Source organism: Corylus avellana, chromosome 10 (genome assembly GCF_965113065.1).
Source record: "Corylus avellana chromosome 10, dhCorAvel1.hap1.2, whole genome shotgun sequence".
Classification (NCBI taxonomy): domain Eukaryota; kingdom Viridiplantae; phylum Streptophyta; class Magnoliopsida; order Fagales; family Betulaceae; genus Corylus; species Corylus avellana.
The window spans coordinates 5331163-5402757 of record NC_142499.1 but is presented as its reverse complement, the minus strand read 5'-3'; the positions used below and the strand labels follow the sequence as shown (position 1 = coordinate 5402757).

Genomic DNA, 71595 nt, shown 5'->3' with positions numbered 1-71595 from the left:
TAGCCTCGGCTATGATTTACTTCAGAACTTTTTGCTCTGTTTGTAAGAACTCTTGCACGCGATTTAATATAATTTAAAGCTTATATATATATATATAAGAAGTCATGAGTCGTACGTAGCTCAATCGACTAAGAATCACATCTCATGAAACAAATTTCACTAATTTGAATCTCTTTCTTTCATTTTCCTTTTTCTTGTACATGTAAATTTCGATTACATGTTAAGCTCATCGGTCTGCTCATTGGCTGAAGATATAGTTTGGTCAACTCATTCAAGACAACAAAGAATTGGGCTCATCTAAATCTTCGTATACAGTAAGTAGAGGGACTTTTATCTGGGCCTGGACTTTGAATACTAATCCTCTTCTGGGCTACTGGGCTTTTAGCTATTCTGGACTTTGAATACCTCTTTCTTTCTTTGTGCCTTGCGGAAGTCTTGCTCTCTTAGATAATTTGGAAGGAAATTACTGTTTTCTATTTCATTTTATGTTGAGCAATGTTTTAGGAGATTACAATAGGACTGTCAATTGTTAATCTAATAGTTGATTTTCATTGGTACATCATCAAGATGTATAACAATGGTATAAGAATATCTCCAGCAGCATTAGATATTTTATCTAGTGAGAAAGTACAATTCTTTACTTTAACTATTGTTTTTTCACTACACACTCCAATAAATTCTCTATTTGCTTTAAAATATTATTTCTCATTCTTTTTTTTATTATATTATTCCCAACACTTAATTAAAGGGAAAACAAACACATATATAGAAATCATTCATAAAAACAAAAATAAACACATATGAGGAACATTCATCTCACATGCAGATATTAATTCTTAAAATTAATAGCATAAATAAATTTTTACATCCAACTACAATTGATTTGTTTCCATTCGTGTGTTTCCATGCATATATATATATATATATATATATATATATATATATATATATATATTTTGCATTAAATTTTTTCATGCAACTACAATTGATTTGTTTCCATGAAATACATTTTTTCTGCATTCAATTTTTTAATCCAATTGTGTGAAGAAATTTTGTGAGCGATAGAGATAAATTTTGTGTTTGAGAGAGAGATGTAGCAGATGTGAAGAGGTGTTCAGAAGAAATAAAAGATGGGTGAAAAGAGGTGAAATAAAGAAACAATAAGCGAAAGAAAAATAAACAATATTTTATTCATCCAATGTGCTACAGTGAATAGCTCCAAATTGCTATTCACTGTAGAAATGTAGCTATTCTAGCTAATGACAAGTTATTTTGTTGGAGCTAAAAAAAGAGAGCAATAATATCTAAACATAGCCTTTTAGCTAAGCTGCTGGAAATATTCTAACGTACAGTCTATTAAATAGCATTACTCTTTTATTTTTGTCAACGCACAAAGATAAATTCAAGAGTAATGTCATTTAGTAGATGCTATATAACTGTCATATAACTTGATATTGTTGCATTGAAAATTAGGCCTTATCATTATTTTTTTTTTACAAGTGTTAATTCAAAAACTACTTTTTACTGCCATATTATTAAGTTGTATGACCATTATATAACAGTCTATTGCCTGTTTTGTAGTGCGATTTCAATAAGTGCGATTTAAAAATTGCGTTTTTAAAAATTGCATTTTTTAGATCGTTACTTTTTAAAATCACACATGCGTTTAGTAAAACATGTTAAGAAGTACTTTTTTATCGATTGAGTGTTCGGATAACATTAGTATATAATTGCTGTTTCATGACCAAAAAGGTAAAATATTGCCCCAAATATTTTTTTAAGGGAAATTGTGATTTTGGTTTAAATTCTCACTTTTTTAAATAAGTACCCTCTGGTCAGCTTATAGAAATCGCATATTTTTGCACAATTTTAAAATTTGAGTTTTTAAAATGGCAATCCCAAACACTCTAAAATTATGACTTGGTTTAAAAAAACAGATTATGTCTTTAAAAATGTACTCCCAAACAGACCCTTAGCATTACTCTAAACTCAAAGATGCACGTAAATTCAAATCAATGAATCCAAGCCAAAAAAAAAAAAAAAAACAGAAGCATAAGGATGAACCCAATGGATAATTGTGATCTGAATAGGGTTTGAATTACAAAAGGGCTTGTTGCATCAGTAGTAGGTCATAACGTTTGATTCAAACAAGGTAATATTCACTCAAGTATTATACAAACACCTCTCTCTTGTGCACTTTTCACTTACTTAGAAACGGTAATTTTCTTTTTCTTTTTTCTTTTTTTTTTGTTTGTTTGTTTTAAAAGAAGCCCTCACAATATCATTAACCATGTTGTTAAGTTGTATAACTGTGGTATATTAAATAACATTCCTTTATATGAATATATCATAACTTGAAAATAACATTACTCTTAAAAAACACTAAACAATTTCAAATGAAATGAAAAATTGATTATGCTAATCAATTTACAGAAGAATGGTACTTTTATTTTTTATTTTTTTAACATGTCCACATAAGACGGAGGAGAGGAACTCGAACTAATAATTTCCGCTTCATTAAACGCGGTCCTAACCAATTGAGCTACCTCTTGGAGACTACATAAGAAGGGTACTAGTCATGAATCATTACTAAACTTTTGCTAATTAATGTATTTGTTACAATGATTTATTCTTCATGATTTTACACTAACTATCTTTTTTCTTTTTTCTTTTCTTCTTGAATTCCTCTATTACAAACATTAATTCAATCGAAATTGGTTCAAATTATAATATAATAAATAAAAATGAGTGGAAAATATAAATGTGAAATTAATTATGGAATCTCTCACAAATCTGAGGCGAGAGCTAACACGCACGAACAGTCGGAGAGCATCTCGGTCGTTGGTTGTTGTTGTTGTTAAGAGAGAGAGAGAGAGAGAGTGTGGGAGTGGGACCCAGGCTTCCCCCCCTCTTCTTAAAAGTATAAACGATAAAACCACCCAACCTCCCATCATTTTGTATTCCTCTTCCTACCTTCCACCCTGGCATCCTCGTCCGTACCCTGTCCCCTTCTTCGTCCCGATTCCCTCGCCCCCCTCTCTCCCTCCCCACCGGCTACCTTCTCAACCGGTCACCGCCAGTCCCTCTCCACACGTGCCGTCTCTCCGCACGTGCCGACTCTCCCCTCCCTTTAGAAACGCCTCCCCCTTCTTTCTGTGGTGCAATTGGTGCAACAAATAAAAGTTAGAGAGAGAAAGGGAACCCAAGATATTAAAAAGCATAATTTTTTTTTTTTTTTTCTTGGTCTTGGGAGGTGGTAGTAGAAGAAGTGTATGGTCTTGCACTCTTTCTCTCTCTCTCTCTCTCTCTCCTTCTCTCTGTGAAATCTGACCTGAAAGATCACTTCTGGGTCTGAGTGCGTGAGTGGTCTTGCTTTTAAGCCAGCCAAAAGAAATCTTTGATAGAGAGAGATCAAAATCTTATCTGTTGTTGCAGCGATGAGGATCCGGAAGAGACAGGTGCCCTTCCCTCTCTCATCTCTCTCTCCGGTTCCTCTCTCAGATCCCCTCCTCAACCGGTCTCCGGTGGTGCAACTCCAACTCCACGACCCAAACCCCGCACACCCACTTGCAAATCTCACCCCGTCATCCCATAGCCATGCCTACTTCGATAATCAGCCATCTGATCACTCCAATCAAACGATCGGAGGAGGCAGAGGCTTTGATTGCTCTGATGACGCTGGTGGGCCACACAACGAAGAGAAGAAGTTGAGAAAAGATTGTTTGGTAAGTGAAACAACCTCTTATCATTAATTTTTTTTTTTAAAAAAAAAATTTAAAATTTTTTTTTTTTACTGTTTCTAGTTTTATGTTTGGTTTGTTTGGGTGCAATTTGGTTCAATGTGCCCTAAACAGGAATTTTCCTGATGCCAAATTTTGTTTATATATATATATATATATATATATTTGAGTGGTGGTTGTGATTTTTTGCAGGTATTGTTGCAAGGGGAAGATGAGAGAGGGGGCGAGGGAGAGAAGAGTAATGATTCCAGGTAAGAAAGAAAGGCTAATAAAGCCAACCCATGTTCTTCTCTTCTTTCATGAAATCTTGTAGTAAAAAAGGTGAAAAGACGGAGACCCATAACTTGATTTTACCCACAAGAAAAATTAAAAAAAAAAAAAAAGAAAAAAATACTGTAAGTGGAAATACTGTTTAAGGTGTTTTTATATGAATCTTTGGGTAGCCACCATACCTTCCCATCTAATCTAATCTAGCTACTCTTTTTTATCTCTATCTTGGCTAACTAATATGCCCATGCGGTGCACGTTAGCATGTGTTTGCTGGTCCCATCTACAATACATTTTGCTCTTATATTGCACCTCTTCTTTTGGGTTTTGTTTGGTTCTTCCAATTAGGTTCTAAATTTTATGTATGTGGTTGTGTATCTTTTAGGAAGGGATCCATTCAAGGCGCAGAAACGATTACTTGGGTTCTTCCGGAATCAACTGCTACCCACACCCACACCCACACCCACACCCACAACCATCAAGGTAATTAATTTTCTCAACAAATTTAGCCATGGATTCTCTACCATTATATATATATATATACACATTCAATGTGGTGTTGCTGTGTTGTGTGGATGCAATAATAATAGTAATAATAATAATAATGTAGCATCTGTGAGATGGTGTGATGGGGAGAAAGCATTCCCACCAAAGAAGAGGAGAAGCACATTTGAGAGGAGAACAAACGAAGATGAATTAATGGAGAAAGATAAGAAGATGAAGACTAAGATGAAGACCAAAATGAACAAAAAATGTGCCCAACAAAACGATAACCAAGAGGAGAAGGAAGCAAAGGAGGGTGTGGAGATCAGTACGACAAAAAAGAGGGCTCGAGGTGGTGCACTTATGGAGGGATCCAGGTGCAGTCGTGTTAATGGGAGAGGCTGGAGGTGCTGCCAGCAGACCCTTGTGGGCTATTCTCTCTGCGAGCATCACTTGGGAAAGGGGAGGCTTCGGAGCATGACAAGCGTTCGTAGCCGATCATTGGCTGGCACTGCACCAAAGATGGACGATCATGAGCCGTTTGATCCTGATCATGATCATGATCATGATCAGCCACCACCTACACCTTCATCGTCTCTTCTGCAGGAAAACAAACCAAAGGATCATGATCATTCTGTGTTGGATAATAATGATCATGGTGAAGATGAAGATGAGAAGAAGCCATTGATGGTCACAAAGAAAAGAATGAAGCTTGGGATGGTGAAAGCGCGCTCCATTAGCAGCTTGCTCGGCCAAACCAACAACGGCAACACTTTTGGGTGATTGAAAAAATCACAACCAAGGTTGAAGGTTTGACGTTTATGTTACACTTGGTGCAACTTCTTTCAAATCCTATTTTGTGTTTGATAATAATAATTATTATTGTTAATAACAATTGCTTTAATGTGTTAATTTAGTGAGAATTTATATTTTGCAGATGAGTGTTGATTTTTCTTGTTAATTATTAATAAATATAGTTTAAAAACTAATTATGTTAATACAAAGTAGGGAACTACCCCAGCAGACACTAGTTTTGATGTTTACTGTATATCTTTTGACTTGAGTATTTGTTTTATATTTCGTCAAAATCTCAATTACGAGGATGTGCAACTTTCCTCCCATGCCATGCCACTTCTGTTTTAACTATTTTTTTAGTCAAAGAAATAGTTCTTAACTGTTAACTCCTCTGCTAATCATGTTTAAACTATATTCAACTGTGAAACCTGCAGCAATCTAATTATATTATATATATGAAATAAATATATAGGAAATATTTGGATGAAAAGAAAAAGAAAAAGAAGGTACTGTGGTTATTCGTTTTGAGAAGTTTTCATCTCTTTCTTCAGCTGTTCTTGTTTACGAAATTAAATCTGAACTGTTAAAAGTAGTTTGCTTTATTTCGTATAAGCCAAATGGGTTTCTGAAATACAAAACTATATATATATACAAATTAAGCCCCCATGGAAAATAAGTTAGAAGAAAGTTGTCATTTTTACAAGTTCAAGTTTGACATTTATAGAAATTAATGTTGTAAAAATACAATAAAAAATACTACTTTGTTTTTTTTGGAAAAAAGAAAAAAGAAAAAAGGGAACAAGTTTGGCTAGAAGGGTCCTATGAAAACAGAAGCACATTGTGGATAGCTGGCAAAAGGTTGGTTTCCGTTGGTTCATAGCTAGGCTGAGATCGATAGGGGTGGGGTATGAGCTGCAAAATGATAGGTTGAGATCGATCCATCCATCCATTTCTCTTTGTTAAACTCCATTCACAAAATGATGCTTGAAATTTTCCTGTTTTAATGAAGTTAATGTAATGAAATCAACCCTCTCTCTCTCTCTCTCTATGTCTATCTGTAACAAGGAGGAGTACTTGGATATGGTTGAAGCAGTACAGGTCGTTAGGTCCCTCTACAGTAGTACGTACTTCACATCCAAGTTAGCATGAAAAGTATGCTCAGGACCACGATGCATCTATTTAGATTGTACTTTAATTTGGTGAATTTTACTTCAAATAATTAAGTCACGGTTTGCAGTTGTTTTGAACATATATAAAAAGGATTCCGAAGAAAAATACTTTTTTGAGAAAAAAATTTACCCATTTGTTTTTCATTGTTTGATTGATATCCTGAAACTATAATTAAAACTATATTTTTTTTTTTAGTTGGAAAAAAAAAATATATATTCACAACTCAGTTACAAATGAACTGAAAAACCACTTAAAATTGCCGGAAAAACCCCCAAATACCACGCCCACAAGAAAAAAGAAAAAGAAAAAGTGGACGACTCCGGCGGGAGAAGTTTTTAGAAGGAGATGTGGGTTTTTTAAGGGGTAGGGGCTGCTGTGACGGGGGAGGATAGGATAGGCCGGATGACGGGCGAGAAGGGTGGTGCTGTAATTTAGGTTAAGAGTAATGCTATAAGTTATATTTTTATCTTAGCTATAACCTATTCCATAATGCATGTGTGAGTCTCGACCGATCGTTAAATCAATTATTGTTAAAAAAAAATAGCTTAATTACAACTCTTAAGAAGGACAAGCCATTTTCCTCCTATAATGGCAAATTTATTGCTGATGTCAAAATGATTTTCTTTTAAACAGTACTATTTTCTACTCACACTAAATTACAAAGATATTCAAATTTCTTTTGGTTTTAAAGATTAATCTTGAATTTTATTTTTAGACTCATCAAAATAATTTATTTATTTATTTTTTCGGATGTTTCTTCTTGACTGGTTATCTTCACGATCAATTGGAATTTCATAGCATCGTGTTCAAGCTGCCCCACCAGATTTAACGAGAGTAAATGCGCTCTTCAAAGTTTTAGCATTTATATATATTGGAGAAAGTAAATGAGATCAATAAAGGAGGTCAGAAATTAATTAATTCTTTTTTCTTTTAAAGTTAAGTAGGAAATAGGATCTTGCCATTTAATAGTATATTTAATAGTATATATGTTGATGCTACATAACACACTACTATTCTACTATTATACTTATATATAGACGTGACATTATTAATTTTTTTTTTCTCTTTTAACAAGACCTGATTCAATAATAAATTGTTAATATCACGTTAACGCAATAAAATACTAATGTGATATATAGCATTACTCGTGTTCTACGTAGTTAATACAATTCACCTACAATCAGGCATATTTACTACTGAAAAAGCTCAATTTAGACCCAAAAATGGCACTAATTAACAACTAAAAGGTACAAAATTGTAGAAGATGATGGCTTTTACCAAGCAAGGTTTATACCTCAAGCCGAGCCACATAGCACTTTGATTTATGGATTAATAATGATGCCCTAGCTAGATTGCTTCCGACACAATTTTATGTCATAATTAAACTTCATTAAGGTAATTGACCAAGAAAGTATATATATGAGATTGTCTTCCTTTGTTAATTATAATTAGTGGAGTGTAGTAAAGACTACGAAAGTCTAGTACATATATATTTGTTTGAACCCATTGTTTTATACCCTTTCTAAATTTAATTATCCCATTCAGACTTAATTATTATGTAGCCACAGCATAATTAAGTAAATTACAAGCTTAATTTACAGCCATTATTCCGTTTAACCCCACCTCATGCATATCTGAAATGGCATAAATTAAGGTTATCAACCATGGTTGTACTTGTCATGGAGCCCGATGTCAGTAACTATGTTGGGTGGAGATGGGGTAGACTTTGGCGAATTGACAGCAAAAGATTTTATTGTCGTGAGTTTTTTCCTCCAAGGTCTTAATGTCTTATGCTGTCTTTTTTTGTTTTTTTTGTTTTTTTTTTAGAAGAAGCGTCGCTCGAGGAGTACTACAGTTTTTATAACAAGTTTCTTTACAAATTGACATGGTAGTTGAAAGGTTGTTTATGAAAAAACTAACTTGTTAATTTAATTAGTTGGTCGTTGACTTATCAACCATATTCGTTTCATCAATAGTTGAACTGTGACATCAACTTATAATAAAACTGTAATAAAAGCTGTAGTCCTTCAAACATTGTGCATGTACCTCCTACAAGGGAAAAAAACAAAAACCATAAAACGAGAAAGAAAAAAAGAACAGCACATGTACCACTCATGTTATATATACTTTTAGGCCTATATTCTATCATCTGTCTTATGTGGATAAGGATTCCCTACTATTTCGAATAAATTGTAATTCCTTAAATTATATGAATTCGGACTATTTTTTGCCTTGCAGCTTGAAAAATGTAGCCTATTCAAAGTGTGGCATATTGTGGGAATTAAGTATATTTTCATCAGGTTCTTATACTTTATGTTGTAGAAAAACTTTAAGCCAAAAGCTATCTTTTGGTTTTCTACCGAAGAAGTGTTTATTTAAAAGTGAAGAAATAGCTTTTTAGGAGGAATTTTTTTTTTAGCTGCCTCGGTAACATGCCTCATTTTTTTAAGCTATTCAACGCAACGAACGACCTAAATTCACGTAATTTTAAAATTTACAATTTTTTAAAAAATTATAGAGGATTTTGATCCGTCTTTGGTCACTAGTAATCGATTTTCATGTTAATTTTGCCAAAAAAATAAAATAAAATGACCATATATATATATATGACTTATTTTTTGGGTCTATTAAATTATTGCTAGTGTTAACGGAAAATAGGACTGTATGGCTGAAAGTTGTTTGATTTCATTTCTCAAATATATATGTGCTGCCAATGCAATAAAAGTGACTGCTGCAGTTGAAGCGTTGTTTTCTGATTCCATACGTTTTAGGCTTCTAGCAAAGGATAGGTAGCCACTGGCCACTATGATGAATGCCTGCGCATGCCCTCCTTGACCCACAAAAACGACTCTCATGCCCTACTTACTGCCTTTTCAATTATGCTTACTCTTTTTATATCTTGTTCTTTTCTTCATTGTTGGATGAATTATTGTGATATATATGCAGAAAAAAATAGGAAAACAAATTTCATTTTTGTGTTGAATTTTCACTTATTTTCCTGGTTTGGACCTTTCTTGTACAAGTTGTTCTGGTGCTCGAATGAGATTCTTTTGGGATAGAGACAATAGCCAAAACCTTTTCCACAAATTAAGTCAGGTGAAAAATATAATGGCATAGATAGGATCAAGCACCCATTTAAAGGAAATTCTTCCCAATGAGGTATAGAATTAGGCTCCGGTTGTTCTATGTAAAATGTTTTTGGAAAATGCATGAAATGACATGAAGCCGAGGAATAGGGGCTGGTTTTTGGTAGGTAGCAGTGAATCTGTACAACCTTATCTACTAGCTTGCTAGCTAGCTTCCATAGATATGCGGTAGTGTTGGACTTTCTGGTTTTAATTACATGTAAATTAGCATCTAATTAAGCACATGAATTTGTGTCTTGTTCTTGATTTCATTGACTGTAGGGCCCCAACAGTACTTCGTTATCCTGAGAATAAAAATAAAAAAAAATATATATTTTTTTATTATAGCCAAAAGGGTGAAATAGCTGTGAGTTTCTTAGGTTATCTTTTCCTTTTTAAATAAAGACCACACTCTTTTCACAGATAGTTTTTTTATACCTTTGTAATTTGATATTATATAGAGTTAAAGCTATCTGCAGCCGGCAGAAGGTACAATCAAATAGAAAAAATGGCAGCCATGGAAAGAAGATCTTACAGGCTGGTGCACTGCAGAAAGCATATGAGATTCATGAAAGCAGTGATGATGAAAATCACAAATCATTTGATAATTATTTCAGCTTTGGGCCTAGGTGGAGTCTGAGGCTGAAAAGCTGTCTTTTATTGCAGAGGTTTTATAAGCAGTGCAGAGTGAAGTGTATATACAATAGGCTTAAGATGGGGGTGGGAGTCATATCCTTCGGGAATCCAGCTTGGATATTCCCCTCTAATTATAATAACACTTCATCCTTTGGGAATCCGCCAGCTTGGATATGCCCCTGTAATTACAAAGAAAGATATCATTTTTGTAATGTACTTGTTAAACTGGACAGATCGAGACGTATGAAATATTGTTTACGATATCTTTTTTCTTCCTTGTAAAAAAGCAAAGCAACCATCATTAACAGTATAAATTAGTGACAATAATATTGTTAATGAAAACGGCGGTGACAAGGAAAGCATGTGCTCACCCAAACTAGCTCCGAGGTAATTGGTCTGCACAAAAAGAGGAATTGCCTACCCATCATGTTTATACAACTCATCCAATGTTTAGATTATGAGAAATGCTATACATACCGATCTCATTAGTTGACACGGCAGTGAAAATCAACATTTGATTCACTTCTTGAAAAGTGTGAATACTTGAGAGTATACATAAAGACAATATAGAGAAAGAGACGGGTCAAATAGAAAGCGAGAAACATTACATGTGCTTTCAAGTGATCAACATTTGTTTCGCTCCCAAAAAGTAGTGAATACTTGAAAATATACGTAAGGACAATATAGAGAAAGAGAGAAAACATAAAGCACACTGGAATCTGAAATAAACATGCCAAATAGAAAGCGAGAAACATTACATGTACTTTCAAGTATTAAATGATTGATGTGACAGTTAAAATTACAGATTAACATGTCTAAAATTCAATTGTGTTTTTTACTGTTACATCAAGAAAAAGTCTCAATCACTGTTCCTTGAACCACATACATGTAGGCCAGATTATTATCACCAATCTCGTTCAACTTGACCTTGAAAGCTGGACATACTGAAGAACAGGAGAATCTAACATGACCACGAACTGGATTTTGGGTTTGCATGCATGGTTTCCTTCCTGTGGTGCATGGTGAAAAATCATTTAAAGGTGCTGTATGTCTTTGTCGAATCCAAGAACCAATATCTACTCCTATCCAAACATCTGAAGATAATGCAGCAGATCACAAACAATCATTTACAGAGGATTACACAATCAGAAAACAATCATTTACTCCTTTTTGTTTTGGACTTGAAAAGCTGTTTCTTTCTATCCGCTGCATTATCTTCAGATGTTCGAATAGTAGCAGATATTGGTTCTTGGTTAATTAACATAGAATCTTCCTTTGCGGTTTGAGGTTGTTGGCCAAAATGGTCTATAATGCAGTTTAATTTGGAAATTTTTCTTCTGAAATATTTTTGTTTTTCTAAGTGCTGGTCATTTGCCAACCCACATTACACGTTTCTTTGTTTGTTTGTGTTCATTGTTACTACTATTCCTCAACTGTGTTTTAACTCAAAATTTTGTTTTGATTCATTGTGTCCATCGACATTAATTATTGTACAAGGATTAGTAATGTTGTATTATTGTTTTTCATTGAGAAAAGACAAGTTTTAATCTTTTTTGCACGAACCCAATTTAACTGTTGCCATCTCCTCAAATCTACACACAACTGATCGGATCAGTTGATACCGAAGATTCAAAGCATGCAGTGGGCTTATCAAGAAAGTATGTTTGTTGACAAATATTATTATAATCTTTATATATATCAGAACACTTTTTTCAAAAAAAAATAAAAATAAAAAATTTTCTATATATATATATATATATATATATATATATGGCTTAAGGTGCCGTCTTATATAATTACAGCAAGTGCGTCTGTTGACGATGGAGATGGTATATTATGCAGAGAAATATTTTAGTAAGACATTGCAAATGCCAAAAGGTAGCGCTAAAGAATGATTATTACGGGTGGAGGTTTCATTGTCACTTAGCTGTTTGTTTGTATATTTTTTCTTAACAGAAACATTTAACTATTAATGATAATTAAATTAGATTAATTCTTGCCGTCCTTCATGGCCCACAACATTTATGTTTCATTGAGTTCTCACTTATTAATAATCTTTCATTTTTTTTTTCTCTCTCTTCAAAAAGAAAAGAAAAGAAAAAAATCAAAAGCATATATCCTTTGTTTGTATTACGGTTTAAGAATATTCTTATGAATCTTCAGAAAACTTCTTTCTTTTATATTCTTATTCTTTGATACGAACTTTGAATTGAATTGACCACTAAAATCCGATTTAATTTATATATACATTGTTAAAATTATACTTAAGCGATGTGTGACATTTAGGATCGTAACGTACCATCACATTTTGCAGCCAACGTCCACGACGGACAACTCTATTAACACTAACTCTTTTTATTCAATGGCTTAACACTATGCGCATATATGGTAGTAAAACATTTTAATCTAGGATATAGATCCCTCTCTTGACTCCATTACAAAGCTACAACCTCCTCGATTCAATACTCAATGAACTTCGTTTGATCTCACGATGCTTTGATACCAAATAATACAAATCTCGGATAGAATTCATTCTTAAAAATTGACTTGCAAGAAAGTGCTTAGAAACTTATATACACATGATCATTAAGATTGTAGTTAAGGTATGCGGGACACTTTTGTGATTCCAACACAAAATCGCAATCCCTATGTCCAATTCCATGATACTTGAAATGGTGGCTGACTCTTGATATCAAATACTACAAATTTTAGATAAAACTCACTTATACTGCTTTTCTTCTTCTTCTTCAAACTCTCTTTCCAAATGAATAAAAGTTTCATTTTGCAAAAGAGTAGACAGACCTGCAGCAATATATATATATATATATATATATATATATATATATATACACGCTGCAAAATGGAATACAAAAACTAAACAAATCGGCTAACAGCAACCAGAGAAAGACAACCTAATTAAGTCAAACCAGATTAAATCATTATGTATCCCTTGACGTCATGTGGGCATTCCATCATGTGTTCAAGGACCCACGTTGATGTAAAAGGTAAGGCAAGTAAGAGAGAAGGAGCTTAAGAGATATGGGCTTAAAAGGCTTAATTTAGTGAAGATCGAGGACAAACTCTTCAATTTCTTGGATTTGTAGGAGTTTTGGTTGAGTTGCTAGACGTACCCTTGGATGGGAATGGGATAGCCAAACAGTACAATACCACAAAAAAAAAAATCCAAGTATTCAGCCTCTCAAAATGAGCCCACCGGCCAAGAATCTTTACCACGATAAAGGGGGAGATCTAATAACGAATGCAAATACGTGAAAAAATTGCCGATCATATAAGTGGTAGCAGCCCAATAAGATATATTATAAGCAAGGAGATTTGCATTTTTATCAATATGATAGTCCTTCTGTCAAAATATTTAAGAAAGATAAATGCTACTCAGCATTCTCAAGTACCATTTAAAAAAAATAAAATAAAAAACAAATTAATGTGAATATAACACATGTACAAAAATGTTGGTTAAAAAAACTGAGTAGCATTTTTGTATAAGAAATAATAGGGGCAGGTGGTGTGGTTTTTTTATTTTATTTTATTTTATTTAGCCAATTGGGAAAATTAAGAGAAGTTGGTGGTATAAAAAGTAACTCAATTATGGACTTTAGAGCTTGTTTGAGGATTCCGTCATTGTTCTGTCTCACGCAGATTTCCTCAACATAGTCAATTGGCTCAACACTAAAATCGAAGACTTTATTTTCGGGGCTCTTATCAGGCACATGATATGTAGAATTGTCGTCAAAAAGTGCAAAACTATCTAAAAGATTTACCTTTTCCAAGGATTCCTCTTCTTCATGAAAAGTTGCAAAACTCTCCGAAAGACTTACCTCTTCCAAGGGTTCCTCTTCTTTATGAAAAATTGCGATACTCTCTGAAAGTTTACCTCTCTCTCTCAATATATATCGATCAAATTTGCTGTCAAATTGGTCTTCTTTCATCCATTGGTCAACATGCTGTTGTCACTTGTGACATATTCTTTTAGACATTTCAAAGGCACATGATTTTTCGAACCGACCTACACTCTCACAATGCTCACACACACACACACAATATATATATAATTTCTCATATTTGAGTTGGGTCCAAGCATCTGGCACCTTTCTCATATGTATTTCCACTTTCATTTCAAGAATTTCTCCTCAGAAATTTCTCCATATGCTAGTGATCTTGCACACATGGCCGTTTTCGATTTTTTCTTTTCTTTTCTTTATTCTTTTTTTTTTTTTTTAATTTTTTTTTTGAAAAAGTCATGTCCTAATATATGGGTATGATTTTCAACCTTTTCCTATCCTACCCAACTTTTAAAAAGTTCTTATTGTCTTATATATTTGTGAAGAAGAAAGAAATCTGCATCTTTGGTTCTATTATTGCGCAGATTTCTTTCTGCTCTTCGTAAATGTTCTCAATGCAGGATCAACGTACACATGGCAGGTAGTTGTTTCCGGCAACAGCAAGAACAGGGTAGTGTATTCTCCGTCAAAACTCACTATTCTATGGAAGTTCACCAAAGGGATATAGAGCAATCAAACTTACTACTTATAGAAATCCACTAAGAGATCGATGCAAAGTGAAAAAGAAAAAGAAATCATCTTTGAGAAAGCTAAAGGCTAAAATGATTATTGTTGTCTTTAAATGATTGTTCATAGTGCATTTGAGTATGTGTTTGTGATGATCTTGTGGTTTTGCTCGGACTAATTTTAATAGGGAAGTTAAAAAAAAAAAACTTAAAGAATCATTTTTTTTCCCTTTCTTGTGATGATCCATGTGCATTACATGATTGATGATTGAGTTGTTCAGATCATCTTCTACATTTTATATTGACAGTTCTTTCTCCCAGATAAGCTAATTTAATAGTGATTTATGGTTTGAATTTTTTTTTAGCAATGATTTGCGGTTTGATTACTCGTCCGGACAATGATCCTCTATATTTCAAATAAAATAGATAAAGTTTGGACATCTAACAATATACATGATATTATATTATTTAATTTTTTTTAAAAGACGTGTTAACATTGACTTTATGTACATCATTAGATATATCAACTTTAAATCATAAGAATCATGTTCCATTTATTACTAGGTAAGAGTTTATTATTTTTTGTTTCCCTCTATAAATAAGACAACGTAGGTGCTAGACGGATCCGGCTTACATAATGTTATTTTAATAACAACATGTATGATGTAGTAAAAGCAACGGTTAAGAATAAATCTCTCAAAATTTCTCTTTATTTCTCTCCTAATAAAAACTTCTAAAAGTACGTCAACTTTGAGATTCAATCTTAATCGTTGCTTTTACTACAACAAAAATTAATAACAGCATATAAGCCAGATCCGTGCTAGACAAAGACAATTTTTGAGAGTTAATTCAATAAAATTGAATTCCTAGAGCATTAATTTGTTTTATTGACCCAAAGTTACTTTACTGAACGATCTAAGATCAGACCTACAAGATAGCCCTGCATATGAAAGCAAGATGAAGAGAACAACAAACTCAGAAAAACTTGACTAATTATTTCCAATTAATTGAAATTAAATGAATTACAAGAACCAGTTATGCTACCAAGAGTCATCATTTACTATCCCTCTGCGATGACATGGCAACATGAACAAATCATGGGCCTCAATCTATAAAATTAATGTCACGTACCAGCATGTTATAAAACCACAAATGAGAAGACAAGAAAAAGAAAGCTCAGACATCATTGGTTTCAACTGTCAAGTTCTGTATGCCCAGATCATGGCACAAACCATGCACAAAGTGGAGTATTGCACTATCATCTATCCCTTTCTTCACCTGTAAGTTTTTCACCCACCAAAAGAAATCACTAAATTACAGATCTTTCGAGCATTTAGACAAAAAGCCACCATATGTCCAACCAGAATGTAAACAATCTTACACTATGGGGAAAAAATTTGCTGCAAGAAGATAGATTACATTCAAAAACTCACCTGTATTGAGACGGAGCCAACAACATGACCAGGGACCAATTCCCAAAAACGAGCTTGAGAAATTTCTGACACATCTTCGCGGGCAGTAATCTAATGTCAAATGTCAAAAAGGTTAGACAGCATCAATGAAAAACATCTTCCACCCTTTTTTCTTTCTCTTGTGGCCTTGTATTCCTATAAACTAAAAGGAAAGAGAATTACCTGTCTCCAACATTTGCTTAATGCTGAAGTTGGAATGCTGGGTGGTGCCATTTGAAGCAAGATGCCTCCAGTCGCTCTAAACATGGGCATGACAAGCATAAAGATTGCAACTGAAACTAGCCCCAAACACAATACTTCAGCATTCTGAACCCTGAAAAGTATAAAACGCAAATTACAGGGGAAAGAAAAGGGTTGAAAACAAGGAAGAGGAGGGCTGGGAATTGCCAAAACAGTCAAAAACCTAATATTAAGTAGCAATTACCCGAGGGACAAAAACCAAGATGCCAGTATTAAACCTGCACTGAGAAACAAGCGGAGTACACCAGCTTAAGAAGGTTGATAAAAACAGAGAAAAGGAGCACACACGTGTGCACACATACAACCATGTACATGTGTATAGCACACACGCAGCAGAGAGTGAGAGAGAGAGCACATCCTACCTGCGAATGGAATCTGCAAGAACGTGTAGGCAAACTGAATGGTAATTCATATCTTCTGCATTTCTGTAGACTGCAAGCAAGTGATATAAGAAGAATATTCAGGATCAAAGGTTCCTATATACATTGGTGACATGGCGTCCAGTCCTAACACTTAATGATTTAAACCCTACAATGGTAGTTATCATTATAGTACTAGAGATACCATGCCAGACAAGACACTTTCAGCACAAGCATAGAGTTACAAGAAGAGGGAGGCAACATGAATTCGTTATAAAACTTTCAGTTCACCCCTCTCAATATCTTCCCCATTGGCTTGAGAAATATCTCTTAAAAGTTAAATCAAATTAAAGGAGCATATGCGGAAATATTAATAATGTTGTTATCCAGGTATCAATGAGTAAGCATGCATGGGAATCAAATAGATAGTTGAACAAAATAAGCAGGGACCTATCACAGACACTGATGTATGCCCAGCGTAATGCTTGGTTCATTTAAACAACCATGTTAGACAAGTTGTAACAGTCTTAAACCACAACCTAGATGTGCCTCTGGTTGTCTTACATGTCGAGTTGAAATAAGGAACATCAAGGAATGTACTAAAACCAATACACGAAACAGAATATGAAAGCATCCAGAGCAATACATGCCATGTACTCTTCTAGGAAGCATATGGTGCCCTTAGACAATCAGGGTGGAATTGCAGTGTGCTTCTCAATTGGCCAATTTTCTTTTTTTTTTTTTATAAATAAGTTCTCAATTGGCCAAAAATGAAATACAAGAGGGGGAAAATATAAGCAAATACTGAGGCTATGAGGAAAGGTTCCAAAAGTAACATTTATAAAGTTTAATTTCATGGCTTGCTCACACAAACAAGTAGGTTACCTCACTTAAAATCTTAAACTGCCGCAACACTTACCAAGATTTCTGCGAGCATAATTTCGGAAGAACCAAACACCAATAAGATTCACCAATAAATTTGTCACCGCAGAAACAATCAAGTAATGCCTATAATCATTGATGGTTAGCATATATTAATAAAAAAAAGCGCTTTGAATGAATATACATTATTTAAAATAAAAAACATATATTAATAAAAAATAAAAAATCATGTCTAAATAGAACACAAACACAGAATTAGGAGAAACGAAGGTGGATAAATATGCAGTAAGCTAGCATTGGGTAGTAAGTTCACAGCAAATAACAATAATAAAAAAAATGATGATGACGATGATAAAAATAATAATAACTCATTATCGTTTATAATCCTATAATGACAGAATTACCGCATCATTTCCGTAAAAAGAGCTTTGTATTAAGCTGTATCTAAGACAAGCTAGGCATCATACTTACACTATTGCATAACAGTTGAACAAAATTATAAAGCAAACATTTCAAGCGAGGATATCCTGGCTAGAACATGAATTAGACTAAAGGGGCTCTTACATGCCTCATATTAATATATTTAACTAAAGAGCCATAAAAGACAGCAAAACTAAATCATCTTGAAATATATGAGTTTACAACAGAAAACTTAAGATAAAAAAAAGAGACATACTAGATAGTCAGAACCTAGTAATCATACAGCACAGGAGCTGATATGCAACCATATGACACAGAGATGAATGAATCCTCCAACTCTTAAATACAATAGACCATCTGGCTCATCAAAATCAGCAGATCAACTTACTTGTGCTCAGATTCATCTTGGATGAATGCATGAAGTGCTTCCACAGCTAAGGAGAATGACAAAAACAAAAGAAACAGCTGTCTACACATGCAACAGAAAAAAAAAATCCACTTGTTAGCCCAGATTAAAACAGAAAAAAGAAAAAAAAGAAAGAAAAAAAAAAGGTATGCAATTTAACTATTAACTAATTTCCAAATTCAGAGAGACTTAAAGGTGGAATTGAAGAATCTGAACAGTTATTGAAGAATTACCATAGAGACCAATGAGCAACCAACAGTGCTCTCAAGGCTGACTTGATAAAGGCTTATGATAGAGTTAAATGGCATTTCCTAGTAGCACATTGAGAAACTGTTGGTTTCCACAAAAAATGTGGTTAGGTGGATAAAGGAGTGCACCTCTACCAGGTTCTCTATCAGTATCAGTAGGAAGCTAAATGGTTTGCTTTTGGGGGCATAGCATCAAGGCAAGGGAACTCTATGTCGCCCTACCTTTTGGGCTAGCAATGGAAGTTTTCTCGGGGTTTATGAATGGCATGGTGGTTGAAAGAAAGTTTAAGTTTTACTGGAGATTCGAGAAGGAGAAAATATCACTTATATTTTCCAGATGACCTCTTCATCTTCTGTAGGCTGAAGTCAACTCTATCTCCCCAGTCACTCAGTGCCTTAATCTATTCCAGGAACTATCACAACTTTCTCATGTCCTCGTGTGCAGTCTGCCAGTGAATGCAGGAGAATAAATACTGAGAACCCTAGCTTACAGTGCTCATACTCTCCCAGTTAGAAATGTTAAGAGTGCCATTGATCTCTTCCTGACTCAAAGGTTTAGATGTAGAACTCTAGTGGATAAAATCATTAAGCCTAAAAGTTGGATGTGTAGAACCCTTTACTATGCTGGGAAATTAGAACTAGTGAAGACCACTCTTCACCGTCCAAGTTTATTGAGCTTCCTTATTTATCCTTCCTAAGATAGTGATCAAGCACATTGAACAAACCTTAGATCATTCTTGCAGGAGGGCAGTGACTCGAGCACCAAAGGTACTAAAGTTGCTTGGGAACATGTGTCTTCCTAAGAAGGGAACCTGGGTGCTACGAGCCTGAAACAATGGAATAAGGCGCCTATAATGAAACATCTCCAGCACATATGCACTAACAATAACCAGTCAGCATGCTCAAGTTGGGTTCACACATGGCTGGCAGAACTATGGTTGCTTTGCTTTGGTTAAAAACATTGTTCAGAAGACCTCCTCTTCATTTACTGGTATTTGGTGTAGGCAAAAAAAACTGGTCAGTGGTCAATGAAAAATGGTTTCTGAGTCAAAAGCAAAATTGGCTCTGAAGGAGGAATCGTTTATGCATCTCAAGAGGTGTAAACCATTTTATGGAACTTGTCACCACTCTCGCCCCTCTTCCTAAATGGCAGCAGCACCACCCACCCTCCCAGAGAAACTCAATTTCCACCCTCCCCTCTGTGCCACCCCCTTCTCTCAATTGCCACCATCCCCTCCATGCTACCCTCTTCTACCTCTTGCGCACCCAACCCTTGACCAGTCACAACCCCAACCCTACGAAGGAACCTAGCCACTCCTTCCCATTGGCACTACCCTCCTCCGCTTGACACCCGCCATCCCCCTTGCCCAGTCACAACCCCTCCCCACCCCTTGCAACTACCCTTGTCCCTCCTTTCATTACAGTCCCTCAACAACTCTCCCTCCCCTACAACTCCCCTTCAAGGTCTCGATTAAATAATGAAAAATTAGTTATTTTCCCCAAAAATATTTTTGATTGAAAACATTTTCCCTCAAAACATATTTTACATTGAGAAAAAAATGCAACCTAATCACTAATGGAGTTGAGTAGAGGTGGCCCACTGCTCAGTCCTTGGAGTGGAAGGAAACTAAGAATGCTACTCCTAAGGAATTAAGCCCAACCCATGAGAGATGATCAAGTGCAATGGGAATGGGATCAACCTGGCAAATTTTCTGTAAGAGGTGCATGACAGAGCATTCAATCTCCAGACCCAGAGGTGGAGTAGCACAAAATCATATGGCATAAAAAAGCTATTTTCCACTCCGCTATGCAATAATTCTTAGGTTAGCGGTCCAGACAGGTTCAATACTCAAGCCAAACTGCATGTCTATTACATAGCCTAGAACGTTAGGTATAACCTTTGTGGGCAAGGGGTAGAAGATCTAGACCATTTTTTCTCCTCCTGCCCCTTCTCTAAGCACATTTAGTATCTGCTATATTATAAGTATAATCTCTCATGAATTCATAAACGGTGGAAGGAGACAATTGATTGGATGATTCAAAACTTAAAAGTAAGTCCATCATGAACAAAATATGCGTACTTATACTTGCCGCTACGATTTATACAATTTGGAGGGAAAGAAACACAAAAATCATTCAGGATACAACTAGGGATGTCCTACTGTATTTCATAATGTAATGTATTAGATAAGGATTACGTGTATTATCCTTCATGGTTTTACACCATTTTAAGAAAATCGGTGACTGCAAAGATCATGGGGTCTTTTAAAAGATTTTTTGAGCCTGGTTAGCCCCATAGAGGTCTATTTTGGTATTCGGTTAGGGCGGGGGAACTTTGATTTAGTCTGTCCATCTCTTCCTAGATGCTATGGTTCCTAAGTACCCCTACTTACATTATTAACAAAACAATGTAAACATGTCAAACAAAAACGACAAATTTTACATGCATAAAAATATAGCATAGATTGGAGGCATTAAAACATAGTGGCTTCAGCACATAACCTAAAATAAACCAGTATCAGTGCCCAAAACAGTGTCAACACACCTGCTCGCATGCACAACACAGAAAAAGATATTGCAATAGAAGTGTCCTCAATATTTTAAGCTAATGAAAGCATCACGGTGTCATTGTGAAGAACATTTTACGGGTCTGCTTAGGCAATAATGGTTAAAAATGCAATGAAGTGGGCCATGTCAAATACTTACAGCATTTGTGAAAGCAGACAAAACTTCTAGCCTCTTGTACCTGATATGGAGAAGAACTGCAATTAATCAAACTGATTCCTATCAAATCCATTATTAGTCTAGATAGCATCATAGGAACAAAATATGATTCATTTCCAGATAATAAATATTTCAGGGAAGTTTGGATGAAAAAGAGAGAAGTGGTATTATCAAAACAACAATTTACAATCAGCAGTACTTGGCAGGGAACACTTAAAAGATGTGACACTAATCTCACCCATAAGTGTAAACTCTATCAGGCCTTTTTCTTGAAGCATCCATTGCAAACAACGAAAATGTCAATAGGCCACAGCCAAAAGTTAAATGAAAGGCGTCGGAAACCAAACCTGAAAAGACACCGGCAATCAAAACAGAAAGAAGTTGATATAGAAAATAAAATGAAAACTTAGGGATTAAGTCATAAACTAAAAGACAGGATGAAAACTAAAACCAGGAGACTTCTCCTTCGAACCCAGGTGATTCGAAATAGCCTAGCTTCAATTTATAGTCCCATCTTGTACAGACTTCCCAAAAATGAATAAAAAGTGAGCACTTACAGACAATGAATTAATCCATAACCCATATACATCTACAGGTTTGTTTCTTAAGCAGCTCTGTTTCCATGAAGAAGACATTCAGATTCCTCCCATTTTATTTTTGAAGATTACAACATGATAACTGAAAATAGCAACTAAATAATCTTCCTTCACTTCCTCACAGCAATAACCACAAAAGAGACTATGGGTGGTGTTTACCAGCAACATTTACAATAGAATTAGACTGTCATCAATTTTTTTTGAAAAACAGTGATAGAGTTAAACCACTTAACGCTATTCAGTATAAGCTACCCTTACAAGACTATGCAGTGGAGTTAGTTTTGAATCAAGCTACCGTACAGCCCAAACACATACGAAGTATTTTACTCCGCAATCCAATTTCAGTGCTGGGATTATCACCAATCAGTTGCAACCAATTACAACTACAAAATACACAATCATAGCTTAAACGAAGTTACCATACATATAATTCGCAAGCTAACAGAGTCGGCATATAGAAATTATTGAATACAGGCAAAGGGAGATCACTGTGCTTACCCACACGCCCTGTAAACAGGCCGATAGCTAACTCTGCTGTCGAATACGCCACGTTAAGCGAAATCATCACGAACAACCTCTTCATGTACCTATTTCCAAACCTCATGATCCGAAAAACCGAAGACGCAAACAACAAAACCGAGAATTTCTCGGCCGATCCATTTCCCTCCCCGGAAAACTTATCATTTTCGTCTAAAGAGTAGAAGGACCCGGGCGGAATGTCAATGCTCGAGATGCTCCGCGAAAGCAGAGGCTTCGCCGGTTCGTTTAGATTGATCGAAATGGGCGTGTGGGGCTCTCGCGATTGGTCGAAAGAAGCTTGGCGCGAAAACGCCAATCTCCGATCGCTCGCGCCGATTCCGAAACCCGCGTTCCACGAATTCTGGTGCTCCGTGTCCGTTGGAGTATAAAATTTGAACGAATCGCTCTTCTCCATTTCTATCGGAAACCCCAAACCCAATTCTCAGACGAAAACCCTAACTTCTTGCAACAACAACAAAAACAAACTCTAATTCCCCGCCTGATTTCAAATTATATTGGAAAAAAGAAAAAGGGAAAGCTCTAATAAAAAATCGTAGAAGCTCGAATGATCATACTCAGAGAACTCACTAGAAACTAGAAAAAAAAAATACCCTAATTTCACACTGATTTGAAATCGAAGCTCGTGAAGAATGAATCTGATTTATCCTTTAATTCTAGTCCAAAACAAGGAAAATAGAAATGAAAGTTTTATTCGATTTTTCCGCAGAGCAATAGGAATGCTTATGAGATTGTAGATTGAAACCAACAAAAAGAAACGAATCTGCGATTCTGCAATGAAAGAAACGCAGCGTTCTACGCAGATTGAACTGCTCAGAGCGAAGACTACAAGTCAAGTAAACGAGTGGACTAGTTACAACATTGTGAATCAGTTGATTATACTGTCGCGCCCAAAAACCGGGAAAATAAAAAAATAAAAAAAAAAAAATAAATTCCGACCCTATATTCACTATTCAATATGAATACGTACTACAATTTATACGTGTATTCATGTTCATACGGTGAAGAAAGCAAGTTAATAAAATTGGTCTCCTTTTGGAATTATTCTGCATCGTGTTATTAAGAAGCATTCAAGCCGACAGTAGCTTCCAAAAAAGTCATGGTTAGAGTGCTAAAAGGTCCAATTACCATTGGATAATGACCACAAAACCAGCATATTGGTTAATTAGCAGAATAATTAACTTGGGTAGCATGGTCCCTCTCCCTTTTGTTTGGATAACATCTGTGTTTCCCTGGCATTTACGGAATCCAATTTGTCAACACGAACTATTCTTCGTGCCATATACATTTTTACACGTATTCCTTTTACAATTTGATGGTCATTTCTGTCCATGTGCTTTTCCAGGGAGGGAGAGAAGTATGACCAAATCAAAATTGATGATTAATTGGCTGGTCTTTGAAATCATTTATAGTGCCACGTTGATATAGTTGAATGGAAAGTTTCACATTTATTGAAAACGAAGAACCAGACTCATTCTTTCTGGACTCTCTAAACCTTTAAGTCTAGAACCAGATTAGGTGGCAGACTTGGGCAACAAAAGGGGTCGGAAAAATGAGAAATTTCTTTTAGTACATTGATGAGAGGTGATATACATTTATTTCTTGTTTAATTTTTAAGGTTAATAACTTTTTTGGTACCTGAGTTTTGTGGTTTTTTAATTTTCCTCTTAGGTTTTAAAACATGATAAAACTAGTACCACAGATTTTAAAAAAGACCAAATCATCACCTCCAGTTTAAAAATTTTTATGCTACCCCCAGTTTGACCTTAGGGGTGGCTCTAAGGGCCAAAAAGGGGGTGGTTTAAACCACCCCCATAGCCCTTGAGCCACCCCCAGATCGGCCTTGGGGGTGGCTAAGCTACCCTCTAAGGTCAAACGGGGGGTGGCATAGAATTTTTCAAACTATAGGTAGTGATTCGGTTTTTTCTAAAATTTGATGTACTAGTTTTGTCATGTTTTAAAACCTAAGAGGAAAATTAAAAAATCTCAAAACCCAGGTACCAAAAAAGTTATTAGCCCTATTTTTTATGCAAATTTATTATTGAATATGTACAACTCATATGTGGTTTCACCGATTTAATGATGAATTTACTCATTTTTTATATGAAGATGAACAAAAAATAAGCAAAAAATAGAAACAAAACATTTTTCATTGACCGATATACTACTATCATGCATTGAAATTAAATGATGGCTCTTCTCCATCGGGATGGTTCAAAATTAATTTTGACACCGCTATACAAGATTTTTTTTTTTTTTTTTTCGGTGCAAGTAGTTGTTTGTCGTAATTATTCTAGCCATGGTTTCTTATATTATTGCCCCCGAAACGCCAAACACTGGTGAAGCTTTAGCAACTCGCTATGCAGTGTCGCTGGCTTCATCCCTCAATCTCAATAAATTTATCTTTCAAGGTGACTCGATGGTTGTCATTTTGGCTCTCCAATACCCGAGCTCTTCTTAAGATTAGCGTATCTCTTCCATCATTTATGAGGCTCTGGACTCTATCCCAGCTTCCTCCTCTTGGAGAGCTAGAAAAGTTAATAGAAATGCAAATTTATGCACCCATTCTAAGGCACATTGGGCCGCAGTCAAATCTTTTTTTCCTGGCCGCATCTCCACTGCTACGCCTTCTCACCCTGGGTTCCTATTGTTAGTGAAAATGGCCCTCATTCTTGGGTCGTGTTTGTTAACTTTTAGGCTTGTTTAGTTCTTTGCTTTCTTGTTGTTAGTTCAATGTACTTATTAAAAGAAAATGACATAGCAAGCGACGTGACAATGAAAGTTTCTTGGTGATTTCCCATGTCAATCCTAGTTGATCAAAAGTCTACTTAAAATATCATTACTCCAAAGAAAAATTGAATCCCAAAAAAACCACCAAACACTTTTACTCATTCCCCATCCCCACAAAAGAAAGAAAAATTAAAATATACCTTTTAGAAATAATAATTGGCATGTCGCTTCTGACCATGCATGATATTCAACCCTTGACCAGCTTTAAAACAGCATACCAGAAAGAAACTACATGGAAATTTCCCTTATTTTTCTTGGGTATTTGCAATGAGAATTATATGCCTTCCATAAAATCTGCAATAGCTTTCTCTTCTTTCCCAAGCATCTGAAACTTAGCTTTCCTTCTTCTTACCTTTGCCAGATACTGCAATCCTGCAACCCCCATTAAGGCCATTCTGTATTTTCCATAGGCAGAATGTGCCCTCCTCGGGCATTTGAGTCCCTTTTTCTAGCACTACTCCTCTTGGGTGGTGGAATTCTTATTCAAGTTGGGTGCTTTAGTTTTGATTTTCCAAAATTCTCTGATCAAAATGCATCTGATCTTCTCATGCTAAGTGAAAATTCACGCATTGATGTGGAAGCTATCCAAGTTACACCCAATGTTCGAATTGACAGCTATTTGGAGAACAAATCCGGACGCGCATTTTACAAGAAGCAATTCAGATTGTGGAGCAAGAGCAAAGGCGTCACAGCAACTTTCAATACAACCTTTCTGCTTAATATCAGTCCCGCCACACCAAATACTCCAGTCGGCGAAGGCATGGCATTCATATTAGCTGCAGATTCCACTCTTCCAGACGGCAGCGATGGGCAGTGGCTTGGGATTGAAACCGCGGCTTCAAATGGATCTTCTGGAGTGGTGGCAGTAGAATTTGACACGAGAAAGAGCTATCCAGATGATCTCGATGATAACCATGTTGGGTTGGATGTAAATAGCATCAATTCAATCAAACAGGTGTCTTTAGGTGGCTATGGGGTCAATCTTTCTTCAGGGAATGATGCATCTGTAAGGGTTGTGTATGATGGCAAAAATATTACTGTCGCGGTTCTCGTGATGAGTAATGGAACAGGGGAGTACACGCCACTGATCTCTCTGCCTCTTGTTCTCTCTGACTATCTTCCAGAGATGGTTTTCGTTGGGTTCTCTGCTTCAACGAGTAATTACACCGAATTAAACTGCGTACGAGCATGGGAATTCGAGGGTGAAGATATTGGTGAAGATGTAAATCTGTTATGGGTGTGGATCACAGTTCCGGTGGTGGTAATTGTGTTAATTAGCGGGATTTTTTTTTACTTGTATTGGGAAAGAAAAAACAGAGAGCGGCCGGAAGATGCATATCAAGGGATGGAAGACCAGATTCGAGGGTCTTCTATGGCTCCACGGATGTTCAAACTGAGAGAGCTGAGAAAAGCAACAGGCAACTTCAACCCCAAAAACAAGCTCGGAAAAGGCGGCTTTGGAACGGTCTACAAGGGATTGTTGGCAGATAAGGAGGTAGCTGTGAAGAGAGTCTCAAAGGATTCGCGTCAAGGCAAGCAAGAATTTATAGCAGAAGTCACAACAATCGGCAGCCTCCGACACAAAAATCTTGTCAAATTGATTGGATGGTGCTATGAAAAGCGCGAGCTTCTTATTGTGTACGAGTACATGCCGCATGGTAGCCTCGATAAGTTTGTATTCGGAGATGACAAGCTAGGCTCGGAGGAACAACCGCTCAGCTGGGAAAAAAGGCACATCATAATTCATGGGGTGGCTCAGTCGCTGGATTATCTCCATAATGGGTGTGAAAAGAGGGTGCTTCATCGCGACATAAAAGCCAGCAACATCATGTTGGACTCAGACTTCAGCGCAAGGCTGGGAGATTTCGGATTGGCTCGAGCCATTCAACAAAGCGACGTAACCCACCACTCAACAAAAGAGATTGCAGGAACGCCTGGTTATATGGCGCCAGAGACTTTTCTCGTTGGCAGGGCAACCGTTGAAACAGATATTTATGCGTTTGGTGTTCTTGTATTGGAAGTTATCTGCGGGAGGAAGCCTGCAAATACGGGTGAGCATAACGACTACAACAATGGGATTGTGTATTGGTTGTGGGAGCTTCGTAGGAAGGACAGGATCCTTGATGCAGTTGACTCCAGATTGAAAGGGGAATTCGATGAGGACGAAATGGTGGGCATGCTTGTTTTGGGATTGGCCTGCTGCCACCCAAATCCACACCAAAGACCCTCCATGAGAACAGTTTTGCAAATACTTACAGGGGAGGCGCCTCCGCCGCTGTTGCCCACAGAGAGACCTGCTTTTGTGTGGCCGGCGATGCCTCCATCATTCAAAGAAGACACCGACACCGCTTTTATTAAAAGCCAATCTACTCCGTTCACAGATATCGCCGGGAGATGAGTCATGCCTATCACTACGAATTTCCACCTTGTACACAATTTCCCACTTTTTTTTTTTTAAACAATGTTTTTTCTTCGTTTCATGTCGGATCTATACTTTGTTTAACTTTTTGAATGTCACTGTCCTAATTAGTTTCTAAATCTACAACATATTTTGACAAATCACGTCCATGGCCACTACCCAATCCATCAAAATTTTCTTAATTAGATAGTGTTTTCTTTGTTTTTCCATTTCTGCTACCAGGGTATTTTCGAACGCAATCACTTTCATTACCTCTATCATCGATGACAAATTTTTTCATATGTCTAATAATTCATCGGTCATCGGTCAATGTTTTTGCTCCCATAAATGAACTAAAGAGAAAATGAACGACAGACTAGAGATCTAGGATAACTACTTTGAAAGTTTAGTATAAACAAAACCTTAGAAAACTACTTAAGGAAATTGAAACCCATAAAAGCATAAAAAACTTTTCTATGTAGATTACTAATGAAAGTATGAAAGTAAATATAGAGAGAAGACAAATAGAAACTTCTGTAGAGCTGAGCATCACCGGACTCACCACTGTATTATTCAGAAAAATAGAAAGAGTTGAGGGAAGAACGAAGAAACGAAATTATTCCCTCCTCCTAGCATGGTTCATATAAAGTAATGTTACAATAGCACATTGAAGCAATTTTGTTGTTATTTTATTTCTCCATTCCATCTCCCTCTTTTCAATAAAAATAATATTTTTTTCAAAAGTAAATATTTAAATAGATAATTTTTTGAAGTTTGTATTGAAAAATTAATAACTAAAATGAAAAAAATTGTGCATTTTGAATGGCCAAAATAGCCACTACTATTGGAGATGCTCATTAAAGTATAGCTCTATACACTTTCATTATTCCAATTGAAGTATTATTTCTTTATACACTTTCACTATTCTTAAAGAGGAGAAATAATCAAATTAATTATTAGTTTTTTTTTTTTTTTAGAGCTACGATACTCAACAAATTTACTGAGCATTATACGAACTACCTATTTTTTTATAGCTAAAATAGCTAGCCATATATATATATATATATATATATATATATATATCGGCCATCTTTTGCTAAAATAATCTTTGAATGCCCAAAAAAAAAATGCTAACTTCTGTTTTGTCAACCCATCTGTAACTTTGAAGGATAAGTAGAACGTCAAGGATAAGATAGGAACTTTTCTTCCTAGCATAATAGTCATACTCCTTTATAATTTCATGGAAAATAAGCCAAGGCCCAAAGTCTAATGCCTAGTCAAATTAATTGTAGGCCCACTTTAATAAAAAGCCCGTAAAGCCTAGAAAAAATAGGACACCTCCATGCAGAAACTCAAGGATAGAAATTTGCTACGTTTAATTCATACAAACTCATTTAATAAAGTGACATGTATTTCATAACTATTAAAAAAATATGTGTTTTTAACATGTTAAGAGACACATGTTAATTTATTAAATTGGTTTATATGAATTAGCTACAAACCAGTTTGTAGCAAATTTATGTCCAAACTCAGGCAAGTCTCCTTTCACAGGAGGGGTGTCAACCGGTTTTTAGTTTTTTGCCAAAATCGGGTACCTGAACTGGGGTATCTCGGTTTTTGGTTTTGGGCAACTGAACCGAGTTCCCGGTTCCAATTCGTATCTAGTTCGGTAATCGGTTTTTTAAGAATTTTTTTTTTTTTTTTAACCGGTTTAATATTTTTGGTTTTGGGCAATTGGAATCGGGAACTGGGTCCCAGTTACCGGCCAGTTTCGGTTCGTACCCGGTCCGGTAACCGGTTTTTTAAGATTTTTTTTTTTTAACCGGTTTAATATATATATATATATATATACACCCGGTTTCGATTTCCCGGTTATAACTGGGTGCCAAAAATTGGGACTGGAGTTGGGGTCCCTGGTCTTTGGTTTTTTGCAACCAGAATCAAAACCGGCTCCCCGATTTTCCGGTTTCCTAGTTTCTCGATTTTTCAATTCTGGTTTCTCGGTAATTTTTGACACCTCTACACAGGAGAATTTTATATGTTCTTTTTTCTTTCTTTAAACTTGACCGTCGAAGGCTCTGCCCCTATCATGAGTACCCGACCCAACTTCGTGTAATTATCTACCAGGAAAATAAGTCGAAACAGAACCTCCTTACTAGAAAGCGAATACGGTCAACTAGAAAATGATCACTTATATATCACAACATAGCCGTCACTCTTAAATGCATCAAGTGTGAATGGTCTTGAAGTTTTAAGTATTAGATGGGGGACTATAATCACAAGGACATAGAAGTTTTAAGTATTAGATGGTGGACTATAATCCTTTTATTATATCATACAACAAAATTGTCACTTCAATAAAATAAATGAATAATAAACTTGGTGTTGTTCTATCAATGGCAAGCAATTTCGCTAGAGTCTTAATTTTGACCCTTCTTGTTTTTCTAATAGAGAAATCTTACCGGTTCTTCATATTTATTTTAGAAAACAATATCCACGTAAGATAAGGAAAACACCCGAAGAACGGTAGCATTTCTCTTTCTAATATGAAATGCATATAAAATGCATTGAATCAATGATATCTAATACTACAATCGAGGCACTTTATGTTTTACAATAACTACATAAACTGGCTTAATAATACACAATTTATTATGTAATTCTAGGTATATGCAAATAATAGAAAGAATTATACTACTGTTCACACTAATTTATCATATTTATTCTAATGTGACATGTTTTAAGTGATTTCTCATATCAGTTACTTAAAACACGTCAGGTCAACTGATGTGAAATAAGTATAATAAATACGTGTAAAAAGTAGCATTATTCTAACAGAAACTATCTAGTTAAGGGTGAAATTTTTGAAACCTTCTATAATGAAAGATAATTTTGTATAAAGTAAAGCCAATTTCATATGAAGCAGCCCTCCAAAACTACGATAATTCCTATTGAGTTTTGACGCCCACATAGAAAATTTTACAATGTTGTTTTTTTTTTTAAAATCATTAGTTAGAAAGAAATTCAATCAAGTTGGTTAAGATGGTGATAGAATAATGTTATTCAGAAGCATCCAAAGCAGCAATAGTAGCTTCCTAAAAAGTCATGGTGATTGTGGTAAAAAGTCCAATTACCGTTGGATATGATTGCTTGATTATACAGATGACAATTGGCAAGCATTGACCTTGTTGCATGCGTACTTTCTTGGAATTTCCTTCTTTTGTTTTCCCTCGCATGTGGGAATTAAACTATTCTTCCTGGGGCATATGACTCATATTCCTTTGCAATTTGATGACTATCAATGTGCTTTTCCATGTAGCTTCCTTAAGAGAATTATCGATCACCAAATCAAAATAGATGATTCATTTCTGGTCTTCGTAATTATTTACACTGCCTTGTTGATAGTTGAATGAAAAATTTCACATATGCTGAAAATAAAGAACCAAACTTATTCCTCCTGGAACTAAGGCCCCGTTTCCCAATGAACCGGGGAAAGTACAAATTTTTTTTTTTTTTTTTCCAACTCTTCAATATTTATACTTTTTATATTACATCAATAACTTTTTATTATTATTCAAAACAAAATCATTACAAAACGAAATATTTTTACTTCTTTATACAAAAAAAAAAAAATTCAAAACTTATTTCTAGAAAAAATTGTAGATGCATTGAATCAATGATATCTAATAATACAAGCCTACAATCGAGGCACTATATGTTTTACAGTAACTACATAAATTTGCTTAATAATACACAATTTATTATGTAATTTTAGGTACATGATAATAGAAAGAGTAACGCTACCATTTACACTCATTTATCACATTTATTCTGACATGACGTGTATTAAGTAGTTTCTTATGTCAGTTACTTAAAACATGTTGATCAACGGGTGTGAAATAAGTATAATAAATATGTGTAAAGAGTATCATTATTCTAGTAAAAACTATCCACTTAGAGGTGAAATTTTTTAAACCTTTTATAACGAAAGATAATTTTGTATAAAGCCAATTTCATATGAAGCGTCCCTCCAAAACTAAATTTTATCCCCTCCGGACAATTCCTTTTGAGTTTTGACCCCCACATAGAAAATTCAACAATGTTTTTCTTTCTTTCTTTTTATCATTGGTTAGAAAGAAATTCAATCAATTCAATCAATTCAAAAAGGGGGTTCATGTTTCAAATGGTGAAGAAAGCAAGTTAATAAAATTGGTTAAGATGGTGATAGGATAATGATATTCAGAAGCATCCAAAGCAGCAATGGTAGCTTCCTAAAAAGTCATGGTGATTGTGGTAAGAAGTCCAATTACCGTTGGATCTGATTGCTTAATTAGCAGAACACTTGGCAAGCATTGACCTTAATGTGCCATGCGTAATTTCTTGGAATTTCTTTCTTTTGTTTCCCCTCACATTTAGGAATTGGACTTTTCTTCCTGGCATCTCACTCATACTCCTTTACAATTTGATGACCATTTGCCATCAATGCATCTGCTTTTCCACGTAGCTTCCTATCGAAATAGATGATTAATTTCTGGTCTTTGTAATTATTCATACTGCCTTGTTGATAGTTGAATGAAAAATTTCACATATGTTGAAAACAAAGAACCAAATTCTTCCTAGAAATATGGCCGGTTTGTCTATTTTTACTTTTTATATTACATTAATAACTTTTTATTACTAGTCAAAACAAAATCACTACAAAATAAAACTTTTTTCACTTTTTTTCGTACAAAAAATTCAAAACTTTTTTCTATCTTATATAACGTAAATCTTTCTACGACTGTTAAAAAAAAAACCCACCTCCAAAACCTTTACCAAACCATTTCTCCCATCGCATATGATGTTTTTTTTTTTTAACTCCATGTCAAAACCAATCAATTTTACCCATTCTCCATCCCCAACACAAAAGATGAAAAATTAAAAAAATACATTCTAGAGAATCATTGGCGTTTGAGTATACATGATATTCAACCCTTGACCAAAATTAAAATAGTATATACCAGAAAGCACAAGGAAATTTTCCTGATACAAGTCTATAACTTTATTTAATTTCGGTATTTCCAATGACAATATATGCCTTCCATACAAATCTGAAACTTGGTTTTCCTTCTTCTTGCCTTTGCCAGATACTGCAATCCTGCAACCTTTCCAAAGGCGGAATGAGCTTTTCTCGGGCATTTGAGTCCCTTTTTCTAGCACTACTCCTCTTGGGTGGGGGAATTCTTACTCAAGTTGGGTGCTTTAGTTTTAATTTTCCAAACTTCACTGATCAAAATCCAGTTGATCTCCTTATGTTTAGTCCAAATTCACGCATTTCTGGGGCAGCTATCCAAGTTACACCCGATGTGAATACAAAAAGCTATACCATAAATCAATCCGGACGCACCTTTTACAAGAAGCAATTCAGATTGTGGAGCAAGAGCAAAGGCGTCGCAGCGTCTTTCAATACCACCTTTGTATTTACTATCACTCCCTTAGACCCAAATACTCCAGTCGGCGAAGGCTTGGCCTTCATATTAGCTGCAGATGCAGCTCTTCCAGAGAGCAGCTATGGCCAATGGCTTGGGATTTTAAACGCGGCTACAAATGGATCCTCTCAAGCTAATGTGGTGGCCGTAGAGTTTGACACGAGAAAGAGCTATCCTGAAGATCTCGATGGTAACCATGTTGGGTTGGATGTAAATAGCATCATTTCAATCAAACAGGTGTCTTTAGGTGGCTATGGGGTCAATCTTACTGCAGGGAATCAAACATCTGTAAGGGTTGTGTTTGATGGCAAAAATAATACTGTCTCTGTACTCGTGATGAGTAATGGAACAGGGGAGTACATGCCAGTGATCATGTCTCTGCCGCTTAATCTCTCTGACCGTCTTCCAGAGAAGGTTTTCGTGGGGTTCTCTGCTTCAACAAGCAATTACCTCCAACAAAACATCATAAACTCATGGGAATTCGTGGGTGACGATATTGGTGAAGATGCAGAGCTTTTATGGGTGTGGATCACTGTTCCAGCGGTGGTAATTGTGTTAATTAGCGGGGTTGTTTTTTACATGTATTGGGAAAGAAAACACAGAGAGCGGCCAGAAGATGCATATCCAATGATAGAAGACCAGATTCGAGGGTCTTCTATGGCTCCACTCAACTTCAAATTGAGAGAGCTGAGAAAAGCGACAGGCAACTTCAACCCCAGAAACAAGCTCGGACAAGGCGGCTTTGGAACGGTCTACAAGGGATTGTTGGCAAATAAGGAGGTAGCTGTCAAGAGAGTCTCAAAGGATTCACGTCAAGGCAAGCAAGAATTTGTAGCAGAAGTCACAACAATCGGCAGCCTCCGCCACAAAAATCTTGTCAAATTGATTGGATGGTGCTATGAAAAGGGCGAGCTCCTTATTGTGTACGAGTACATGCCGAATAGCAGCCTCGATAAGTTCATATTTGGCGATGAAAAACTAGGCTTGCAGCAACCACCGCTCAGCTGGGAAAAAAGGCGCACCATAATTCATGGGGTGGCTCTGGCGCTAGATTATCTCCATAATGGGTGTGAAAAGAGGGTGCTTCATCGCGACATAAAAGCCAGCAACATCATGTTGGACTCGGACTTCAGCGCAAGGCTGGGAGATTTCGGATTGGCTCGTACCATTCAGCAAAGCGACGTAACCCACCACTCAACAAAAACGATTGCCGGAACGCCCGGCTATATGGCGCCAGAGACTTTTCTTGTTGGCAGGGCAACCGTTGAAACAGATGTTTATGCGTTTGGTGTTCTCGTGTTGGAAGTTTTATGCGGGAGGAAGCCTGGAAATCAGAGTGAGCATAACGACTACAACAACGGGATTGTGTATTGGTTGTGGGAGCTTCGTAGGGAGGAGAGGATCGTTGATGCAGTTGACTCCAAATTGGCAGGGGAGTTCGATGAGGACGAAATGGCTGGAATGCTTGTTTTGGGGTTGGCCTGCTGCCAACCAAATCCACACCAAAGACCCTCCATGAGAACAGTTTTGCAAGTGCTTACAGGGGAGGCGCCTCCGCCGCTGTTGGCCGCAGAGAGACCTGATTTTGTGTGGCCGGCCATGCCTCCGTCATTCAAAGAAGACACGGACAACGCTTTTATTAAAAGTCAACTCACTCCGTTCACAGCACTCGCCGGGAGATGAGTAATTCCGATCGAAGTATGTATGATATTGTTTTTATTATTTAGTAGATGGTGAGAATATTGTTTAATACTGTTAGCGTTAAGTTGAAGATTGTGATCGCACCAAATAGTTCAACTCTAGGTGCAGTATAATTTCCACCTTGTACACAAGCTCCCAAGGTTTTCTTTCTCTTTTTTTTTTTTTAATTAAAAAAAAAAACGTATATTATAGCAATTGAATATGAAATTCGTGTATAAATGTAAGAAATATTTATTGGCATTTATTTATTAGTGTATCAGAAGAGCTGAGCTCCTGTGTCGGGCGCTGTGTTGGGCGTGAATTATAATTCTCTTCAGTTAGTTTTAGTGGAGAGTATTTTTGTTCTCTCAAAAAGTGAAAAAACAAAAATACCCTTAACGTTATTTTTAAAATCATTACCGAATATGAGTTGGATCTTTATCTTAATTTTTATGGGTTTTAAGGTAAACACATTTCCATAATTTTCTGGCATTTTATTTAAACGCCAAAAAATACTTATTGGCGTTTGTATTATACGCCAGAAAATTTTGGAAATTTTTCTAGCGTTTGATTCAAACACCAGTAAATTTTCTCTAATAATTCTTTATAACCAAATTTTTATAACCTGTTAATACATTCGCTAATAGAAGAATACACATGCATTAAGAAAAATGTTAATTACGCTAGCTATAAGCAAATGGACACTTCAAAATTCATCCTTACATCATCAGAAACATCATTAAAAAAAAAAAAAAAAAGACATTATAGTTCATTAATCACAACAAAAAGACACTAATAATATTTTGATTAAGAAGCTAATCGTAAAACAAGAAGAAAAACTTGTAGTAGAATTGTTCGTCTTAGCTTGTTCTCACAATATCTATTATTGAGAGTGCTCAAAAACAATAACAACAGAGTTATGTTCCTATTGTTTTCAAGCTATATATGCACTTCTATTTATAAGCTTAGCAAACTAAGAGAGATGGGATAAATAAGCAATGTAGGACTTAATCTCCACTAGGAGACTACATAGTGGACGGCTAGGGTTGTCATCCACACTGCACTATTGACACGACCAGGCCTAGGGAATTAATCCCCAACCCAAGTGCCTATGATGTGGCGTTGGACTTGGGTTTAATCCCAAGCCTAGTTTTCTATTCATGCATCATTATGCACGGTCTCTTTAGCTTATGTTTTAACGACTTAAAACAAGTAACCCAATAAATAAAAGCTTGACGTATTTAATTTACATCAACTCGGAGAGGGACCTAAAGAAAGAAAGAAAAAAAAAAAAAAAAATTAACTTGAAATAGTCATGAGACCCTTATCATCTCATAGCTGTCATAAGTTACTATATATGTAATTACAATTGATTCCATTAAACAATTGTAATTGCACTCTAGTTTCTATTTTTTATTAGACAATTCTTAATACTATCTTTTGATTTCTTCATAAAATATTCCGCAGTATAACAAAGTCGATGATATTATCACAAATGGAATGCCCAATTCCATTACTAACTCTAAACATAAGATTATGAATTTTCAAGGTTTATGGTTTAAGATCTTTTAAATGATAATCTCATTACTCACACCATAAACCATATTCAATATAATTCATGGACTATTTACATGCACATAATAAATAATCAATAATTTTTTTAAACCTAAGTACACAACTACCCGTGTCCCAAATAAACAGGCTGACACAAGTTTTAGACATCAAATTAATGAGCCAATACAAAACCTAACAAGGTGCATCGTAACTTGTGCACCTAGCCTCGACTTAACTTGAGGCTAGCCCTTGAAAGACGCGGCATAACGTGCACCTAGCCTTGACCTAACTTGAGGCTAGCCCTTGAAAGATGTGGCATAACCGTGCACCTTGACCCAACTTGAGCTAGCTTTTGAAAGGCATAGTCTAACCTACGCCTCTAGCCTCGGCCAAAGCCGAAGCCAGCCTTTGGAAGGCGCGACCTAACCCGCAACCCTAACCTCAACCCAACCCGAGGCTATCCATTGATAGCCACAGTGTAACCAGCAAACCTAGCCTCACCCCAACCCGAGGAAGAAAGCCTTTGAAAGGCTAGTCATTGAAAGCCGGGTGTAACCCACGCACCTAGCTTGAGAGTCTCGGCCCAACTTGAGGCTCGCGAATGAAAGACATGGTTTGACTCGCGAACTTAGCCACAACTTGTTGGGTGGTCTTGGGCCTATCTCAATCCCAAAAGCTAGCTTAAGAGGTGAGGCTTTCCCTCACACTTATAAATTGACCACCAGTCCCTTCCACAACCGATGTGGAATAAGCCCAATAATCTCCTCCTCACACATCGGGCCTTGGGTTGGAGAAGCGACGACCCGTTTCTCCCATGGACTGTTGGGCCGAGACTTGTTGGTAAACTTGGACTCTAATACCAGTATTGGGTGGTCTTGAGCTTATCTCAACTCCAAAAGCTAGCTCAAGAGGTGAGGTTTTCACTCATACTTAGAAACTGACCACCAGCCCCTCCCACAACCGATGTGGGATAACCCCAATAATCTCCCCCTCACACATCAGGCCTTGGGTCGGAGCAGCGACAACCCGTTTCTCCCGTGGACTGTTGAGCCAAGACTTGTTTGTAAATCTGGGCTTTAATGTCAGTGTTGGGTGGTCTTGAGTCTATCTCAACCCCAAAAGCTAGCTCAATAAGTGAGGCTATCATTCACACTTACAAACTGGCCACCAGCTCCTTCCACAACCGATGTGGGATAACCCCAACAATTTCCCCTTCACACATCGGGCCTTGGGTCAGAGCAGCGATAACCTGTTTCTCCCGTAAACTGTTGAGCTGAGACTTGTTGGTAAACCTGAGCTCTGATACCAGTGTTGGGTGGTCTTGGGTCTATCTCAACCCCAAAAGCTAGCTCTAGAGGTGAGACTTTCTCTCACATTTATAAACTGACCACCAGCCCCTTCCACAACCGATGTGGGATAACCCCAACATAACTCTTGGGTTAAATGGGAATATCATTCCTTTTTCAAAAACCAAAAGTACTCTAATACCATTGATGTTTTTAATTGTTGGGAAGCTCTGCGCCCTAAAAATTCTAGGCCATAGGTAATCCCACATAGAAATAAAGACAACATTCCCAACGCCCGGCCATTAGCCCAGGGCCCCAGGGCCAAATACCCAATCAAATTAAAGGATCATTCTCACAAGAACCCATAAAGCCCGAAAAGGATTAGAGAGCCTAGAATAAGAAGGCCTCTTCTCTCAAAAACTCATGCATGTCCCCTTAATTTATCATAAGAATTCTCTCCACATTTTTTTTTCTCTAATTGAGGCAAAAATACTAGCTTGATCGTAAGAGACTCCTTCGCTGGCCCATGACCGGTGCCACTTCAATGGTTCTCTTCTTGTTTTATAGGCACTTAACCTACAACCCAATTTGGACTAGCGAAATTGGGTATCATTAGCTATCAATGTGCTTTTCCAAGTAGATTACATTAGAGAAGTATAGATTATTAATTTAGGACAAAGTTTTCCTCCAAACTGAATTGGAGGAATTTCCTTCAACCTTGTCTATAAAAGTGACATGTGTCCCTTGAACATGTGAGATACACATGTTTTTTTAATAGCAGTGACAAAGTTGGAATAAATTTTATTAAAAACTGATGTGCATCTCAAATGTTATTAAAAAGGGACACATATCACTTTTATACTAAATTGAAGGAAAATCCAACTCAATTTATAAAAAAAAAAAACTTTGTCTATTAATTTATGTTCTTTATAATTGTTTAGATGCAAGTATCCTGTATGAGTAGGTGGGACAATCTTTTTTGATCATTGGTCGTTAGAATTCAATCAATAAAAAATGGGGTCATGTCAAATTGTCGTGTTCAAATGGTCAATTGTTTAAGAGTTCGTATAGAATAAAATTATGTTCTTGGAATTGGACTAATCATTTTTCAAGATGCTGATGATAGAAAAATGTTATTCTGAATCATTCAAACCAACAGTAGTTTTAATATTTTTGTTGGTCCAAAGAAACCTGCAAACCTCATCACTGAAAGAGCTAAAAAGTCCAATTATCAATGGATCTCACCACAAAACCACCACGGCCGGCCGGTCGTTAGTTTTATATTTGCTTAAATTGCAGATAACTAACTTGGCAAGCATTGACCCTCTGCCATGCGCAATTTCTTGGAATTTGTTTCCTTTGTTGGCATAACTTCTTCTTCCCTCTCAACTGTGCAAATTGTCAACACAGACAAAAAGAACTTGAAGATAAATAATATGTCATATTTGTCATATTCCTTTTCAATTTGATATTCATTTATGGTGTCACTAGCATTTCCAGGAACCTGCCATAAGAAAAGTATATATATATGACCAAATTAAGATTGATGATTAATTTATCGTCTTTGAAATTATTTACAGTGCCTTGATAGTTGAATGGAAAATTTTACATATGTTGAAAACAAAGAACCAAACTCATTCTTCCTGGAACTATATGAGTATATTCTATTAAAATTAAGTCAAATCCAATCGCTTTTACCCATTCTCCATCCCCACAAAAGAAGAAAAATTTTAAAAATACGTTCTAGATTATCATTTGCATTCGACTATACATGATATTCAACCCTTGACCAAAATTAAAATAGTATACCAGAAAGCTCAGGGAAATTTCCCTGATACAAGTCTATAACTTTATTTAATTCGGTACTTCCCATGAGAATATATGCCTTTCCATATATAAAAATCTGAAACTTAGCTTTCCTTCTTCTCATTGCCAGATATTGCAATCCTGCAACCTTTCCAAAGGCGGAATGAGCTTTTCTCGGGCATTTGAGTCCCTTTTTCTAGCAGCACTCCTCTTGGGTGGTGGAATTCTTACTCAAGTTGGGTGCTTCAGTTTTAATTTTCCAGACTTCCCTGATAAAGAATTCCTTAAGCTAAGTGATAATTCACGTATTTTCAAGGGTGCTATCCAAGTTACACTCGATTCGCGCAGCGAAAATCTGGAAAATAAATCCGGACGCGCCTTTTACGAGACGCCATTCCGATTGTGGAGCAAGAGCAAAGGCGGCGTCACAGCATCTTTCAATACCACCTTTCAACTTAATATCAACAACATGACAAATCCAGGCGGCGAAGGCTTGGCCTTCATATTAGCTGCAGATACCACTCTTCCAGAGGGCAGCGATGGGCAATGGCTTGGGATTGTAAACGCGTCTACAAATGGATCCGCTCAGGTGGTGGCCGTAGAATTTGACACGAGACAGAGCTATCCAGAAGATCTTGAAGATTTCCATGTTGGGTTGGATGTAAATAGCATCTACTCAATCCAACAGGTATCTTTACGTGGCCTTGGGATCACTCTTGCTAATATTTCTGCAGCCAATGATACATGGGCGAGGGTCGAGTATGATGGCGAAAACATTACTGTCTCTGTTAATGGAACGGGAGAGTACATGCCACTGATCATGTCTCTGCCTCTTAATCTCTCTGCCTATCTTCCAGAGATGGTTTACGTGGGGTTCTCTGCTTCAACCAGTAATGACACCCAACTAAACTGCGTAAGATCATGGAAATTCGAGGGTGAGGATATTGATGAAGGTCTAGAGCTGTTATGGGTGTGGATCACAATTCCAGCGGGGGTAATTGTGATAATTAGCGGGATTTTTTTTTACTTGTTTTGGGAAAGAAAACACAGAGAGCAGCCGGAAGATGCATATCCAAGGATAGAAGACCAGATTCGAGGGTCTTCTATGGCTCCACGGAAGTTCAAACTGAGAGAGCTGAGAAGAGCAACAGGCAACTTCAACCCCAGAAACGAGCTCGGAAAAGGCGGCTTCGGAACGGTCTACAAGGGATTGTTGGCAGATAAGGAGGTAGCTGTCAAGAGAGTCTCAAAGGATTCGCGTCAAGGCAAGCAAGAATTTATAGCAGAAGTCACAACAATCGGCAGCCTCCGCCACAAAAATCTTGTCAAATTGATTGGATGGTGCTATGAAAAGGGCGAGCTCCTTATTGTGTACGAGTACATGCCGAATAGCAGCCTCGATAAGTTCATATTTGGCGATGAAAAACTAGGCTTGCAGCAACCACCGCTCAGCTGGGAAAGAAGGCACACCATAATTCATGGGGTGGCTCTGGCGCTGGATTATCTCCATAATGGGTGTGAAAAGAGGGTGCTTCATCGCGACATAAAAGCCAGCAACATCATGTTGGACTCCGACTTCAGCGCAAAGCTGGGAGATTTCGGATTGGCTCGAACCATTCAACAAAAGGACGTAACCCACCATTCGACAAAAGAGGTTGCAGGAACACCCGGCTATATGGCGCCAGAGACTTTTCTTGTTGGCAGGGCAACCGTTGAAACAGATGTTTATGCGTTTGGTGTTCTTGTGTTGGAAGTTATCTGCGGAAGGAAGCCCGGAAATCAGGGTGATCAGCATAACAGCTACAACAACGGGATTGTGTATTGGTTGTGGGAGCTTCGTAGGAAGGACAGGATTCTTGATGCAGTTGACTCCAAATTGGCGGGGGAATTCGTTGAGGACGAAATGACGGGCATGCTTCTTTTGGGATTGGCCTGCTGCCACCCGAATCCAAACCAAAGGCCCTCCATGAAAACAGTCTTGCAAGTGCTTAAAGGGGAGGCGCCTCCGCCGCTGTTGCCCGCAGAAAGACCTGCTTTTGTGTGGCCGGCGATGCCTCCATCATTCAAGGAAGACACGGACAACGCTTTTATTAAAAGCCAACTCACTCCGTTCACAGAACTCGCCGGGAGATGAGTCATGCCGAATAAGGATCAGTGTATAATCCCGTTTTATTAAATTAATTAGTAGATGGTGAAATTGTTTATTCAGCGTTAATAAGTTTCAGCAGCTAGGTTGAAGATCAACGTGCTAGCTCGCAGTAAATATATAGTACACAAGATCCCGAGTTTTTTTTTCTTTTCTTTTTTTTTTTTTTTTTTTTTTTTTTTGTATCAAACATGTAAATTATAGTAATTAAGTTTTGTTTAATTATGCCTTGTACACATGTTTGACTTCTTTTTGTTAATTTCTGATATGTAATAAAAAACTTTTAACTAATTTAATGAGGCAATTTGTGGGATGATCGCCAGCCAGCATATCTTCTCATTCCTCTGCCTTATTAAGGCAATCATCGCCAGCCTGCGAATCGGGTATAAAATATTGGATGGAAAAGAAAATTGATACAGGAAAGGTTACGTGCAAAAGGAAAAGGAAACACAAGCAGAAAAGAAACTGCGTGCAGAAAACATGTTTTGTAATTAATACAAGCTTTTTCAAAAAACATGTTTTGTTTGCTGACATCTGACATTAGACGCAGTCAGCAGTTCGCTATTGATGGCTTTCTACCAAATTTTTTGTACAAATGGTCAACTTGCAGGATCATGTCACTTCAAATGAGAAAGCTTTAAGAAGCTGCCCAGGAAAGTCAAAAAAAAACACAAGAAAAAATACAAGGTTTTAAGTAGGGGTGAAAATTAAAGGCGGTTTTTATTAACTTTTATATATATATAAAAACTTGAAACGACGTCGTTTCAATCATCTAAAGTCATATTATTAGGAAAGCTTCTTTTTTTCTCTTTTACGCCTTCTTCTTCTTCTCATTGAGACGCCTCCTTCTCTTTCAGTTTCACACCAACGGAGCCTCCATTGCCATTCTCCCTCAAACTCGAGCACTTCTCTTTCGATTTCACGCTGACGCAGCCTCCATCGCCACTCTCCCTCGAACTCGAGCACGAATTTAAGACAGTGAGGTACCTTGTTCCATTTCCCAAGCACGATTTTTTTTTTATTATTATTTGGTCTTTCAGATTGATCTACTAAAAAAGCTTGAAAAGATTGATTTTTTTGGGTCTATGATTTTTTTGCTGAAAAAGCTTGATCGATCTGTTTGCAAGCTTTGTTGAAAGCAAGGCGATTATTTATCCACTTACCAGGCGGTTAAACGCCTAGTGATTAGCGGAGGCGGTTCGTAAAATTTAATAACTGCCTAGGCGGTTGCAGTTAGCGGTTTTAGTCACTAATCACTAACCACAACCACCTTTTTACCCCTAATTTTAAGGAATTTCCCTAGGCTTTTTTTCAAAAACCTCATAAAAATAGAAGTTGCTTCAGAAATATAAGATAAATTACAAGTACTATCCGATTACCATATCAGGGATGGGCAAATTAACTACTTACTGACTGAGAACCAATCTACACCTACTGACATCGCTTAACCGATGGCCAGTAGACAGTAGATTTTTTCTATTTTCGACAAACTCAGTTTGGTAGGTGGAATAATAATTTCTAACCGAATCGACTTTACCAACCGACTTTGTTGACTAATTTTCCATTTATTTGCTTACCGACATTACCGACTACCATTACTAACCGATATTACCGAACTGACATTACCGACCATCATTCGGTAACGAAACAAAAAGTTGGCGGAATAAGTCAGTCAAAATTTTGACTTTACCGATAATGGCGGTGCGAAATGCGAAAACCCCATTTTCATAATCAAAGTTATGATAAAAGAAATAAAAATGCTATACACTACACTTTTATCACTTTTTTATTGTTCCAAATAACTAAAATTAAGGGTTAACATCGACAATATGGACAAGGACAAAGGAATGGGGGCTGCCGGGCAGGTAAGCCATGCCCTCCCCCCCCCCCCCCCCCAAAAAAAAAAAAAAATTCTTAAGGAAAAAAAGAAATTTCAAGCTAAAAAATATTATAAGGTATAAAGTTTTTAATATATATATTTTGCCTAATGGCCCCTACTAACAAAATTTTTTGGCCCTTGACCCTTACCTATACTAATTTCTGCTTCTATTATTGAGTATGAAATAAAAGTGTGGTATATAACATTATTCTATATAATTAACTTCTTCTTCTTCTTTTTTGGAAAATGACACTGAAAAAGAAAAAAAAAAAAAAAATCATTAAAAAAATTCTAACAAACACAACCTAAAGCAGGGAGTTTGGTCACCAGTGCACCACACAGTTGTCTTATTAGACACTTCACTGGAATGTTCCTAATTTTAAGGGATTGTATGTGTCAAGGTTTGATTAGTGCGAATGGATCGAGATTTCCACAATTAACTAGCTGGATTGGTGAACAAATAGAGTTTTTTTTTTTTTTTTTTTTTTTTTTTGTGACATGTTCACACAAATAAAGGATCGAGAAGTGAGAATTCAAAATAGTGACTTCTGTTTCATGAAGCATGGTTTTCAGCCGATTGAGCTACCCGTTAGGGACGGCGGACAAATAATTGAGAGTGACTTTTAGGAATTGAGATCCCCTAGAATTTCCTTTAAATTTGAGATTCTCAAATTCATATATCTCAGCCGTTCACCTCATATAAGCGTCTAAAATAAAAACTATGTTTATGTATTTAATGAGGAAGGTAGCTTTAAGGAATTTACCATATTTTCTCATTAAATGCTGAAATATATGACTTATTTTAGACGTTTAGATAAGATGATCCGCTGAAATTTATGAATTTAAAATTTTCAAATTTAAAAAAAAAATCTAGGTCAAACCCTTAATTGTATGGATATTCCAAATTCCAAAAAGCCACCGAATTCGACTTCCTTGTCAGCGTTTAAAGGCAAATCCTACCACGCTTGGAATAAGGATATGAGCTGGTCCTTTCTAGAAAGCGAGAGATAGAAAATAAGGACTTGTACGGCCATCCTGTATTATACGGCAAAATTATTTCTCCATCAATGGGAATCCAAGGGTTTTTATGACTAAAAATATAGAAAATAAAAGAGAGAGCGATGGCTCCGAATGCATCGAACTTCTAATTGATTACTTTAAGGGGATTAACCTCCAATTTTTACTTAAAGCAATTGATATATATCATTGACTTTTTACTTAAAGAAATTGATATATATCATTGATTGATTGATTCTCAGCCATACGGCATCTACATTTACATTATTTATAATTAATTTATATTTTAATAACAAACAAATCTTCTTCCATCCCTTATGATGACTCCTCATTGTATGTCTTCAATATTTCAATCAACATTGTTGGTGTATGATTCAAGCAACGGCCTCCAGCCGCCTTCTAAGGAGGAGATTTACCTGTAAAAGAGGTAAAATGCATTAGAAGTCCGCCGGCCTTAGAAGGCTGGAAGGACTCTAAAGCTCAAGTTAATATGGGATGTGAGGAAGAGGTCTATGGTTAGGTGAGAGTATTATTGATAGTTTGCAGGGTAAGTTAGATATTTGTGTACTTTAGGGCTTATATACTAGAATAAAGAGCCTTGTGAAGCCTTGTAAAGTCTGGTGGAGGATTCATGCAGGTGTCTCAGATCTGGTCTATACGTCGGGTCATAGACTGGTTGGGCTTGATCTAGATGTGAGCCTTCTTCTTAGGTGGGTGTTTACTGGTTCTTCCAAGAATCCCCTAATTCACTTGGATGATTAATAAATATGAGTGAAGAGGCGGTTAGTAAAATTCACTAACGCCTAGGTGATTAACCAGTGGTTAGTGGTTAGTAACTTTAATAACTGCTAACCGCTTTTTAAAAGAAAAAATTTTAAAAAAATTAATTAATTCTTTTTTAAAAAAAAAAACAAAACGATGTTGTTTCTATGGTAATATAATAATATGATACTACATACGACAATTTTTATACATTTTTATATATATTTAAAATTTTAAACACAAAAATGACATAATTTCATATATATATATATATATATATATATATATATATACCGTTGTTTTGAAAAAACCTAAAACCGCTAACCGTAACCGTCTAGGTGATTAGCAGTTTTTGTTAACCGTCTTCAAAAGCGGTTAGTGGTTAACAGTTAGTACAGTTAGCATGCGGTTAATAACCACCCGCCTTTTTACTATAATAAATCCATTCATGAGAATTTTGATGACGCCATAAAATATTCGTCATTACTTGCACCGATTTCTCCTTTTGAATTTATGTTCAATGTTTAGAAGTTTCCCATCGGATGCTATTCTAATAATGTGTACTTTGAATCTTCTTCGGAAAGACTAGGCAATTATCAACATCATAGAAATTGCATTTTCTTCATGAATAGACAGTGTGGCACGTTCGTTTTGATTCTGCGCAGAAACATTTTCCAAACTTGACCAAATGTGCTTTTCGGTTTGTCTTGGTTCCCATTTTCAAATAGCAACCAGGCCCCGCAAACAGCAAGACATGAAATCATATGATCGAGACAGAGATTTAAGGATTGCTTATACGTGGGTTGCAGAAAAAAATTAACAGGAGAAAAAGCAATTTTTAATATGGGTAAATGACATTTTTCTACTTTAAACCATAAGGTAAATTGCAATGTTATCACTAGAATTTAATGTTGAGGAAGCATCCTCTAAAACTATAGGATTAGTTACAACTAATATCATATCTAGAGGAAGTGAACGAAGCAGCTCATAGGCTTGTAAAGAATGCACTCGCAATTATAGAATAAGTGATTCTTATAGAAGAAGCTCTTCTATGCGCTTTTGATATTGTAATGGCCGAACGTTATGAGAGAAACCCTCATACACTAATTTTTATTTTTTATTTTTATTCAAACATGGAATTAATCTCCAACCAACGGATCAAGATTCCCTAGAACTCCTAGGATATTCTACCGAAAAGATTACCCCCAAGCTAATAACCTTGCCCCAACATCTTTCGCTCCTTCAATTCCCATCATGCTTTCTAATTTCTCTCGACTTGACAAATCTCAGAAGCCTGACCATCAGGAGCCAGAGCCAAAGCTAAAGCATGAGGAGCAAGAACCAACATTGCATACTTGCCTTAAAATTTTTTTGAAAATTGTGAGAAAAGAAGAGAGAAAATAGACAATTTGGAATACAATTAGTGTCTTTATCTTGGTCTTTCATTCTGCCTCAAAACTTATAAAGGATTGCAAGCGAAAACACTGAAGTAAAAGTATATTGCTACTTGGAGCTTGTACCAAAATCTGTTATGAAGACTATGTTAAGAACCGCCCACACATTCCATGAGCTCCGGTTTTAGATTTGGTAAAGAGGTAATGACCGATCTTATCCTATCTTTCCCTTTATTTAAAGAATGCACATATAAATGCGTGAAAAACATATCCATATGCAATAGATGTTTGCCAATCTTCCTAAATGTCACAAAAGAAGGCTCTTTAAGTGTTTATTATTTTCTTGTTCTTCCCTATCTAGTTTATTATTGAGCTGCATTTCACACTTATTGCAATCTTTGTTTCAGATTCAGTTGGAGGCTTCTTACTGCAATGTACAAGACCCGGACTTGTTTCATAGAAGTTTTAATTGTCTCTTGGTTCAAATAATGTTCTTTTTATGAATAATATTAATCATTGATACTTTACTACGGTATTTGATACTATATATTATGTATTTGAGTTTTCAAGTTATGTTGATTGGACAATTTTCAATCCAAGATTATGTCATTCATGGATTGAATTTTACATGGGATTGTTGATCCTCTTTTATGTTTGAAGCTAGATTTTAGTATTGTTAGTGTAGCACCTCCGACCCATAACGAGTAATTCTAGAAGTCCCTCTTGTGTCACTTTTGTGTCCCTCCAAGGATAAGATGGCTTTTAAAATCACCATTTGATCAAAATCCTATAATAATCAATCACGAGTCCAATGATGGTTTTAAGAGACACATCATTCAAATATTCATTGATCATAAAATACCTTGCACAACAAGTACACGTGAAGAAATACAGTCAGGAAAACCCACTAACCAGAGTTGCTCATTTTGTAAAGACAAAGCAAATTTAGCAAGGCTATGTGCGGCCTCGTTTGCATGTCGAGGGACGTGCTCCATCCTCCATTCCATTAGCTTCCCTAGTTGTTGTTTTGCATCTTGTACCACCGCCCCATAACTGCCCCACCAGGTTGCTTCTCTTCTGAAAGCCTGAACAACTTCAAGAACACCCCGTTCCAGATAAACTTTCGTCCATCCCATTCTTGTACACAAATCCCCCAAAGCCATATCATCATTGGAGTGACACAACTGTAGGGGTGTAAACGAGCTGAGCTTGAGCGAGCTTCCCTTGTTCAAACTTGGCTCGTTTAAATTTTACTCGAGCTCGAGTCGAGCTCAAGGGCGAGCCAAAAAAATCGAGCTCGAGCTAATAATAAGTCGAGCCGAGCCAGCTCGCGAGCTGACTCTTATATTTAATGTTTTTGTTTTAAATTTTTTTTTTAACTTCAAGTGCTCTTAAACGGTTTAAGAAGTTAGTTTGCATATGAGTATTTGCTTAGCCTGGCTAGTCGAGTATGGAGCCTGAATCAATACAGCAAAGCATTTGGTTTCAAAGAGAGAGGATATGCATCCTTTTATAGATAAGCAAACTTGGAGATTGATGTTTTCTTAACAATGTGAGACAAGTTAACAGGTTGCATTCAGACTGCATTGGGACAACGCCCCCTACAAAAAAATATTTTTTTAACGTCTCTCTCTCAATCCCCCTCACCAGTCACAACGGATCTTCCACCTGAACTCTCATTTCCCACTCTCTCACTCTCGCTCACCAGACAGGTAGTGATAGTGTTTGGGTCTGTTTAATTCTTCAATAGTTTATGCCTTTCGCAATCTTCCTCTATAGTTTCTGCTTGATTCTTCTTCATTTCGTTTGGGTCTGCTCTAATTGAATCGAGGTCTTTTTAATGATTGCTCTCTCTCTCTTTGATCACGAAGGGTCTAGAATTTTTCATTATCTAACGCTTAAATATAAATGCAATTTTAAGGTTTTAATAATTATGAGATTTATAATTAATTATGTATTACTTAGTTTATATATATATATATATACACACGAGCTTATACGAGCTATTCACGAGCTTAGCCGAGTCGAGCCGAGCTTGCTTCATTTAATATTCGAGCCGAGCCCGAGCTTGCTCGCGAGACGCTTCGCTCACTTAACGTACAGCTCTAGACACAAGAAGGACTTGTAACATCACTCAGCCATAACGGCTAGGATTGTCAACAGTTTGGACTTCGAGGTGCAAACAATAACCACATTAATAAAACTAAAATTGTTTCTGAAAAGGAAAACATTCGCAAAACCTCTTCCCAATAATAATAATACATCTTCGATCAATTTTTTGTTGAAAAATTTGGAAAACATCGACATAAGGAAATCAATTTGATGATGGTGCAAAAGATTCCTCAGTCTTTACACCAATTAGATGCCAATTGTCCATTTGAATTTCTGTTCAATGTTTACAAGATTTCCATAGGATGAAATTCCAATAATAGTTTGAATCTTCCTCGGAAAAACAAGGAAATCAACCAGTTGGACCTCATTAAATTCCATGTTCTTCATGAATACTCCTAATTTTCACCTCCTCAAATAGATGACACGGATTGCTGTTGAAAATTCAGATGAGATGAATGGATTTCAAAGTCAGTGAAGACACAGTGTGGCACTATTTGATTATACGCAGGAACAATATTTTCCAAACTTGACCAAATGTGCTTTTCAGTTTCTCTTGCTTCCCATTTTCAAATAACAACCAGGCCCTGCATCCAGCATAACATGAAATCATATAATCCAGACAAAGATTTAAGGATTGATTATATCTCAAGTTTTATTATTTATTGCACACACAAACTACAAGGTTAATTGCAAGGTCATTACTAGGCTTTAATATTGAGGAAAAACTAGACAAACTAGATATAAGGTCAATTGCAATGTCATCACTACACTTTAATACTAAAGAATCACCCTCTTAAGCTATTGGATCAGGTGCAACTAATATCATATTTTAGGGGATTAAATATGCAAATTTGAAATGTAGGCAAAGAATGGGGAGGAAACCCTATGGTTTAGGTGAATAATGAATATACCTCAACTTGTATGAATTGATTACATAGAAGAGAACACATACAAACTAACTTAAGGCCCCATCTGCAATTTCATTATAAAGAACACATTGATGATTGACCCATCAGTTGATGACCTCAGACACCAATTACGTGACATATGGAGCAATGCCAAGAAAATAAAAAGAATTTCAAACTTGAGTGTGAACTTCTTGTAATCTTTATTCTTTTATTGATTTAGTGATTTTTTGGGTTTAGTTGCCACTGAGAAGTTTTATATTTTAGAGTTCACACGAATCCAGCCAAGACAAAATAAAACTAACACTGAGTATTGAGTATAACACTGAGAACATGTGCAACTCTGCATTACTTAAACTGATTTTTTTGTTTTTGTTTTTTTTTTTTTTTTTTTGATGAAGAGGTAGAGAGACACGGAGAAGGGAAAAAGCAAAGGTAATCAATAATTACAATGACATCCACCATAATAGAAGACCTTAGCCACAACTTCATTTCCATTAAATTTTTCTATTATAGGGGTAGGGGAAAGAATAGGTTGCTTCTATTGCCACTATAAGAAGCTGATTGGACACCAATATATATAGGACTAAGCAACCAAAACAGCTCTACTGATAACCCTTTGAACAATTATGTGTTTTAGAAATGTGGATAGAAAGATGGGAAAGGGTTCATAGTATATATAGTATTTGGGAGCAAGAAGCCTCTTTTTAACCATTTAACTTTCCGGCTAATATTGAACGAGCAAATGCAACTAAAAATGGACATGGAAATCCTTAAACTTGATTTTGGCAAAAAACATTGGATTTACACAACTCACTATAGCATAGACCTAATAGTACAATTAAGTCGCATTTTATGTCTTACCATCCCTTACCAAATACGTCAGATTGTAACATTACTCTTATTCTTGTTAATTATCTTTCAGAACCAGATCAAATTTCCCACATATAAAATGGATTTACCTCTTATTGATTGCACCATAGTGGAACTTGGGTTTTCCAGCCTTAACATCTTCAGCATACTGCAGCCAAAAGAGATATGACACCATGACATAATACTACCAAAAAAAAAAAAAGGGCGTTTTTTTGACATGGCAAACAGTAACCCACTTTTTGCCACGTCAGTAATTAGTGACGTGACAAAAGTGCCATGTCAATAAAAATTTTAGTGACGTGTAAAATGTGTCACGTCACTAATTAGTGACATGCTACATTCCACACGTCAATAAATAGCAACGTGTCAAAGATTTCCACGTTGCTAAATTTAAATTCAATTTAATTTAAAGAAATTATATACAATAGTGACGTGGCAAAATATCACATGTTAATAATTATTGACGTGTCAACATGCCACGTCAAGAATTTTGACACGTCAATAACTATTGACATGAAATTTTTAATGTCTGACAGGAAAGTTAATAGTAAATTAGTAATGATATAGTTTTACAGTTCAAAACTGGTTCATACAAAATTTAAGGTAACTAGCATCGATGAAAATGCCAGGGAATTAGAAGGTATATCATCAAGGGAAAAAAGCTGGCATTCTGGGAATAGGATCCTCTCTATTTCAAATGAAATGAATAGTATCTATTTAGTGTAAAATGAGTGGTAATATTGTAAATATTATCTTTCAATTTTAATGTTAAGACAATATTACCCTTCATTTTACACTAAATGGATACTCTCCATTTCAAATGAAATGGAGAGGATCCTATTCCGGCATGTTGAAAATAATTTTGGATGGTGCACAAATTCTCATTGATATAAAATAATTACAATATGAATATTAACAATAAAATAAATAAAATACAAGAGATGAAATAAGAGTATGGAAAGATCTCACAATACTATAAAATCACGTAAGAGCGTTGTCCTTAAAGGTTGATTCGTGCCTCCCGGAGTGTATAACTTAGTACGATCGGATCATTTGATACGCAACCTCCCATTATTAGACTATAGCGTCTACCTTCGTTAAGGACGCACTTCCAATAATGAAAACTAGTAGAACAACTCTTTGATTTTCTTGATAAAAAACCAGAAAGAGAAAATAGAAATTGAATAGAATAGAATTCTATGCAATTGGTCTTCTAAAATAGGACAAAACTCTTTTATAAAGAAAATGAGTTTTTCTTTCTTTCTTGTTGCAAACTCACTCAACCATAGGATTGTGGATGTTTTCTTTCTTTATATAATTAATGACCAAATGGTCATACCACCAAAAAAAGGTAAAACATTAGTTAATAATCAAATGGTCAAACTACAATAAAACTTGTTAAAGACTAACGGTCAAAACGGTAAAAATCAATTAAAACTAATTTTTATTTAATAACTCATAATTAAGTAATAAATACAAATGGTCATAAAAGTTATATCTCATAATCAAGTAATAAATACAAATGGTCATAAAAATTATATCTCATAATCAAGTAGTAAATACAAACAGTTATAAACCAAAATGGTTAAAGATGACTTTTATTTCTTATAAAAACTCATGAAGATATTATCAAATGATAAAACATTTTCAAATGACTGAAAAATGAATGTTTGGAACAAATATTACAACAATCCCTCACATGTTACAAACATTAGAATAAACGGAGATTGAAAGCATGCATCGATGTGGTATCTGAAAGTTTTAACCACACCTAAGATAAATAAGTAGAAACTTAATGAATCGTGGTAAGAGTTAAACTCTTTTAACCAAATTCACAAGTTAAACAAACTTATCATCCACATAACTTTCTCCAACAACAAAAAATTAAATCAAATCAAATAAACAAAAAGTCAAATCAAATCAAATAAAGAAAATTGGGTTGTTCTATAGCGGGTTGGCGCCTTATACAGACCATGCGCCTCTAGGTTTCACGAGTGCTCTAGAGACTTGCCAAAGTCTCATAAGAGGCGGCACCACTTCCACACTCACATAGGTGGCGTCTATCAAGAATATGTGCAGAGAACACCACATCCCAACAAGAAAGGGACTATGGACACATTAAGAGTTTTAAACTCATCCTTACTCACTCTGCATCTTTTGTTGTTATACCATAAAATTGCCAAAGTCTCATAGGAGGCGGCACCACCTCCACACTCACATAGGTGGCGTCCATCAAGAATATGTGCAGAGAACACCACATCCCAACAAGAAAGGGACTATGGATACATTAAGAGTTTTAAACTCATCCTTACTCACTCTGCATCTTTTGTTGTTATACCATAAAATGGCTTTCATGAGCGCTCTAGAAACCTACTCAAGTCTCATAGGAGATAGCATCACCACACTCATATAGGTGATATCGATCAGGAGTGTGTGCAGGGAACACACATCCCAACAAGTAGGGACTATGGACCCATTAAGAGCTTTTAACTGATGATTCTGGGCCTGGTGAGAACTATGGCTTCTTGAGATTTGCCAAGAAGATTACATAAGTCTGCTCCAAACAAGGCATAATGAATTACACAAGCATCTTTAACAAGTACACAAAAAGTCAATATAAGCTAAATGAAAAGTTGATTCTCCTTCACTTGGCCAGTAAGAGGAATATCCAATTGAGCAAAAGGAGACAGCACTTCCACTTCTGCATTTGCTTCTTCCCAGGTTTCCTTGATCACCCCTTCTGCAGCAGACTCCCCTATTTCAATGTAACCAGCTGGAAGAGTCCTACTCAATCACACCCAAACATCGAATGGTGAACAAAACAACGACAATAGAAGCAACCTTCATCATAATAGACCTGTTGCATTACTCAGATTGTGTTTTTGCAACTCAATTCTGAGATGACCAGTCCCCCTAGACATTCATTAAATGAAATAGTCGAACATGATACGCACAAAGCGAGGCCTTTGCATAAGGAACAAGGAACTAACAACTCAATTATCATTGGCCTAAACAAGTAGCCCAAGGGAATGGGGGACCACTGGAATTAAAGCTTACATTCCCTATCGGCCCAGGCAATGCTCCACAAACCCACATGCCCAAGCGGTCATGCTCCTTACACCTAATTCCCATTAGCCTACACAAGTAGCCTAAGGGAAATGGGGGAACACTAGAATGGAAACCTACATTCCCCACCAACCCAATGGATAGCCGACCAAACACAGCTCTAAAGAGCCAGCTAGCTCACTGTTAAAACCCAACCTTACTAGGAGAGAAAATTTCATATCAAGCAATAATTCTCTATGAAAAGTAATGTGTGCACCCGCTTAGGAAATACAACTCACTAAAGGAAGGATGATCATAATCTCTCGCACGATCAAAGGCCAAATCAATGGCTAATTTCATATCAAGCAATAATTCTCTATGAAAAGTAAAGTGTGCACCCGCTTAGGAAATACAACTCACTAAAGGAAGGATGATCATAATCTCTCGCACAATCAAAGGCCAAATCAATGGCTAATTGATGACAATTGACTTATGAAGGCACTCGACCAAAATGGTACTCAACCCATGAGGTTAGTATGAGGCTTGACCTAGGAATGCTTTTATGCCCAATCTCTACTTATTTCTCTAATTCTCTTATTACCTTACCTCTGTACCTTCACTAACTTAAGCATTACATGTGGTGTCACCTTTGTTCCCCTCCTTTAGTGCACACCACTCTAATGTTTGGTTATCTTACGGGGATACCGAATGAAGGACTAGGCATGCATAATCATTACTTAACACTATCCAAAATTCTATGTCTGAATGTGATCAAGTTGATGTATTCTATTATCTTCAAAGTCATAATCCGAAATACCATTTTTTTTTTTTTTTTATCAAGCGTTACCCTTTGTAAACAATTCATCTAAAAAAAAAAAAATGCTTTAAGCCAGTGTGATATGATACAGCATTTGGCATTGCTTAAGCATTCGATCAGTACATGTATTGTAACATCCCGATATTTCTCTTCTTTTATCTTGTAAATAAATCGAATGTTACGCTGAAATAATCTTACACAGCGGAAAATCTGAAATTTATCAATACAAAATAATACTCTTAAAAATACTTTTCTTTATACAAAATACCCACAATTATGCCGAATAAGGCATTTATACAAATCTATCTGACTGTATAAACTCTAGACAAACTTCTCCAACTTAGAATCTCTGTACATCTCAAATATGAAGCTCTAATTACAACTGCATAATTACCTTGACTTTCCATTCCTGTAAGCACTACAAAAACTGTAAAGGAATAAGTCAATTGATTCACGATAATATAAATCATTGTTGAAGCAATTATATCAAAAGGCCAAACATTTAATAAAACTACAAAGATCTGTATTATTGAATATCAATATCACTCTCAGTAAGTAAGAATACTTATAGTGGATTACATGAATGGATCATCAAAGGTAATTACTTGTTGAAACTCATTCTGCTTCGCACAGTTTCTCTTTTTTTCAATATCTCTCACTATCTCCAAAAACTCCCTCTCAATCTCTGATTCTCTATCTCCATCTTTCTCTGAATTATCTTCATCTCATTGCCTCTCTCTCTGAATCTGACTCTCACCATCTCTCTGCTAGCTCTCTCTCTCTCTCTCTCTCTCTCTCGTGTCCTTTCTTTCTTGCAGCGCTTTGTCTCGCCCTTTCTCTCTTTGCTCTGTGTAAACACTTTTAGAAAGAAGGAAGACCGAGTAGAAAGCGGAAGAAGGAAGAATATGTGGAAGAGAATGGAGAGGAGTGGTGAAATTTGTGAAGGGGAAGAGCTCTAATGATAAGAAAAACCAAATACTATTCTACCTTTCATTTACAATTCTACCTCATTTTACTATTCCACCTACTAACATTATATACCTACCATTAACTATTCTACATTCCATTTACAATTCTACCATCTTTTTACTATACCAATACTATTATACTTACCATTAACTATTCTATCTTCCTTTATTATTCTACTTACCAATACTATTCTTTCTATCATTTACTATCATATTATTTCACCAATTATCATTCTCTAATTATCACTCTCCGTAACACCATAAATTTTCCAAGAATTAAAATCATTGGCTAAAATAAATATTAAAATAACATCATCATCAAAATAATCTATTTAAATAACTTTAAAAATTCTGGGGCGCAACATGAATTCCCATCCAAAGCCATATATGTTAATGTGATCAAGTTAAATTATTTATGTACTCAATTGTCTCTTCATAATTTGTAAAAAATATTTTTTTTCTATGATTTTCTTAAGTTCCTTTTAGTAATTACTTCTATAATCTATTTCCTTAAATGAATAATAAGATCATTCCAATTTCATTATTACTACAATGTATTTTTCTTCACTCACCAAACTGAAAGATAAAGGTCGTCCTCAAATAGCCATTACCCAAGGACATGAACCTATTCACGAGGGGGAAAAGCTATTAATAAAAAATAAAAACTATTATGAAACATTGTGATCCTAGGCAAAAGGTGTTGCTTAAATTAAAATTCATTTAACTGGAAAAAGGTCATACTTCCAAAAATTCCAACTATTAAACAACATTTTTTGAATAAAATTAATGGAAGAGAAAAATAAATTCTTGGACTAAACTAATCATTCAATTGTATATAAAGGATTAAAGGCTTTTAAGCATTGCCATCTGATATTGGAGAAAAAAGATTACTTGAAAAGGTGTTAGAAAACTTATGGAGGTTATGATAGCGTTGCAAGTCCTTATTATGGTTAAAATACAAGCTAATAACCTTGCCCCAACATCTTTCACTCCTTCAAGTCCCATCATGCTTCCTAATTTCTCTCGACTTGACAAATCTCAGAAGCCAGGTCATCAAGAGCCAGAGCCAAAGCTAGAGCATGAGAAACTGAAGCATGAGGAGAAGCAAGAGCCAGCATTGCATACTTGCCTTACAGAAAGATCTGAACATTGTGAGAAAAGAAGAGGGCTAATGGAAAAATTGGAATACAATAAGCGTCTTTATTTTGGTCTTAAAAGCTGCCTCAAAATCTATGAAGTGGAAGCTATGGGTTCGGACTTTGAAAAGTGCATGAGGCATTGTAAGCGAAAATACAGAAGAAGAGGTTTATCGCTACTTGGAGATTGTGTCAACATATGGAATATTTAATTTAAATGGAGGGTGAATTGACGAAGTCAAGGTTTCGATCCCAGTACCTTTGGATCTGATACCATGTTAATTACCATTTATTCTAAAAGCTTAAACTTTTAAGATGAATGGTAGTTTAACATTTCATTTGAATTGAAGGTATATTGTTCTCATTTTAGTGAAAGGCCCTGTATAAATTTTGTGTAATAATGAAAATGCCCAGTGATAACCCAAGCGTAATAAGTTTTTTTTTATTTTTTTATTTTTTTACTTGTCTTTTGTAATTTGAACACAATTTGCATGTAATTGGCATTCTATTTACTTTAATTGGAAACGTATACTTTCTTGATCTTCCCTATCTACTTTATTATTGAACTGCATTTCATACTTATTGCAATCTTTGTTTCAGATTCAATTGGAGGCTGCAATATGTACGGGACCTAGACATGTTTCATAGAAGTTTCAATTGTCGCTTGGTTCAAATAATGTTCTTTTTATGAATAATATCAATCATTGATACTTTACTACGTTATTTGATACTATATATTAATGTGTATTTGAGTTTTCAAGTTATGTTGATTGGACAACTTTGAATCCAAGATTGTTGATCCTCTTTTATGTTTGACGATTTTAGTATTTTCAACGATTTGGACTCTGAGATGCAAACAGCAACAACATTAATAAAACTAAAATTGTTTGTGAAAAGGAAAACATCAACAAAACCTCTTCTCAATAATAATAAGGGTTAAATACCTTATTCACCCATGTAGTTTAACTTCTTTATTTTTTGACCCTTTGAGTTTACTTTTTATTACAGGAGGTTTTTCTGATTTGCCTAAAGACGGAGATAGTCTCTCCGTCAAAATTGGACGGAACGACACGTCAGCACCAATCACGGTTTGACATGTGTTCATATAATTAATTTTTTAAAGAATCAAAAACATTAAAAAATTATATTTAATTAAATTTTTTAAAAAATAAAAATATTTGGGGGTGGCCACGGCCATGGGGTGGTTCGGCCACCCTAGACCGACTGCTCCACTCTATCTCTATCCTCACTCTCTGCCATCTTCTCTCTCTCGATATCTGTCTGTTTCTCTGCCTTCTGCAGAATCACCCACACACACCCACATACACAGATACACTCACTACACAATCGGCCAACACCATGGAAACCCAAAACAGAAACTCCCTTCTATACTAGGCAGGAAATCACCTAGGAAAATCCTCAAGAACACTTCCCTTTTAGCCATCAAACAACCCAAACAGACTACACAAAATACCCCAAGAAAGAATAAAACACTCGTCAATTATCAAATCCCATCATCCAACCGGCTACAACAACACACCCACATACACTCACTCACTACACAATCGGCCAACACCATGGAAACCCAAAACAGAAACTCCCTTCTATACTAGGCAGGAAATCACCTAGGAAAATCCTCAAGAATACTTTCCTTTTAGCCATCAAACAACCCAAACAGACTACACAAAATACCCCAAGAAAGAACAAAACACTTTTCAATTATCAAATCCCATCATCCAACCGGCTACAACAACAATTGGCCCTTCGGCCATGGTTATTCCTCCATGAATATCCTACAAAACGACTCACATACACACACAACTGAACCCAAGTCAATACCGGATTTACAATTAATAGGGCATTACCCATTGGTTAACACCCAAAATTAAATACCCACAAAATCAAGTCTCTCCCAAAGAACCCAAATCGTTCCAGAATACCCAGAAAACCCAGAAAATTAAACACCCATTTACAACCCAACTGAGAATCGAAACTATGGAAGATGATTTCACCTACAGGAAACAGTTTCTGAGCTTAGAAAACGCCAGTTTTGGCGCTGCTCAACCACCCCCAGACTGGAGGCGGTTCGACCAGCCCATGTCCAAAGGTACCTGTCAGACCGGGGGTGCTTCGACCACCCATGGCCAAAAGGAGTAGCTAGTCACCCCCAAACGGCCAAAGAGCTGGTAACGGCCATCCAATTTTATTTTTTTTATTTAATTTCTTTTAAAAAAAATTAATTAAATATAATTTTTTAATGTTTTTAATTTAATATATATATATTTTTTAATTAATTAATTCTATACACGTGTCAAACTGTGATTGGTGCTAACATGAAGTTCCGTCAAATTTTGGATGGAATTTTGACGAAGAGACCATTTCCGTCTTTAAGCAAACCAAAAGGATCTCCTGTGATAAAAAGTAAATCATAAGAGTCAAAAAATAAAGAAATTAAACCACAAGGGTAAAATATGTACATCTTCAATTTTTTGTTGGAAAATTTGTAAAACATCATCATTAGGAAATCAATTTGATGATGGTGTAAAAGATTCCTGATTCCTTACACCAATTAGATGCCATTTGTCCATTTGAATGTCTGTTCAATGTTTACAAGATTTCCATCGGATGCAATTCCAATAATAGTTTGAATCTTCCTCGGAAAAACAAGGCAATCAACCAGTTGGACCTCATTAAATTCCATCTTCTTCATGAATACTCCGAATTTTCACCTCCTCAAATAGATGTCACGGATTGCTGACTTGCCGTCGAAAATTCAGATGAGATGAATGGATTTCAAAGTCAGTGAAGACACAGTGTGGCACTATTTGATTATACGCAGGAACATTTTCCGAACTTGACCAAATGTGCTTTTCAGTTTCTCTTGCTTCCCATTTTCAAATACCAACCAGACCCTGCATCCAGCAAAACATGAAATCATATAATCCAGACAAAGATTTAAGGATTGATTATATCTCAAGTTTTATTATTCATTGCACACACAAACTATAAGGTTAATTGAAAGGTCATTACTAGGCTTTAATATTGAGGAAAAACTAGACAAACTGTAAGGTCAATTGCAATGTCATCACTAGACTTTAATATTAAAGAATCATCCTCTTAAACTATTGGATCGGTTGCAACTAATATCATATTTTAAGGGATTAAATATGGAAAGATTGGGGGGAAACCATATAGTTTAGGTGAATAATGAATATACCTCAAGTTGTATAAATTTATTACATGGAAGAGACAACACATACAAACTAACTTAAGGCCCCATCTGCAATTTCATTATAAAGAACACATTGATGATTGACCCATCAGTTGATGACCTCAGACACCAATTATGTGACACATGGAGCAACTCCTAGAAAATAAAAAGAATTTCAAACCTGAGTATTGAGTATATCACTGTTTATTCTATTTTTTCCACTTCAAAGGGCATCATAGAGGACTCACCATCTTGTCAAGACTGAAGATGATAATCAAGAGTAAAGGCGTGAATATCAGAAGGACTTGTGCCAGGCCTGACAATAACCATAAGCAAAGAATCATGTACCAGGAACATTAATAACATCATTCAGAAACACAAGGTATTCCATGTTTGAAAAGGATTAACCTCCAACCAATGGATCAAGATTCCCTAGAATTCCTAGGGTATTCTAGGAATTTTAGAGAATCCAGATCTCCAAACTCAACAAAACCTTGTATCAACTATTTGTAAAGGGCAAAAGGATTTCAGTGACAAGTTTTAAAAACAGGTTGGCACTCTCATTAGAACATTGGACTTCCCAATAAAATTTCCAAAATGATCTCTTACACTCCCTCATACATCAATATTTCACAGAACATTTGCAACTCTGCATTACTTAAACTGATTTTCTTTTTTCTTAAGAGGGAGAGAGACAGAGAAGGGAAAAAGAAAAGGTAATCAATAATTACAATGACATCTACCATAATAGAAGACCTTAATCAGAACTTCATTTCCATTAAATTTTCGTATTACAGGGGTTGGGGTCGAGGGGCTGGATTAAACAACTAGAAATAACAGGTTGCTTCTATTGCCACTATAAGAAGCTGATTGGACATCAATATATAGGACTAAGCAACCAAAACAGCTCTACTGATAACCCTTTGGACAATTATGTGTTTTAGAAATGTGGATAGAAAGATGGGAAAGGGTTCATAGAATAGAATTTGGGAGCAAGAAGCCTCTTTTTAACCATGTAACTTTCCTGCTAATATTGGCAAACTAGCAAATGCAACTAAAAATGGACATGGAAATCCTTAAACTTGATTTTGGCACAAAGCAATGGATTTACACAACTCACTATACATAGACCTAATAGTACATAATTAAGTCGCATTTTATGTCTTATCCCTTACCAAATACGACAGATTGTAACATTACTCTTATTCTTGTCAATTATATTTCAGAACCAGATCAAATTTCCCACATATAAAATGGATTTACCTCTTATTGATTGTACCATAGTGGAACTTGGGTTTTCCAGCCTTAACATCTTCAACATACTGCAGCAAAAAGAGATAGACACCATGACATAAATTTCATGTCTGACAGGGAAGTTAATAGTAAATTAGTAATGATACAGTTTTACAGTTCAAAACTGGTTCATACCAAATTTAAGGTAACCAGCATCGATGAAAATGCTAGGGAATCAAAAGGTATATCATCAAGGGAAAAAAGCTGGCATTCTGATGATTCTGGGCCTGGTGAGAACTGCGGCTTCTTGAGATTTGCCAAGAAGATTATATAAGTCTGCTCCAAACAAGGCATAATGAATTACACAAGCATCTTTAGCAAGTACACAGAAAGTCAATATGAGCTAAATGAAAAGTTGTTTCTCCCTCACTTGGCCAATAAGAGGAATATCCAATTGAGCAAAAGGAGACAGCACTTCAACTTCTGCATTTGCTTCTTCCCAGGTTTCCCTGATCGCCCCTTCTGCAGCAGACTCCCCTATTTCCATGTAACCAGCAGGAAGAGTCCTACTCAATCACACCCAAACATCGAATGGTGAACAAACAACGACAATAGAAGCAACCTTCACCATAATAAATATGTTGCATTACTCGGATTGTGTTTTTGCAAAAAAATTTAAAAAAAGCAAAAATTTCCTCCAACCCAGTCTAATAAATTATCATGTGAAAGGCACAACTTTTTAATAGGATTAATAGACTACCTCCACTATTAACTCCTCTTCTAATGTGAACTCCTCTTCTAACCTCTAAAGTTCCTTCTCACTCAGACACATAGCATGTCTAAAATCCCTTCTCTCAAACACACAGCAGTCCAAAGTATTTCTCCCTCAGCCGTTCATCTACCTTCCCTCTCAGATACGGTCTGATATGTGCCACTGGAGCTGGGCACATATCAGAGCCATGGCAATAGAATCAAATGTAAATTTATGTGCTAAAAATCCTTCTATTTACAGAGGAGTCCAAGAGTGAGCAATCAGAGATGTTTGATAAGGTGTTGCTCTGTGCTGGGAAAAAAGAGGAGCCTTCTATGTGTACTGTTAATGAAGGCTTGCAGAATGGAGAAAAGAAGAACCGTTTGGACAATCCAATAAGAATGGGCAATCCAATATATCTAGGGTCACTTCTCGCAGCAAAATGAACAATCCAATATATCTAGAGTTGCAGAGACTCGTGTCAAGAACCAGAGCAATAAGAATGACGTTGTGGATTTGAGAACTCTACTGGTTATGTGTGCACAAGCTCTCTTTGCTGATGATAGGACCGTTAATGTACTAAAGCAGATTAGGCAGCACTCTTCCCCATTTGACAATGGTTGGACTCAGCTAAGCACCTTTAGTGCTTTGCCATTGCATCTTAAGTGAAAGTTTCAAAACAAAGAGTATCTATGTTTTTAATCCAACCACAACTAAAATTGAATGAAAAGAAAAAATTTAATAATAATAATAATAATAAAAAATAAGACTAGCTCTCAGAAACAAAAGAATAGAAATGTCGTAAAATAATTAAGTAGAAAGTGGTTTCAGCTTGGGCATATGACCAAGAGTACCTGGCCCCAGTGATTGAATACAAAGGAGCAGTCCAAGATCTACACCTACCCAAAAGCACAGAGCAACTTGAAAGGCCAGGATTCGATCCAAAACTAGACCCATCCCCATAAAACTGGCTTTTTGAATCAGCCACATTCTAGACATGTGCCCAGCCCCAAAGGCATTTTCAGACTCTGTCTAGAGACAGAAGGGAGATGAATGGCTGACATCTCCGATAGTCCACTCTTGGACTCCTCTGTTGGTTTTAGAGACAGAATTTTAGACATTAGAAGATGAGTTAAAGGTGGAGGTAATCTGCTAATAATATTAAAATCCCAATCATGTTCGGAAGAAATTTTTGACCGTTTTTTTTCATCTAAGAAACAATTGTGGAGAAGAACCAAAATGAATAAACAGTTGGTCCCTCTCCAACTAAAACTACATACATGTACATACATACCATAGACCATAAGATGGTTGAATCTTCCGCTTGCAAAGTAGGACCTTGTTATCATGCTCAATGAGGCAACCCACAACCTATATAAGCATCAATTGAACAATTATTAGTAGAAATGAAGCCATATTGACACAAAAAAAGAATAAGGACCAAACATTGATGACAAATGCATTAGCAGCAAAATTTTGAAAAGCAAAAACTTCATGCATTATATATTTATGTATTCAATTCCAAACTCAACTATCAACCACCATCATTTTTTTTCTTCAGTTAATCATTTTATTAAAAGCTAAAGGTAGTTGTTTTACAAAGGATAGATATAGAAAATGAATAAGTGAGCGTGTTATGCAAACTTTACAAAGAGTAACCCATATCACAAACTAAATTTAAAAGAGAGAGAGAGTTGCACCAAATTTACACGGTAGGCAACCTCAACATCCTAATCCAATTCTATTGATACTTATTTATTGCTCCCTAGATTGAATCCTGAAAACGACAAACCCAACCGTTGTTTCCCAGATGGTGGAATAATGACAACAAGCTGGAAATGAAAGACAATATTCTCTTCTACTGCTCCCTGTGTTTGCACGCAGCATACAGTAGTATGCTTTCTAAAATCTTGCAAAGTAATCATGATATTATATTTATTTCTCTCTGATAGGCACAAATTTATGTAACTAATCATGCAACAATGATATTATGGTTTAAGCTTAAAGTGAAAGGAAAAAACCCATAGGATTTGGAGAAGTTATCAAAGTTGCTGGAAAATCATTAGGTACCCGGACAACATAATAGACAGAAAACCAATCCACAATCTTTTACATTGCATACGAAAACATTAGTAGTCTTATATAGACAACAACAATTAATGCATTTATGACATTTTCACATATATCCTTAAATATGCCCTTCACAAAAGCAAGAAAACAGGTTCGTCATTATGCTATTAAAAAGCCATGTACTACATTTTGAATGCAACATAAAAACAACATGAATCCATTTGATTTCAGTAATCCCACATACCAAAGAAAAAATACTTATAAAACAAATACAAAGCCCCTTTATCTCTGGATTGGCACTTAAAGAAATAAAAAGAAAGTTCTGTTGCTATATAGTATTACCATTTTTGGGTTCTGATAGGCAATTTTCCCACAAACTGTGCAAATAGCTCTCATCTTCTCCTCTCCATGAGGTATCTCATGCTTTGTTGGGCCACCACACCACTGACAGAAATTGATCTTACGGACGTTTCCCTGCATAATAGAAACTACAAATATAGGAATAGTACAGAATAACTAACTGAAAAGAAAATTAAATAGATATAGTGCATCAACAATTCGGGATTTCTGGTTTATATTTTGAGAACTTTTATGTTGCACCTGTCATATTATTATAGCTGAAATATTTCAGTATATGATGTGTAGCAAAGAATTAAAATTGGCCACTTTGATAATTTGGCCACTCCTGTGTCCTAACCTTGAAAAGTAAGGCAAACCTCACACCAAGAACCACACTCACAACCATCTGACACTGGAGACCATGTTACTAAGAAACTAAGCAGAAATTTTCTACCAACAGATAAAATAAATTAAATTCTTATCTCCCCAACCCCACCACCCCCCTCTCCTCTATTAAGATGAGATCAAGAAGGTACAAGCCACCTTTTTCTACATGTATGAGATTTTTACTCCCACTACATGATATCAAATTGAGGCAAAATCATGTAACTTAACCACAAACATACGACTTAATCATCAATTTTTCTCTAATAAAACAACCAACAAAGACTGCATCAAAAATCGAGAGCAGAGAAGAATTCAAGGCAGAAAAGCTAAAGAAACTAAACGCGTACATCAATATAATGAGAAAGAACATTCTAGAATATAGAGAAAGTTGGCAAGCTGAGAGCATATATTATCTATTGAGGCTTTACAAGAGTTCTAAAGAGCGCCTAACTGAAGTTGGCATTTTTTCTTAGCCCCTTTTGAGCCAAAGATAATTCAACACATCTATTATCTTATTTTCAAGTAAAAAAAAAAAAACGGCAACTGAACTCAAGTCCCTAGTGAGGATTCAACAAAATTCAATCATCGAGGATTTAAACAGTAGACAAATAATAAAAACAGCTTGCAAATTACAACTGCAATTTCATCCTTGTTCATTAAAATTTCATCAGACGTGAAAACTCGGACAATCCCAACGTAAAGAATCATCAAGAATCTCTATCTCATTCCATTCTCCAACCAAAGTTTCCTAAATTATGCAATATAGAAACTAATTATGCAATCCCCATTACCGAGAAAACTCAAATTCCACTATATGAACGAACACATCGCAATGGAACCCATCAAATAGAAAGAAACGAGCTACCAGAAAAACTCACTGCTGAAGACTGAACTGCAACCGATGATGATGAAGCGGAACGGCCATCTGGGTTTGACTCGGAGCGAGCTGAGGGGGCACGAAATGCCCTTAGAGAACGAGCCCTGCGCACTGCAAACTCGGGCAAGAACGAAGAATCCATTCTCGTTGCTCTTCCTGAAGATAAAGAATATGATAATGGTTTAGCAGAGACTGAAATGAAGGAAAACCCACCACTGCTTCGGGGTTTCCAGACAAACCCAGATGAACAACAACCCAGAATCTGTACAGCTTTGAGCATATTATTCTCTCTCCCCAGAAATCTTGTTCCAAAGATTCAGCCAAAACTGCAACAGAGGATGAGCTTGGATTGTAGTATTACGATATTCCTAAACTACACAAAGTTAACTCCTCCAACTCTGTACAGACAGGTTTTCTGTTTAACCGCTTGATCTTTTACAGAAATTTGATGAAAAATGTGTCTTCTGATCTTGATTCCTGGTGTTGGTGCCCACTTGTCAATCCTTTCGTTTGGTCATCTGTTTTGTAGGGAATCCTAATAACCTATCAAATCTCAACACTTCGACATCACATAATTAGAACCCACATATTAGATTAAGTTCATTGAAGACGGTCAGATGTTGGTGAAGACGACATATGATATTCTCAAATTACTGAAGTTACGGTGTTTGTAAATTGTATATATCGAAACGTTTGAAAAATATTATTTATTAAAAATATCGTATATTATAATTAATAATCTAGTATATTTTTATTAGATTCTCTCATCTCTCTTACCTCTGTTTTAAACCTTTAAAAAAAAAAAAAAAAAATTTATTTATTGATATTTTTAACGTATAATTAAATGTTCATGAGTCATGACTTAAGTTACAAAATTGAGAGAAAAATAGACGAATTGATCTATAGAAAAAAAAAAAAAAAAAAAAAAAAAAAAAAAAAAAAACAAAGGCTGCAAAATAAGTAGGCATAGTAGTGCTCTGAATATAACTGTAAATTATCAATTTTATTCTTGTAAATGATTTATGCCTTCAAGCTTAAAGCAAATATACAAGTTACAGCACAAAAAGGGGATAGATTACATCCTTGTAAAGATATAAGAACATGAATTAATACATCTGGCAACCCAGAATCACATGCCACTGGGAAGAAGCCATAGTGGCTATTCCAACAATGTCTTCTTGAATTGAAAATAATAATAATAATAATAATCCTGACTACAGAATTGGATTAATGAAAAAAAAAAAAAAAAAAAAAAAAAAAAAAAAAAAGTGATCTGCAATACTAAGATGGGTCTAGATTAGCATCCTTGGGTTGACTGTTTACCAAGAACACAGGCCTTGAAGCATCCTTAATTCAAGGCCAGCTTATCACATATCGATTGATATGCAGCGCTGCAAAGCTTGAACTTTTCCTCCGCAACAGCCTGTTCAAGAATTCAAATTAGTCAGTCAACACCAGTTAGCTGTGAATCAGCACAAGCAATGATGACCATTTTCATGAGCCTGGCCTGGCAAAAGACTCGAGACTTCTTCATAACTCTCTACAGGAAAGATTCAATATATGGAGAATACTAATCAAAGGTTGGAGCATGTTAATACCTTGGAAGAGCCCTGATGACGATCCGGATGCCATTTTAGTGCACACGCTCGATATCTGCAATTGTAAATTCAGATGAAATCAGACAACCCGGAAACAGAAGAGGACATGTTTCGTGAAGTGAGACAGAAAACCTAGTGAGAACTTACGCATGTTTAACATCTTCAAGTTTTAGAGGACCAGAAGTATTCAATCCGAGGGCCAGCCTGTTTGATACCATATCTGATTCTGAACTCTCAGACTCAGATGAAGAATCATACGTTTCTTCATTCCGATGTCTCCAATTCCAGGACCTCCCATAGTGATTGTAGTTTGATGAGCCCCTCCATTGAGGATCCTCTTCATTAATGAAGGACCAATAGAAGAATTGGTTCCCACCAAATGCTCTTCTGAAAATGGTCTCAACGTCAACATCATCCTCTTCACAAAACTGGAAACCTCCTGAACAAGAGTTGAAAATGGGATAACATCTAATGCAACTTCATAAGGGGGCAAAAAAATGAATCCAACACTCAAGACACGAGTAAATCAGTTATGCCTTGAAGGAGACTTCAAGGCTAATTTGCCCATTTGATGCCACTATGAAGAGCACCACCCCATTATTTGTGGAAAGTGAAGCTTACATCAAGGACAATTGCATTCCAAATTAGAGCAATGATATCCACAAACAAAAAAAACATGAAGGCCCATCTATAAGGCTTTTTCCGCCCAAGGGCCATAAAAGTTTTCAAAACAAGATTTTATTTTATTTTTGATAAGTGCCGATGCCGGCCGGGTAAGAACCAGTTTTCAAAACAAGATTTGGAGTGAGAAGATTTTCAAGATGGAGACAATTTAACAGACGCTCCCACCACCCCATTATAAGTTAAAAATGTGCTTAGATATATAGTTCTGCAATTAGACACTTTATGTTTCTTTTAGTACCAAAGTTTGAAATGTCCTTACTTCTGCCCCAACGTCTGGGTCCCTGATTGCCAGTCGAGTCCCTTTTGGAACCCTTAGCAGAGAACTGCCTTTTAAACCACGAGGGGCCTCTACTTGAAGATGGCTCATCCTTATCATCCTCGTCCTCCCAGCTCTAGAAATCCAAAAACAATCAATGCAGAACAATCAAAAATCTTTCTAAAATAAAACTAAATAACAATAAGAAAATCAGAAAAGTTTCAGCAGTGCAGAAATTAACAATATTTATGACATTATATAGATCAAAAGAACAATTTGTGAGAAATAGAAATTGCCCATTAGGGTGAAACTGAATTCACCAGGACCAGAAAACTTCAATTTCATTTCTCAAACATACCCAAAATAAGTAAAATTTATAACTCTAGCTTTCTCCCTCTCACCCACCAGTAAGAAATTAAATGTGATGCTATCATATAAAAAACCAGAAGGCAGAAGTCATAATACCAAATTTCAAACTACAAAATGAATTTCCACATTTATTGAATCCATTAACATATTAACCCAGACAAGAAAAATATTTCTTCAAACCTCTTCACCTGTTCTTTGTCACTCTTTTTTCTTGCCCGAATTTCTCTATGACCTACATCCCTATGCACTCATCTGCTATGTTAATTATGTATTTCAATCGTTTTGTTGATTTATAACTTTGTATTTAGTTGCCACCCACGATTTCAGTTTCAAAGTTTGCACCTAATAATTTCCTTATGATTCTGAAATGAGCCACAGCTTGTCTTCTTGACTTCTACATTCAAAACTACAAGCCGTACCCAAACACCTGCCTCACCGGCCATCCATCTTATAATAAGAACAGATATTCTCCATGAAATTTACATAGCTTTTCGTTTATTACCCAAAACTTAAAGATATCATAATCTTCCATCGTTTCTTTGCTTTTTTAGAGGGACATAAACAATTAAACAAAACAAACTACTACAAATTCTAGCAAAAAAGTCCCATAACCACCCCACTCCTGCAATGTCATTAAAAGCTAATTTAAAAAGGAGAAGAAAAAAGAAAGAAAATAACAAAAATATCCAGCATCAACCATAAAAAGAGGAAAATTTTGAAGTATAAAGGATGGAAACAAGTCCATGAAAAGATAATGCCAATAATAAAATGCATTACAAGTTAAAAAAAATCATAAATAGAAACCTGAAACAGGAAGTCTGCATAAGCACCGACGTTCCGCAATAATGTTTGTTTTTTTGTATACTGTCTAAACCTTTTGGAATTAATGTTGGATCTCTGCAAATGAAGAATTTTAAGCAGCAGAGAAAATATCCAGTCAGCATAAGAAAGGAGAAAGAAATTATGAGAGAGAGAGCAAGACAAAACAAATAAAATACATAGGACAGAGAAAGGTGAGAAAATGGGCATATTGGATGTAGTGGAGAACACATTAACAAAAAGCTGAAACAACATAAGAATAAACAGAACCAAATTTCTACAAGCCAAAGATACCCATATGCACCATGTTCGCTCAACAAGTTGGCCACTTAATCAACTTGATGATACAAGAAAAATATGCTAAAAAAATTACAAACAAGTGCTTAAACAATTAAATTAGGGATGAGACCTCATTCAGGTATGAACAGTATATTGGCTCATTTATCAAAAAGCCCAACATGAAAGCAACAGAATCCATCCGTCTCCAAATACTCATAACAAAAGTGAATTTTTCATCCCCAAGACACCATATCATAAGTAAAATGCTTTAATGCTATAACCACTTTTCCACCATTTGATGAGAGTCATGAGACTGTTAATTTCATTGGATTTTCCCCATAAGGAAACAGATATGGGGGGGGGGGGGGGGGGGGGGGGCGCAGGTCAAGAATATGTTAATAAAGAGAATCATGTAACAATGCAAAATCTAGCATGTCAAAAGTAATGGTCACCCGGTAAAAGAGAAATATTATTAAAGGGAGTATCCTTCAATGTAAATATGAGAGGAAGCAAAACACTATTTGACTAAAGAAGATGGATGCTTTCTCATCATAACCAAGGCTGTTCTTCATCAGATAATTTTCATCTGAAAGCCTTATCCACACAATCAACAAGACAAATCCTATTTTGCTACTTTGTGCCACAATCTAGGGTTATCTTCTATCACATTATAGTCCATCATTCCTTTTCCTAAAATCTCATGACCATTTTGCCACTTTATGCCATCCATCTAATGGTTTAAATTATCTTTGTTGCACATGATCACACCAAATACTTGAACCAACAAACACTAATAACCCTTCTTACATGGTACATATTGAAACTTACAGTCAGTAGCAGTAATGCACCAACTATAGTTGATTATAGACTCATATTTAGATTAAAAATAGTAATGCACCAACTAAGCCAACTTGTTGTCACAAATGAATACCCTATCATATAACCATTATGAGTTCTAAACAACATCTCAAAGTTTTTATCTTTGTATTTGTTACACCATATATTGAGCAATTGAAAGCGAGAAAGTAACGGGCATGCTTCATTTCTTGCAGAAACCCTACATTTTTACCACCATGCTCTGTTTGGTTGGCAAGAATCCACAGGAAAAAAAAAATGAACTTGAAATTCAGAGAACCAACTATTCCAAACAGCTCTGCCCAACAAAACGAGTTCGCACCCCAATTTCCCCGAGAACCAAACAATGAAAAAAGGACCAATAAACAAGACTAGGAAAAAAAATGCTAGATATGAATGTATGACAATTTTAATCCAAAAAATCTTATACGGCATACCCTAAATCACCTAAATTTTAAAATATATATATATATATATATATATATATATTAAAAAAAAAAAAAAGAAGGAACAAGGAAAGACTCCAAATCATTCAAATATATCCATGTTGAACAAAACCCATATATCAAAATACATAACTATGCGCATAAGGAGAGACGCAGAGAGAGAGAGAGAGAGAGAGAGAGACTAACAGATTCCCAGTAATTGCGTCTTTTTCGTTCAAGAACAGGAGTAGAATGAAAAAGGGCTGCCCTCAAATGAAAGCAGCTGGCTTTCGAGCTTATCAGCGCTGCTTTCATGGCGCTATTCATTTTCACAAGTCAATGACCTGAGAGACACAGAGAGAAGAGAAGTGGAGCTGTGGAGGGGAGGCGAGGGCGACCATGGGCCTTAATTTACTACCCCTGTACCGTGTAGTAAATTATTTTTGTTTGTTAAGGCGAAAAATAATTAACGCCATAATTCCGTCTTAATAAAACCACATCCTTTGAAATCTTCTGGTCGCTGACTCGCTATGTTTCTTCTGTTTACGCAACTCCCATTGAGTTCCTGGAAAGAAAGGTATGAAAAATAAAGATCTAAAGGATTTTAATATTGCGATTTAAATTTTTGAAAATTGAGAGAGAAGAGCTAGGACCACGTCTAACCAAACAAAAGTCACTAGTTCGAATCTCCTTTCCCCTCTTATGCGGACATGTCAAAAAAAATTTTAAAAAAATAGGGTATATATAAAATAAATCTATGAAAAATAAATAAACGCTAATT

General features: G+C 35.9%; 7 protein-coding genes across 10 annotated transcripts; 4 read left to right on the top strand and 3 right to left on the bottom strand.

Moving 5' to 3' along the window:
* Positions 1 to 3164: 3164 nt before the first annotated feature.
* On the top strand, positions 3165 to 5426 carry LOC132192295 (WRC protein). Its single transcript, XM_059607582.2, has 4 exons — positions 3165 to 3725; positions 3933 to 3991; positions 4393 to 4490; positions 4618 to 5426. The coding sequence occupies exons 1-4, from the start codon at positions 3438 to 3440 to the stop codon at positions 5271 to 5273; spliced, it is 1101 nt and encodes a 366-aa protein (XP_059463565.2). The 5' UTR covers positions 3165 to 3437; the 3' UTR covers positions 5274 to 5426.
* Positions 5427 to 15713: 10287 nt separating this feature from the next.
* Positions 15714 to 23501, bottom strand: LOC132192325 (Cation efflux family protein). Its single transcript, XM_059607623.2, has 10 exons — positions 22587 to 23501; positions 21731 to 21839; positions 21475 to 21514; positions 18503 to 18579; positions 17732 to 17820; positions 16816 to 16885; positions 16638 to 16676; positions 16376 to 16526; positions 16175 to 16264; positions 15714 to 16019 (listed from the first exon to the last, which is right to left on the bottom strand). The coding sequence occupies exons 1-10, from the start codon at positions 23020 to 23022 to the stop codon at positions 15918 to 15920; spliced, it is 1203 nt and encodes a 400-aa protein (XP_059463606.2). The 5' UTR covers positions 23023 to 23501; the 3' UTR covers positions 15714 to 15917.
* A 2245-nt stretch (positions 23502 to 25746) lies between these two features.
* On the top strand, positions 25747 to 27850 carry LOC132161767 (putative L-type lectin-domain containing receptor kinase S.5). The gene has a single exon (XM_059571948.2). It carries the CDS (start codon positions 25831 to 25833, stop codon positions 27811 to 27813), a length of 1983 nt encoding a protein of 660 aa, XP_059427931.2. The 5' UTR covers positions 25747 to 25830; the 3' UTR covers positions 27814 to 27850.
* A 5122-nt stretch (positions 27851 to 32972) lies between these two features.
* LOC132162203 (putative L-type lectin-domain containing receptor kinase S.5) lies at positions 32973 to 35089 on the top strand. Its single transcript, XM_059572468.2, has one exon. It carries the CDS (start codon positions 32973 to 32975, stop codon positions 34962 to 34964), a length of 1992 nt encoding a protein of 663 aa, XP_059428451.2. The 3' UTR covers positions 34965 to 35089.
* A 4681-nt stretch (positions 35090 to 39770) lies between these two features.
* LOC132162202 (putative L-type lectin-domain containing receptor kinase S.5) lies at positions 39771 to 41885 on the top strand. Its single transcript, XM_059572467.2, has one exon. It carries the CDS (start codon positions 39771 to 39773, stop codon positions 41739 to 41741), a length of 1971 nt encoding a protein of 656 aa, XP_059428450.2. The 3' UTR covers positions 41742 to 41885.
* Positions 41886 to 49352: 7467 nt separating this feature from the next.
* On the bottom strand, positions 49353 to 66151 carry NUDX23 (nudix hydrolase homolog 23). Of its 4 annotated transcripts, XR_015909372.1 has the most exons (10): positions 65798 to 66148; positions 65531 to 65685; positions 64269 to 64400; positions 63151 to 63227; positions 61536 to 61671; positions 61301 to 61441; positions 61136 to 61194; positions 60121 to 60188; positions 59226 to 59573; positions 58407 to 59070 (listed from the first exon to the last, which is right to left on the bottom strand). XR_015909372.1 is itself a non-coding variant. In XM_059572855.2 (8 exons), the coding sequence occupies exons 1-7, from the start codon at positions 65807 to 65809 to the stop codon at positions 60128 to 60130; spliced, it is 885 nt and encodes a 294-aa protein (XP_059428838.1). In that variant the 5' UTR covers positions 65810 to 66151; the 3' UTR covers positions 49353 to 49501; positions 60121 to 60127. The 4 variants fall into 4 exon arrangements, 2 of the variants coding, with proteins under 2 accessions (XP_059428838.1, XP_059428837.1); XR_015909371.1 differs by having other exon boundaries at positions 65531 to 66150; XM_059572855.2 differs by lacking the exons at positions 58407 to 59070; positions 59226 to 59573 and adding an exon at positions 49353 to 49501 and having other exon boundaries at positions 65531 to 66151.
* Positions 66152 to 66507: 356 nt separating this feature from the next.
* LOC132192347 (Chaperone DnaJ-domain superfamily protein) lies at positions 66508 to 71322 on the bottom strand. The gene is made up of 6 exons (XM_059607660.2): positions 71022 to 71322; positions 69241 to 69333; positions 68071 to 68203; positions 67275 to 67566; positions 67128 to 67182; positions 66508 to 66952 (listed from the first exon to the last, which is right to left on the bottom strand). Exons 1-6 carry the CDS (start codon positions 71139 to 71141, stop codon positions 66878 to 66880), a joined length of 768 nt encoding a protein of 255 aa, XP_059463643.2. The 5' UTR covers positions 71142 to 71322; the 3' UTR covers positions 66508 to 66877.
* Positions 71323 to 71595: the final 273 nt, after the last annotated feature.

Excerpts from the sequence above, each read along its gene's own strand:
- LOC132192295 (XM_059607582.2), top strand. The coding sequence starts at position 3,438 with ATGAGGATCCGGAAGAGACAGGTGCCCTTCCCTCTCTCATCTCTCTCT. Across the intron at positions 3,726-3,932 it reads AGTTGAGAAAAGATTGTTTG|GTATTGTTGCAAGGGGAAGA; the intron begins GTAAGTGAAACA and ends GATTTTTTGCAG. Across the intron at positions 4,491-4,617 it reads CCACACCCACAACCATCAAG|CATCTGTGAGATGGTGTGAT; the intron begins GTAATTAATTTT and ends ATAATAATGTAG.
- LOC132192325 (XM_059607623.2), bottom strand. The coding sequence starts at position 23,022 with ATGGAGAAGAGCGATTCGTTCAAATTTTATACTCCAACGGACACGGAG. Across the intron at positions 21,840-22,586 it reads CCTGTTTACAGGGCGTGTGG|GTTTGGTTTCCGACGCCTTT; the intron begins GTAAGCACAGTG and ends GTGTCTTTTCAG. Across the intron at positions 16,527-16,637 it reads TCTTGGTTTTTGTCCCTCGG|GGTTCAGAATGCTGAAGTAT; the intron begins GTAATTGCTACT and ends TATACTTTTCAG.
- LOC132161767 (XM_059571948.2), top strand. The coding sequence starts at position 25,831 with ATGTGCCCTCCTCGGGCATTTGAGTCCCTTTTTCTAGCACTACTCCTC.
- LOC132162203 (XM_059572468.2), top strand. The coding sequence starts at position 32,973 with ATGAGCTTTTCTCGGGCATTTGAGTCCCTTTTTCTAGCACTACTCCTC.
- LOC132162202 (XM_059572467.2), top strand. The coding sequence starts at position 39,771 with ATGAGCTTTTCTCGGGCATTTGAGTCCCTTTTTCTAGCAGCACTCCTC.
- NUDX23 (XM_059572855.2), bottom strand. The coding sequence starts at position 65,809 with ATGCTCAAAGCTGTACAGATTCTGGGTTGTTGTTCATCTGGGTTTGTC. Across the intron at positions 61,442-61,535 it reads ATATTCCTCTTATTGGCCAA|ACTTATATAATCTTCTTGGC; the intron begins GTGAGGGAGAAA and ends TGTTTGGAGCAG. Across the intron at positions 60,189-61,135 it reads TATGGTACAATCAATAAGAG|GCCTGGCACAAGTCCTTCTG; the intron begins GTAAATCCATTT and ends GGTTATTGTCAG.
- LOC132192347 (XM_059607660.2), bottom strand. The coding sequence starts at position 71,141 with ATGAATAGCGCCATGAAAGCAGCGCTGATAAGCTCGAAAGCCAGCTGC. Across the intron at positions 69,334-71,021 it reads GACGCAATTACTGGGAATCT|AGATCCAACATTAATTCCAA; the intron begins GTTAGTCTCTCT and ends CTTCATTTGCAG. Across the intron at positions 67,567-68,070 it reads ACCCAGACGTTGGGGCAGAA|GAGGTTTCCAGTTTTGTGAA; the intron begins GTAAGGACATTT and ends ACTCTTGTTCAG.